A 72,089-nucleotide genomic window follows, 5' to 3' on the forward strand; every position below is an offset into this window, starting at 1 on the left:
AATAAATTGGGTATTGATGGGACGTATCTCAAAATAATAAGAGCTATTTATGACAAACCCACAGCTAATATCATACTGAATGGGCAAAAAGTGGAAGCATTCCATTTGAAAACTGGCAGAAGACAGGGATGCCCTCTCTCACCACTCCTATTCAACATAGTGTTGGAAGTTCTGGTCAGGGCAATCAGGCAGGAGAAAGAAATAAAGGGTATTCAGTTAGGAAATGAGGAAGTCAAATTGTCCCTGTTTGCTGATGACATGATTGTATATTTAGAAAACCCCATCGTCTCAGCCCAAAATCTCCTTGAGCTGATAAGGAACTTGAGCAAAATCTGAGGATACAAAATCAATGTGCAAAAATCACAAGCATTCTTATACACCAATAACAGATAAACAGAGAGCCAAATCATGAGTGAATTCCCATTCACAATTGCTTGAAAGAGAATAAAATACCTAGGAATCCAACTTACAAGGGATGTGAAGGACCTCTTCAAGGAGAACTACAAACCACTGCTCAATGAAATAAAAGAGGACACAAACAAATGGAAGAACATTCCATGCTCATGGATAGGAAGAATCAATATCGTGAAAATGGCCATACTGCCCAAGGTAATTTACAGATTCAATGCCATCCCCATCAAGCTACCAATGACTTTCTTCACAGAATTGGAAAAAACTACTTTAAAGTTCATATGGAACCAAAAAAGTGTCCCCATTGCCAAGTCAATCCTAAGCCGAAAGAACAAAGCTGGAGGCATCACACTACCTGACTTCAAACTATACTACAAGGCTACAGTAACCAAAACAGCATGGTACTGGTACCAAAACAGAGATATAGACTAATGGAACAGAACAGAGCCCTCAGAAATAGTACCACACATCTACAACCAACTGATCTTTGACAAATTTGACAAAAACAAGCAATGGGGAAAGGATTCCCTATTTAATAAATGGTGCTGGGAAAACTGGCTAGCCATATGTAGAAAGCTGAAACTGGATCCCTTCCTTACACCTTATACAAAAATTAATTCAAGATGGATGAAAGACTTAAATGTTAGACCTAAAACCATAAAAACCCTAGAAGAAAACCTAGGCAATACCATTCATGACATAGGCATGGGCAAGGACTTCATGTCTAAAACACCAAAAGCAATGGCAACAAAAGCCATAATTGACAAATGAGATTTAATTAAACTAAAGAGCTTCTGCACAGCAAAAGAAACTACCATCAGAGTGAACAGGCAACCTACAGAATGGGAGAAAATTTTTGCAATCTACTCATCTGACAAAGGGCTAATATCCAGAATCTACAAAGTACTCAAACAAACTTACAAGAAGAAAACAAACAACCCCATCAAAAAGTGGGTGAAGGATATGAACAGACACTTCTCAAAAGAAGACATTTATGCGGCCAACAGACACATGTAAAAATGCTCATCATCACTCGCCATCAGAGAAATGCAAATCAAAACCACAATGAGATACCATCTCACACCAGTTAGAATGGCGATCATTAAAAAATCAGGAAACAACAGGTGCTGGAGAGGATGTGGAGAAATAGGAACACTTTTACACTGTTAGTGGGACTGTAAAGTAGTCCAACCATTGTGGAAGACAGTGTGGTGATTCCTCAAGGATCTAGAACTAGAAATACCATTTGACCCAGCCATCCCATTACTGGGTATGTACCCAAAGGATTATAAATCATGCTGCTATAAGGACACACGCACACGTATGTTCATTGTGGCACTATTCACAATAGTAAAGACTTGGAACCAACCCAAATGTCCATCAATGATAGACTGGATTGAGAAAATGTGGCACATATACACCATGGAATAGTATGCAGCTATAAAACAGGATGAGTTCATGTCCTTTGTAGGGACATGGATGAAGCTGGAAACCTTCATTCTTGGCAAAGTATCGCAAGGACAAAAACCCAAACACGCGTGTTCTCACTCATAGGTGGGAATTGAACAGTGAGAACACTTGGACACAGAAGGGGAACATCACACACCGGGGCCTGTTGTGGGGTGGGGGTGGGGGGAGGGATAGCATTAGGGGATATACCTAATGTAAATGATGAGTTAATGGGTGCAGCACACCAACATGGCACATGTATGCATATGTAACAAACCTGCATGTTGTGCACATGTACCCTAGAGCTTAAAATATAATAAAAAAAAAAGAAGAAGAAGGAAGTCCTGCAAAGGGCCCAAATTTCCCTTCAGAATCTCCACCACGGTACTCATCTATATTTTCAGTCCTTAATTAAATCTGGTTTCTGCTGTGCTTTTCATTCACCATTTAGTAAAAATGAAAACCTTTCTTAATAAATTTCAGAGATGGGAGATTAAATTACTTACATAAATGCTAATATGGCAATGGAATTTTTTACTAAATTTTTTCTTGTAAATACATGATATGGCATCAATATAAATGAGTATGAATGAGTTTATTGGGCTAACCTGGGTACCTATCTGCATTTATAATACCATTTTTATGAGCAAATGCATTGTATCTTCCAGCAAACAGACTTGCAAGCTGATTTCTGGAAATCTAGTTTTCGAAAGTTGAACACTGTGTAATTCAATAAAAATATTCTAATGAGAATAAAAGCTAGACAGAGGCATAATAATGCTTTTCCTAATTTTTCTACCTTTCTTTTAGTTACCTTTTTAGTTACATGAATAGTCTACAGCAAAATAGCTAAGTGAGGTTAAAGTAGAAGTTAGCTGGTCATTCCGGCATAAGTGAAAATGTAGAACTTAGAGTGTACCTTTGCTTAAAGTCAGTTTTCTTTCAGGAATTCATTTTAATATTGTGATAGTAGAGACCATGCGAAAAAATATGAAAAAACTCAAACAAGAAAATAATCTTTAAAGAAAATTTGAGAACCTTCATTTCCAAACTTTTATAAGTAGTTTTTACCAAAGACATGCTCATTAAGCTTTGCCAGGCCACTGTCAGTAGTGGATACATGATTAAATCCACCACATGGCATTTCTTATGCTACATGAGTTATGGGATGCAGAATGACAGAATTTATGCAACCTTATGAAACATGCCAGCACAATGTAGCACTTAAGCTAAGATATTTTAATGACCCAATTTGTTCAGACTGCTTGAGGATAAAAAGTGATTTCACAGGATTTGCTACTATTAATCACAGCAGCTTCTAGTATTTAGTACATAGTGGGCAGGTGTTTTCAGGATTATACTAATAACAAGAAAAATAACAATGTTTTTTAATAGTCAAATTATAATGAGAGACAATTAATGTAACATTTTAAATTAGTATAAAAGGGCAGGGTTAGCATAGTATAAAGTATATAGTTAGTGTATTAAATGCAGATGAAATAATCTTAATTCATTTAGCAATTACTCATTGTGCTTGCAATAAGTAACATATTCAGACGGAACTTAACTGGAAGAAAATAAAAGGCATTGTTGTTTAACTCCTGGTGTCTAGGAAGGAGGGAGAATACACTATATTTTAAGAGACCTCTGAAAAAAGTTCATTTACAAAAATGCCAGGACTCAGGTTTATTATTATTCTCCTGGGGCACACACTTTGAAATGATATTTTCACACAAGGTAGAATCTGAAATTTGAATCCTGTCAGAGCCACAAAATGCGGAAAGTCCAGTTCTCACAGGGAATAACATTTAAATATTAAATGTCTATGTCCAAGGCAGAGATGACAAGAATAAAAATGACTCAATTTCAAGTAAAATCTCTGTCCTCTTTGTTTTTTAAACTGGGTCAAATTGGCATTTTTTGTTCAGTTTGGCCCGAAAGAATACAAAATAAATATGATAAGAGTTTGCAACTGTAATGTTTACATAGTTAAAAAGATTCTCAATTTCACTGAAGGCTCTCCTTTGCATGGAAGCTTAGGATTGTTATTTATAGGCTGTGAAACCAAAATGAATGGTCCATCAAAGTGGAAGCTTAGTGCAGTGGAAAAAACCAAAGATTTGATTGACTGAATTTTTCACTTTGCAACAAATTGTTTTGGTGTCAGAGAGGTCTTATAGTCATTGCTGTTTCGTTCTTCCCTTCATTTTTAGGATTGATGTCTTACACACGTCAGTCACTGGATATCCTGAAGAGCTTCAGCCTTATGGGTCTACTGTTTCCTTAAATATTTAAATAAAAATAGCCAGAGTCCCCACATCCTTTGTGTTAAGAGTATTTGAGGAGCACACAATAAACAGCCTCTTTTTTTTTAACTCAAGTTCTAAATTAGTGGAGAAAAAAATGCAAGTGATTGTATATCAAGTGTACATTCAAATGATTGCTGACAGAGGCCAAAATGTCACCCAGAAAGAGGTCCAGGTTGCTGTGCAAAGTGCTCTGCTATATTACCTAGCCCATCCAATGGTGCTCGAAGTGTCTGAATAGATTGGGATGTGTGTGGAGACTGTGGCAGGCTGCTCCAGGTGAATTACAGTGCCTGTCTTTAGAATTTTGGAGCAAAGCTCTACCATCCTTTTTAGATGGCTATTCTTTGAGAAACTGCTTATGGATTGCTCCTTGGCCTTGGCAGAGACTCAACACTTGGTCATGGGCCACCCAATGAACAGGAGCTGTGGACAATAAACTGGGTGTTTTTGGCCCTCTCAAAAAAATAAAAATGTTGTGTATGCAGTACAGCTTAAGTAGATCCTGAAGGCATGAGTAAGTTGCTTGGCAAGTTGCCCAGATGCCCCTCCTCATGTTATGTTGCCTCCTCTCTCTCAACCCACATAGCCCTCCAAATCTGAGGGTTCTGCATTATAGAGTCAACCAACTGAGGATTAAAAACTATTTTGAAAAAAAAAAGCAATACAATAATAAAAGTCATACTAAGAAAGAAATAACAACTATTTACACAGCATTTACATTGTATTAGTTATAAGTAATCTGGAGATGATTTAAAGTATACAGGAGGATGTGCAAAAGTTGCATGCAAATACTATTCTATTTTATATAAGGGACTACCACATCTGTGGATTTTGGTATTTGAAGGGCTCCTAGAACCAATCCCCCATGGATATCTAAAGACAAATATATATGGCTTTTAGGGGGTTGCCTATGGCAAATATTGACTGAGGAAGAAAACAATTCAGGCCTGGTTTATAGATTGGTATGCTATGCTGGCACATCCTAAAAATGGATAGCTCAGCACTACTGCCCCACTCTGGGGTGGCTTTGAACTATGGTAGTGAAGGGAGCTCCTATTGTTGGACAGTACTTCAAGGAGTACACCTACTTATTAATTTTTCCTGGAAGAGGAGATGGCCCCAGGTACGGCCTTATACTGGCAGGCAGTGGCTAATGGTTTGACTAGATGGTTCATGTTATGGACTGACTGTTTGCATCCCCCCAAGAAAGAACACAACTAGACAATTGGTGACAAGGAGGTGTGTTGATAGATCTTTCTGAATGGGCATAGAGAGTGAAGACCTTTGTTCCATGTGATTGCTCGTCAAAGAGCAACCTCAGTAAAAGAGGATTTTAATAATCAGATGAACAAGATGCGCTGCTCTGTGGACATCAAGCAGGCTTTCTCTGCAGCCATTCCATCCATGCCCAATGGACTCATGAACAAAGTGGCCATGGTAGCAGGGGTAGAAGTTTCATATGGACTCAGCAACATGGACTTCCACTCACTATGGCTGATCTGTCTATAGTCACTGTTGAATGTCCAACCTGCCAACAGCAGAGTACAACTTTGAGCCCCTGACATGGTACCATTCCCCAGCAGGCTGAAATACCTGCTGGTAGGTTGGTTGCAATGGACCACATCCATCTTAGAAGAGGCAGTGCTTTGTTCTCACTGAAAGAGACATTTACTCTAAATATGGATTTGTTTTCCTTGCCCTCAAGGCTTTTGTCAAAATCACCATCTGTGGACTTACATAGTATGATTCACATCAAGGTATTCTTATAACACTGCTTCTGACCAAGGAACTTACTTAACAGCAATTGTGGACTCATGCTGATGGAATCTACTGATATTACCATGTTCCCTGTTACCATGAAGTAGCTGGTCTGATAGAATGCTGAAATAGCCTTTCAAAAATTTAGTTTCCATACCGGCTGGGAAGGAACATCTCACAGGTTTGAGGTAAAGTCTTCAGGATGTGGCAAATACTGTAAATCAGTGACCAATATACAATGCTCTCTTTCACAGAGGTAGGATCCATGGATTCAGCAAAGCTGTGTGAGATGGGAGTTATTCCTTTCACTATTACCCACAGTGAGCCACTATGTGTGGAAGTTCAGTGTGGGGTACTAGGCACTCTTGAAGTTCATGCCTGTTGTCCCTGATCTGTTGCTCATCCTGTTAGCACAAGGCAGCAGCCAAGCCCACAGCTCCCCAGCCCCTGCTGGATCATCTCCTTTAGCTTCTCCAGATCCTAAGCTGGGTGTGTGGATGGCTCTGTGGTGAAGTGTTCCAGCTCCTTCTGTGCCATTGAGGCTGGAGATAGAGAGAGGGAGATGAGGGTTCCAGCTGGTCTTTGTAGGTTCCAGTTTGTCCTTGTCCTGCCTTTTAAATGTCCAGCTGTTCTTACCAACTGCTGGTACTGAGAAACTCTACAGAGCCTGCAGGGCTATAACAGACAAGGACTGACAGCCTCCCATAGGGTTCCTCAACAGCTCCTACAATTACATAAGGTGGAGTTCCTATAGCAAATCCCATATAGTGGCTCTGCTTGTCTGACAAAGCCTAAATGACACAGCATCTGTCCACTAACTCTGAAGATTCTCGGGGAGGACTTCGTCCTCTTCGTCGTTTATTGGCCTAATTTTCTGCTCCTCAGAGTTTTCAAATTTACTGTCACCTTGACTCTTGTGTCTGTTCCCCTTTCTATGCCCCAAGTCAACCAAAATGTGGAACACAATGCCTTTTCCTTAGTTTACCTCAAATACCACTCATAAAAGCAAGGAATTTCACAGAGGTTCTGTGGTAAAAATGGGAGTTGCATTAGAGCAAAATACCTATAGCAGAAGATTACTTAAAATTGAGTATTAGTTGCCCCATTTTGAAAAGTCCAGTTCCTTGGCCTCCTGCCAACTATCAGTTTTCTTTCTCTTCTCTCATCTGTCTCCCTAATCTGTCCTTCTGCATCTTTCTGGCAACTCAAAACTCCTTTCATTAAAAAAAAAAAAAGTAGAATAATTCAGGTCTCTCATTTTCTTCTTCTTGATCATTGATATGGTTTGGCTGTGTTCCCACCAAAATCTCATCTTGAATTCCCACATGTTGTGGGAGGGGCCTAGAGGGAGCTAATTGAATCATAGGGGCAAATCTTTCCCATACTGTTGTCGTGATAGTAAGTCTCACGAGAACTGATGGTTTTAAAAAGAGGAGTTCCTCTGCACAAGCTCTGTCTTTCTTTGCCTGCTGCCATCCATGTAAAAGATGACTTGCTCCTCCTTGCCTTCCACCATGATTGTGAGGCTTCCTCAGCCGCGTGGAACTGTAAATCCAATTAAACCTCTTTCTTTTGTAATTTGCCCAGTGTTGGGTATGTCTTTATCAGCAGTGTGAAAACAGACTAGTACAATCATGTTATTGCATGCTTTCATTTTTATAACCAAAGGCCATCAAAGAAAAGACATCTTTCTCTTGAAGAGGAAGTTTACTGCCAGTTGTAAAACATAGGCCTTTCCCTCCCCTCTGTATCTTGAACTATCTTGCAGTAGATCTCAGTGGAGAGGGATGCCATATTCTATACCATCCTGTCACAGATTTACTCAAAATCAATTTTATAAAACCAAAACCTTAAAAGAAAGATTGGCAAAACAATTGTATTAGGATAAGTAGGTCCTGCTAAGAAACAGCTTTGAGAAAGTTTTGAATTACAGGCAGTTTGTAACAGCTGTGGATTGCAACATTTTCCCTGGTGAGTTGTTTAGAGTGTCATTGTGTATAAATTTCAAGCTATACTTCTAGAAGCTTTCATTTAGAAAGTTGATCTTTTACTTCTTTAAGGGTATAAAAGGAAATTGCAGGGTGTGCCTTGGTATGTGAACTATGGGCAAATTGCAGCATGTCAGTCTCTCCTTTGGAGACATGTATGTTTGCCAGTTTTTAAAATACAATTTAAGGAAGCAACAGAATTGTAGTGAGATGGATATTTAAATTCAGAGATGGGAGAAAATACAGAAGGAAATGGAGGAAGGTAGGAGAGTTATTTTTAAAAAATGTATCAAGACATGAATACAAGCACTTAATCTTAACAAAAGGACTAGTTGTAGCCATGCTGAATTAATCATTCTAATTAGATTTCCAAGATATTTGAAAAACAACTCTCCATATTGAGAGACTGATAGTTTTTCATTGACACTTTGCTATTTTTGTATTACTGGTCCAGAGCCTCATAAGTTTAGAATTTTTAAGTCAATAAATTAGAATAACAAGTGAAAGAGAAAATTACTTCTTTTTGACTAGAGAGATTCTAATCGCAGGTTTTTATGTTCTCAGTGTATGGATGTCTTATCTATCTACTTTTTTTTTTCTTTTCTCTCTCTCTCCCTCTCTCTCTTTTTCTTTTTTTCTATGTGCAAGATAGGAAGAAGTGTTTTGAGGGAGAGCACACTTGTGGGAAATGCCTTCAGCAGCAGCTATGCAAGAGAACAGATGAGAGAAGGTCTTGTAGGTTTGGTATCCACAGTGCTTTTGCCAACCAGTTGACTTGATGTTTCCAGTGATATGGCCAGAGCACCAGGATTCAGGGTATGACCCAACCACTATCAGATTCTACTTCTGGAGTTCATTTCCTTGGACATTGCTCAGGAACAGTAGTTTCTTAACCTTTTTGGTTCATGGAGGTGTATGAGGTCATAGACCCTTTCCAGAGAAAAATGCACATATGTATACAGAAAAATTTGCCAACAATATTAGAAGATTATAGGCCCCATGAAACCTACCCGAGGACTATAGGCTATAACTCCCATTCTAAATCACTGTCTTTTGGAGGATTGTAAAGGCCCTTCTATTCCACATTGAGGTTCCTTTTCAGATCTAAGCCTGAGTGTCACTCAATTCTTCTGTGGCTTAGCAGAGGATGATATAGATTCTTATACCTCACAGTTGTTTAACACAAGGCTAGATAAATTCTAAAGTGAGGACAGCCACAGAGACGCCACATTTGTGTCTTATTTGCTGTTATATTCCAGGAACATAGTGGGTACTCAAGAAGTAATTGTTGAAACTTTTGCCTTAGAGTATAATGTGGTGGTAAAGTGAGGTGAGAAATTAAAGTGGACTTTGTGTACTCTTGGAGCAAGAGGAGTGCTCAAATGATAGGTAGGATGTGCAACTGGATCTCCAATGAACCAATTAACTAAGGACTCCTTGCCTTCCTTTAGTATTGCTGGCCACAAGAGGAAACTTGGGGCTGCATAAAAATTTGAGCTGTGGGTAAGGCTGCTGGAGGACCTGCCTGCCAAAGAGAATTCTGCATTTGTCTTCTTTGTTTCCTCTTGCCTAAGGAAGAAGAATCCTTACCCCCGAGAGGAGAGCAGATTGCTGGAGGTGGAAGAAAGAGAAAAACCACAGGATTAGTGGATTAAGAGAAGTTTTTGGAGAGAGACATTCTGGAGAACACACACTTGCAAATATGCATTTCAGATGATTTCTTCAGGATTGATTTCCCAGGGTGAAATTACCTGGTCAAATGGGGTAGACGTTTTTAAGACTTGATGACAAAGTGCTTTTGAGAGAAGCCAATCATTTAACCCCCTCTATTTTCCATTCCTGAAACATAAGAAGGTGCTCATATGTTGTCAGTATTTTTTACATTTTATAACCGAGGAAACAACATTTTGGAGAATGTAAATACTTGCACAAGCTGGTAAATACTCTATTTGTTCAATTCCAAATGACATGTTTTCCCTTACACAGCACCATGGTTCAGTGTTGAGATCCACAGAAAACGTGACAAGGTTGGCCTTTGACTCAGGCCTAGCAGCCCTGAGAATAGGGATGGGGACTGAGAGAGAGAGACAGCACGAGCTAGAGAGAGCTGTGGATCCAGGCTTCAGGGATGCAATGAAGCCTGCAAACACCTTTCTCTCACAAGGCTCGAGAACATCCAGTCACCTCCCTGACCACACTTCTCAGATCTGCTTTCATCTGACTTTCACGTTCTCAAGGTTAACCTTGTCAGGCTTGATGATCAACAAGGTTGCAATGAGTATTCATAGAAATTGGTACAGAAGTTAATGTCCAGATCCACATGAAACGCAGGCAGAAATGAAGACAGTGACACTTACCAATCTTGACAGAAGGGACAAAAGGTTAAACTCTACAAGGAAACATTTGTAACCCTCATCAGCATGGTGCTGCATATTGTAGACAATACATGCACTTTAAAAACCACAGGATCTAAGCATTATGGAAATGACAATGACAACTTAAGGAGAGCTGTTGTCACTGGGGAAGGATGCTTAGAAATACGCACTGCTTTTCAACATCATTAGGACATCTCAAAGTCCTTGGTTTTAGGTAATTTCTTTTGTAAGTTTATAAGGTATAGCTCTCAAATTGTTTCCAAGTCTTATTAGTTCCCGGATATTTATGACTAATTATTCATTAAGTGGAAAAACGAAAGGAGGGGAGGGAAGAAAAATGAGTTTCCAGTTTTTACAAATATTGTTTCCTTTTTTGTTCTGATTCCTGAAAATAATAATATGGGATACATTCATACAGTCCAGGGGATGATCTCTATTGAAGCCACAGAGAAGAATAGATAAGCACACAGTATACAAAGTGAACAAATTCCCCTTAATGAATATTCAAAGCCTGTCCACCAAAAATTCCCAGTTTTCTGGTTTCAGTAGGTTTTGGAGGTTTGATTTTGTAGGTCAGACCTGGTAGGTAGGGCAGGGACTGAGTTATCTGTGCTTTTGTTTTTCACTAGTGTGGGCCTGCCTTATCAATGCATCCCTAGAGCCAATTAAGGACAAGATGAATTTTTGGGGCCTCTCCAGTCACCTTTCTTAAGCGTCCACAAAAAAGGTAACTTCTAGTGCCTTTACCTGATCTTGCTTGAAAACAGTCAGGAGAATGCTATGGTCTGAATGTATATGTCCACCCAAAATTCATAAGTTGAAAACCTAATCACCAATGTGATGGTATTAGGTGGGGTCTTTGGGAGATGATTTGGTCATGAAGTTGAAGCCCTCATGAATGGCATTAGTGCCTTTATAAAAGAGGCCCCAAATACCTGTCTTGCCCCTTTCTACCATGTCAGTTTACAGCAAGAAGACAGCCCTCACCAGACACTTAATCTGCTAGTGCCTTGATTTTGGACTTCCCAGCCTTCAGAACTATGAGAAGTAAACGTTGTTTATAAGCTATCCAGTCTGTGGTATTTTGTGATAGTAATCTACATGGACTAAGACAGAGGCTGTTACCAAAATTATAGGAAATATATTTAGAAAAGAAATTATTTTAAAATGCCAGATATTTATTCATATGGAGAAAAGACTCTTCTCTTAGAGAAGTATTATGGCCCACAAAAGCTGTACTTATTCATATATACGATTTTTCATTTAATGTTGACAGCAACTCTACGAGATAGACATTATTATTATCTCTGTTTTATGGGTGAGGAAACTGTGGCTTGGAGGGGTTTAGGTGACTTGCTCCTGGCTACACACCTAGTGAGCAATGAAGAGAGGAGGACTCACACATAGATATTCTGAGATGAAATTGTTTGCTCTTTGTGTTACTTCATGTTCCTTTGGTTTAAGCCAGGGTGTATTATTTAAGTAATCATGGTTATACTTATCTTTCATCATTAGTATCCCTCATCATCCGTGAAGTGGCTTTCATCTTGTAGGTCAAATATTGGGAGGTATTTCCAGTTAAAAATTAAAAAGTCAAGAAGTCTAAAAGTACAACTCTGAGCTTTGGCCGTTTGGATGTGAAAACAGCCCAGTCTCATCAAAATTAAATGAGAAAAAAGTGAGCAATGTATCAAGTAGGAATGCATTTGGCTGTAAGTAATAGAAAAATAGAACAATCTGGTCAGAGTAGCTTAACCAAATAAGAATATATTATTTTTTTCATAACAAGAAGTTTAGAGGTGGGCAGTCCATGGTAGGGAATAGCCCCACATGCATCAGAGTCCGTGCTACTCAAATCCTTCCACTCCGCCATCCTTAGCATGGGACTTCTGCCTTCAGGTTTGCTGCCTAATGATTGTAAATTGGGTTTTCCATCTTTAGCTCCATATCCACATTCCATACTGGTAGAATATGGGCCCAATCTGTTTGCCTTTGAGTCTTTCTTCTTGTTTGGAAAGGGATGTTCTCTCTGAAGACTTCCTTGTGTCAATTGGCCAGGGCTGGCTCTCAGGACCACCCTAACTACAAGGGAGTGTAGGAAGGTGAATATTTTCAGCTCGGCCCAATTTCATACTGGAAAAAACATGGATTATGTTAGAAAGAAAAAATAAAAGAATGAATGTAAAGTGAATTTTTTGGAGGGATTGGGAGTGAGAGTTCTGAATGGATAGTAATGATTAAAAATCATTTAAACCAAATGTTCAGTTGAGATAGGCTTCTGAGGAGGAAACTAGAACCTTGTACTTGGGTGTGTTCTAATGAATGAGGAACTAGTTGGGACAGCCTAGGCAGGTAACTGCATTGAAGAGCAGGCAGAGCTAAGTGGCTGAAATGGTGGTGAGAGATAATGACAGTGAGGTGGAGCTCAGTTACAAAATGGCCAGAAAAGATTAGGATAGAGAGAAGATGCCAAAATTTATGGGGTCATACTTTTTAAAAAAATTATACTTTAAGTTCTGGGATACATGTGCAGAACGTGCAGATTTGTTACATAGGTATACACGTGTCATGGTGGTTTGCTGCACCCATCAACCCATCATCTACATTAGGTATTTCTCCTAATGCTATCCCTCCCTTAGCCCCCCACCCCCCAACAGGCCCCGGTGTGTGATGTTTCCCTCCCTGTGTCCATGTATTCTCATTGTTCAACTCCCACTTATGAGTGAGAACATGCAGTGTTTAGTTATCTGTTCTTGTGTTAGTTTGCTGAGAATGATGGTTTTCAGCTTCATCCATGTCCCTGCAAAGGACATGAACTCATCCTTTTTATGGCTGCATAGTATTCCATGGTGTATATGTCTCACCTTGTCTTTTTTTTTTGTTTTGTTTTCTTTATTATTATTATTATTATACTTTAAGTTTTAGGGTACATGTGCACAATGTGCAGGTTATTTACATATGTATACATGTGCCATGCTGGTGCGCTGCACCCACTAACTCATCATCTAGCATTAGCTGTATCTCCCAATGCTATCCCTCCCCCCTCCCCCCAACCCACAACAGTCCCCAGAGTGTGATGTTCCCCTTCCTGTGTCCATGTGTTCTCATTGTTCAATTCCCACCTATGAGTGAGAACATGCGGTGTTTGGTTTTTTGTTCTTGCGATAGTTTACTGAGAATGATGATTTCCAATTTCATCCATGTCCCTACAAAGGACATGAACTCATCATTTTTTATGGCTGCATAGTATTCCATGGTGTATATGTGCCACATTTTCTTAATCCAGTCTATCATTGTTGGACATTTGGGTTGGTTCCAAGTCTTTGTTATTGTGAATAATGCCGCAATAAACATACGTGTGCATGTGTCTTTATAGCAGCATGATTTATAGTCCTTTGGGCATATACCCAGTAATGGGATGGCTGGGTCAAATCCTTTTCTTTATGCAGTCCAGTCTATCATTGATGGGCATTTGGGTTGGTTCCAAGTCTTTGCTATTGTGAACAGTGCTGCTATAAACATATGTGTGCCTGTGTCTTTATAGTAGCATGATTTATAATCCTTTGGGTATATACCCAGTAATGGGATTGCTGGGTCAAAGGGGCTTACGGTATAAAAAGAGGTGTGGAAAATCAGCCCCAGTAGGAACCAATTAATTACTAATCCACAGAGGAAACCATGCTCCACATTTTTTTTTTTTAAATCTGAAGACATGGTAAACTATGGGTAGATTTTTAAAAATTACATATGAACCGATGACTAGATTGTGAAATGTAATAAAGTGCCAGAATACCCAGTTGCTTTGGAACAGAATTCTGTGTGTTGTTTGTAGGTTTTGTCTACCTAACAACACAATTTTGTTTGGGTGAATTTTTGTTTGTACTTGATAAAGGTTTTGGTTGTATTGTCTGGCTCATTTGAGTTGGGCAGCCTGATCTTTTGTTCTGACTTAACCTCCCATGAACACATTTCTAAAAGGATGGTTTTACTATTTATAAATTTGGTGCTGCTCAGAGGTCATTTAGAAATTAATGTAATTAAAAAGGCATAAATAAAACAGGAACCTGTTGACCTGACCTAGATACAATCTTACCAGAAGGCAGGGTTGTTGTGTGGTTTGTTTTTGTTTTTGTGGGGTTTTTTTTTGGTGGGAGGTATTTACTTCATTATAGCCTTAGAAAATTCAGACAGAGATTTGTGAACAGTGTCCTGAAACATTGTTTGTAAGAAAAGTTGGCTTCTATGGTCTCACTCTATTCTAAAATCTTTCATGATAAGCATGTCCTAATAGGTCAAGGTAAAGCTTTGCTGCCCTGGTAGTGGGTGGGAAAGACACAGAGAAAAAGAGTGCATAGATATTCTTCCATTTCCCTCTATGCTTTCTTGCCTTCTGGATTTGGCCTTCTCCTTGATCTCCAACATCTTTGTGTTGAAGGGCCTACAGAGTAAACTGTGGGACTCAATAAACATTCGTTACTTGATTTATTTTAGAGAAAATTTGAATATAGCCTAAATAGACACAAGATTTTGTTTTGTTGGGGCAATATTTACAGCGTGTCCCACATAACGTAAAGAGTAAAATGTATTTTAATGTAGGTTGTCTTTGGTTCATCCTTCTATAAATTAAAACTAGACATTTCTGTTGAGAATCACTTTGTTCCCTCTACTCTTTGTGTGTGACATTCACTTGTGAAATGACAAGACTTTCTAAAATCCTTAGCCAAGTTTAAATCAACTCAGAAAAATCACTTGTTTAATACTGTCTTTTTTTTTTTTTTTTTGCCATCCGCTGTCATTTATTCTGGTTTTATTTTTTCACCCAGAGCAACTCCTTAGAAGAGCGTTACATGGGTAGAAATAATTGTTGGTTGATTGATTATGACTGGAGAGTATGTGTTCTGAAGTTGGAGGTTAAATAAAGCCAACACCACAGGTCTACATAGAATATATGTGTGGTTGATTTGATAGAGAAAAAACCCAATTCACTACAGAGAGGGCCAGGTGAGATGCCTTGAGGGCCTTGGACAACACTTTTGATTTCTAATCTACACAGATTACTTTGGAACTGACTATAAACTAGTTAAATGATTGGCTGGTGACAAAAAAAAAAGATGAAGAAAGTAATGAATGCATACTAAATGGCGCAGAAGATTTAGAGGGATTTGTATTAGCTTTGTAACAAGACTGACATATGGGAAATAAAATTTATTGTTACTAAACATTGAACATTACTCTTGAGCACTAAAATAATGAACACAGTAAAAATAAATAGCATTGAACTAACTAGAGCAGTAAGACTTTCAAAAGAACCCTCCAGAGAGAGGAAGGAAGGGTTTTTCTTTCACATTGTGTAGATAATATAAAGCCACACATCACCTATGCAATAGCATTAGGCTAATTATTCCCAGAGAGCTGGTCAGAGTGTCTAGTTATGCCCAACTGATTGACTCTTTCCTCTTAAATTCCTAAGGAAGCATCAATATTTCTTAAAATATACATGTCAAGATTTCAAATCCCCAAGCTTTTAAAAACATAGCAAAAAATCATAATACAGTTTGGATTAGAAAATGGTTAGAAAGGTTTCAACTTAGCATCTGTGTTGAGTGTTGAATAAACCCATTAGACCTTGAGATATTGCCTTGGAAAACCTAAATGACAACAAAAAGTATTCATTTAGGGAGTAGCCTTCCTGAGAAGAGTTAGAAACTCTTATCACTAGAGACATTCAAAATGGCCATAAAATGTGTCAAGGAAATTATTTTCTCTCTGATGTTATTCTGAGCATGCATAATGAAAAAATTCTTTTTATCAGTGTGTTTTTTACTAGCATACATAATGAAAAAAATTGTTTCATCAGTGTGTTTTTTACTCTCAGTTTACCATTAAGTGCATTACAAATCAGTTTTGAATTTCACAGTAAACACAGTCATGTTTTTCAGGGTCTCCTCAATAGGTCCATATAGTCATAGATTAATTGCTTAGGACAGTATCAGGTTTGTCACTTACCCAGGTACTGAGTTTCAAACTGTACCTCTCTTTAGGAATAAGATTAGTTTTTGTTGTTGTTGTTGTTGTTTTTTCTCTCTACTAACTGCATTTGTCCCTCTTCATCAAAGCACACGCTGAATAGCCATGCTTTTGCATCTTACTGATGCACAGAGGTTGATCAGTTGGATTGAAAGACAGAGCTCGAAAGGTGTTGTAATGCCTTGTTGGCAGCACCAGATCAAGGTGGTATGCTGTGGAGGGGATTCTAGCTTTAGCTCTGCCACTAAAAAGCAGCTGGACTTTAGGTCAGTTGATTGGCATCCATAGATCTTGGTTTCTTCATTTGCAAATGAAAAAAAAAAGTTTTTGCCCCTGTTCCAGGATGCTCTCAAAACTCTTTTTTATCCATCCAACCACCAGGCTTTATTCCATCCAAGGGAGAACAGTATAAACGAACAGAGCTGCTTCTGGAGGTCTCATCTAATGAGGGGCTGAAAAACTCTTAAGGGGCCAGAGAGTAAATATTTCAGATTTTGTGAGGCAAAATTGAGTGAATTATGTAGGTATTTATGTAACATTTAAAAATGTAACCATTAGAAAATGTAAAACCCATTCTTGTGGGTGGTATAAAAACAAGTGGTAGGTTAGATTTGGCCTTGCTGTCGTTGTCCAACCCTGCTCTGGAGGAATAATATAATATACACAGATAATCACACCCCAATGTGCAGGATAGAAGTAAGAGGCAAAAAAATTCATCTGAACGATTTCCTTCCTTGACCAGACACTTTAGTTAAGACAGCCTTTCTTGGTCGTGCAAGAGCCCTTTACTTCACTGGGGGCCATGGAGATCCCTCCTGCCCATTCTTTTCATCTCTCTTCTTATCTTTCTTTCTTTTTGTTTTCTTTGACCTCAAACTACCATTCCCATTTACTTCAAGAGCTTTTTTATTGAGACAAGATGAGGAGGCCTGGGGAAAGGGTGGAAGGGAAGGAGGAGGCCAGCAAGAATTTTAATTTCCCGTGCACCAACATAATTACAGAGCAGATACAATTGCCTCCAAATCTTTTGTGCTGCTTTATATGCATTCATTATTTTCCTCATCTTTTTGTCACCAGTCAGCCATTTAACTAGTTTACAGTCAGTTCCAGGGAAATTTATGTAGACTAGAAATCATCGACCTTAACTGAAGCCCTGAAGACATCTTACGTGTTAGCACATCGATAGATATTGTATTTTAATAAATTCAGTTTCTCTATCAGAAACTTTGTGTCAGCTGCAAGCCTCTCTTATCACAGAGGCATCTGAACTGCCCTAAGTATGAAATATGGACAATCAGAAAGCCTCATCTCAGATTGTTCTGGAGGTTTACTCCAGAGAGAGTCCATCATTTTGGAAATTCATTTAAATAGGTAGAAGGAAAATATCAAGAGCCTAAAAAATGCATGTAATGCCATTGCATTTTCCTTTTCTATGATTAATTTAAGTTCCCCTGGGAAATGTTACCCTTTGAAGTTGTAGATGAATTAGAATTTTTCTCTCAGAATTATTAACACATACCATTTCTGACAAGTAGTGTGTTTCCTTTAACAATCTTTGATTTTTCTCACATTTAAATGCGGTTAATATTGAATAAATGGCCTGTTGTCTTTCTTAGTATTTATTGTTAATGTGACTTGAACACTTGCAGAATTTCCTTTTTGAAATGTTTAAAGATATGTACATGTTCCAAGATAAGATTTTATCTAAAACATTCTGACCAGTATTGAGTATGTATCAAAAATGATGTGCTTCTTAATTTGAAGTCCAGTAAAGACAAAATGAAAAGTGGTGGGATAAGGCTGGTAAATTGCAGCTTAAGCCCAAACAATGACTATTATGGAATATAAACATGTATAAGCTTGTCTGTCAAACTGGTGGAGCACTGCTGCAACGAAGCCTTTTTTGATCACTACAGGTACTGGATGAGCACTCATTCAGAGAGAAGGAGACAGGCTTGAAAAGCTTCATCCATTATCAAAACCATAGTCACAGCCAGTGTATGTGTGGATGACACAGGGGACAGATGCCCACCACTTAGCCTTATACCTGGCCAGTCCCCGATGGACTCAAATCTGGGCTGTAGAAGAGAGAAGACCTTGACTAGATTTTCTGTGTATGGAAGGTGATACGGCGGAATCAGAATCTGTGGCGGACACTGTTAGTTGCCCTCCTAACCCCAATAGCGATTTCCCCTCCTTTTTGTAAACACAATCTTGTTTTCTTTGAGGGGGAGGGGGTAGCCTTATGCCCCACTATGAGGGCTAAAATCATGATTGGTTTAAGTCATTAATGGCAATTTCATTACTTTGACAGTCTCCCTTTCCCAGGGGTCCCAGAGCTATGATGACCATGTGACCTAGTTCTACTCAATGCTGTGCAAGGAGAAGGCTGCAGCTGGGCTTCTGGGAGAAACTCTCTTACCATTTTGCCCACCTGATATTGTGTGAAGATGTGCAGCTTGTATCTGTGGCAGTCATCTTGTGATCAAGAGATGGCATGTCCAAGAATGAAAAGCTCACAGTTGAGAATGGCATGGTTGAGGCAGAAAGAAATTAGATGATGGATGGTGCTGTGGAGCTGCTGCACCAAACTTGGAGCTCCACATCTTCAGAATTCTTATATCACGAGATCAGTAAATGCTTTTATTGCTTAAGCCACTGTGAGCTGGGTTTTCTCTTCTTTCAGCTGCTTGAAATCAAATGAGTGTAACATCAAAATGGATTAATGCATTTGTTTAATTCACCACAAAGCTTGGAGGACTTTCAGTAATTCGAGGGCCTCAGCCGAAGAGGTAGCAGAATTCAGGAAGAGTGAGCGTGTTAAGCCAGAGCATGAGTACCCAAAATAAGCAGTGGAAGTGCCAGTGGAGGCAGTGGTGCCCAGAGGCTATGGCAATAATGTCTGGCAATCCTGGCAGAAGAGGCAGATGTGCCAGACTGAAGTAACGTGAGTGGGGAAGCCCAGCAGATGTAGCGGTCCCTGGTTGACACTGGGGTGCCTCATGTTGCAGAAATAGAAATAAAGAAACTATGGCACAGAGTAGCTTTCTGGATAGCTGATTTTACTTGTTTGTAGGCATATTTGAGGCATCATTTTGTATGTTAAAGAGGATAATCTGCTGCCCAGAATGTTTACAGGCTCAAACACAACAGGAGTTTGTGTTCTGCTCATATAACAGTGTGGTGGCCAGTGGATGGTTTTCTCTCTTTCTGGTGAATCAGGGGCTTTGGAGACTTCCATTTGGAGATTCTGAAGTTCCTTGGCACCTGGTTGTCATGGCATTCAGCTGGTAGAAGAAAAAAGAGCATGGGGGAGATATGCCTGCTTCTTAAAAACCTCAGTCTAGAAGTGGCACAAATTACCCCCCTTCTACTTCACAGTGGAAAGGAGTTATATGTTTCTACCTAACTGCAAATGGAGTGGGCAATGGGTTTCCCTGGCTAGGCAGCTGCTCCAGGTTATATCTTGAAATAGGAGAATGAAATATGATAGGCAATCTCTGCCAGCCAGGTACTCTTGGAAATATGATACTTGTTTTGCGGTGGGATTGGGGTGGGGCAGATACTTTGCAGAATCTTAGGGTTCTGAGCTAGTTGGTGGGGTAAGCTGGTGACACAGAGGTAACAAGGCCAGTGATTTACCCATGGATCTTCTAAGTGTTGCCAATTAGAGTAGTTTAGGCAGTAGGGGGCATTTCCCCCCCATTCCTTGGAATTATTTGCTTGACTATATCAAATTACTGAATAATTGAAAAACCCTCTCTTTTGTCTAACTACAGTCATGTGTTGCTTAACGACAAGGATACATTCTGAGAAAAGTGTTCAATAAGTGATTTTGTAATTGTGTGAACATCAGAGTGTGCTTACAGAAACCTAGATGGTGTAGCCTACTACACGCCTATGCTATAACCTATTGTTCCTAGGTTACAAACCTGTACAGCATATTACTGTACTCAATACTGTAGGCAATTATAACATGATATATTTGCATATCTAAACATATTTAAACATAGAAATGGTACAGTAAAATCATGGTATGATCTTAGGGGACCACAGTCATACGTGCAGTCTATCACTGACCAAAACATTGTTATGCAGGGCACGACTATATTTAGATCTGGTATGGCCATAGTACTGAATTTCATTTATGATTTAACATAAACCAAATACCGACAGTCTAAACTCTAATATATACACCTGCCAGTCCTTTTATTATTGGAAGCAAAGCACTTAAAAGCATGTGCTAGTTTTTTCTTTTTGAAAGTATTTCTGATGACTGCATGGCCTACGACTACTAAGAAATAGAATTTCAAAATGAGCATCAGACTTATTTTTCAAGTGCCTTGTCATAAATGCATTGCTACTCATGTAATAAAGTAATTTTCCCTTGTGAGATAAATATAGCACTAAAGAAGAATGAGCCTTGTCTGATAAAATGGCTTTTATTAATCTTCTAATGTTTTTATTTTGTTCTAGAATTATGATTAGTTTCAAGAGAGTAGCAAACAGGTTATGATCAGAGTTGAGTATTATTGCTATCCAGATATATTTGGTTAATGCCTGCTGTTTATTTCAAAAACAAAATGTTCCATTAAGAAAAATCAATGATAATGGTTAGACTTTATTATCAAGAAATTATACCTGTTATGTAAACCTTGCTAATTATAAGTGCTTGGATTCATTTGGGTGATATAACAGATGAAAAAGGCCATTTATTAGGAGAAGTACTTGGCATTTGTACCAGCATAATAAAACTAAAATAATAAAACACAACCCAAGGAAAGAAAAAAATGTTATTGAGGAATGGAATTTGCCCAGGAATGAATTATACCAGGAGACAGTATGGAGTGTGGGATTAACACTGAGTGCTTCATCCTGGATATCAATTTCCTATGACACCTCAAACAGCCTGTCCTTGTCTTCTCCTCCTTCCACTTTACTTCTTACTTTTTCCGGCTGAGCTCATGCATGTACATGCTTCAGCTTCTATTAATTCCTAAGTATTTGTAACTTCAGTGCTGACCTCTTGCCCATGGTTCAGTCTGCCCTCTGGCCATCTCTGCCTGGATGTCTCCTAGGAACCTGAACTCTACGTGTTCAAATAGAGTTTATCTCTCATGCTCTTCTTGAATATCATAGTGACAGCCCTCACTCCTCCCTCCCTCACACCCATATCCAATCAGCCATACCTTTTTGTTTCCAGCCAGAAATTTCTCTCTCATATCTAGATTCTACATTTGCTCCCACTCCCACCGCCTTAGTCTGGGCCATCATCACCTTTTGTTTTAATGACTATAACCTATACATCTAACCAGCAGGCTCATAAGATGTAGTCACTAAAGCAATTTTATTTTTTGTCTTCTGTAGTCCTTTATTTTAAAATTGTTCTCTCAACTTTTAATTTTCAAATATTTCAAATCGGCAGAAAAGTTGAAATAACAAAACAATAAACACATATATAAATCTCACCTTCTAGATTGATCAGTTGCTAACACTTTGCGAGCTTTCTTTCTCTGTGTGAATCTCTCGCTCTCTCTCCCTGTCCCCACTCCTCTGTCACTCTCTCCTGTAATCCATTTTCCACATCTCTGCACAGAACCCAACCCTGCTTTGGCTCCTTAAAGATGGTGGCTTGGGAATGGTGTGGACACTGGCCTTCCCATATGTTTCTAAAGGTCTAACTCCAATAGTAAAAGGTGTTCCGTTTCAGACAGAAGCAGAGGGAGACAGCAGAAGAAAAGGGTTACTATAATGAGAAATGTAATGAACCTTGGCAAGCCATGTGCTTGTATGTCTGTGTGTCAGCGTTTGCAAGGAGTCCATTTTCTTAGATGCAGGTTGGCCACATGAGGGCTCAGGGTGGGGATAGAATGTTGTGTGAGACTGTGGACCTCAGAGAAATGTCCTCATGGATGATACTGGCAGATATGGCTGGGCCCAGATACCTCCTTGAAGTGGCTGGCTCTTTGTTAGTGGACATTGAAAGCAGAAGGTGTGAACAAACTTGTTTCTGAACTCAACACTTGGAGATTCTCAGAATGGGTAAGACTTTAAGGCTGAGGAGGTGACGGTGGCTACAAAAACCTTATGAATGCAAGTAGAGGACATAAAACAGCAAGATGTGAGCACTGTTGTTATGGTGGCCTCACAGGCTAGTGAAGCCTGAGGACATTTGGATTACATAGGGATAGGAAAAAAAGATATTGAAAGAAATACATATATTTCAATGAGAACACTTCCTTTACCCTATAGTTTTCCATGGCCCTAATTGTGTACAAGTTATTCATCATTCCACCCTTGCATTTTGATGGTATATATGTGATATAAACACATGTGACAATCTGTTTGGCCAGTAGATCTACAAAACCATTGAGGATTATTAGTGCTGATTTTATTTTAATAGAATAAAGTATTTTTTTGTCTGAATTAACTACTCTGCCTTTCAAGTCATTAAAGCAAAACTCAAATCCTTACTGTTTCAAAAATATTGCTAATTGGCTTATTTGTTAAAAAACATCTGTTTTTCATCAGAGGCAACTGAGGCAATATGTTGCAGATTGTATTTTCCAAAGATGATGACAATTGTCTCTCCTACCCCTTGTTCTCTTATAATGTGACTGTGACATTTCACTTATAAAATAGTGGAGCCAGTGTCCCTCCTCTTGAACGTGGGTGGATATTGTGATTGCACTGATCAATAGCGTGTGGTGGAAATGACTCTCTGTGACTTCCAAAGGTAGATCATGAAAATGCCATGCAGCTCTGCTTTGCTCTGTTGGCACATTTGTTCTTGGCATCTAACCACCATGCTATAAGAAAGCCCAGCTAGCTCACATGCAGAGGCCATATGGAAAGGCCATATACAGGTATTTCAGCTAACAGCCTAGCTGAGATCCCAGCTGACCACCAGCATCAACCACCAGACATGTGAGCAGGCCAGATGATTCCACTCCTCGGCTGTTGAGTAACCCTCAGTCTTTGAGTCTTCCTCCTTGAATACACAGCTATCAGAGGTCAAAGACAAGCCCTCCCTCTGTGCTCTGTTCAAATTTTTGACCCACAGAATCTGTGAGCATAATAAAATGGCTGTTCTATACCACTGAGTTTTAGGGTGTTTGCTATGCAGCAGTAGCAACTGGAACAGCATATAACAACTTTTTCTGGTTTGGTAACAACTCAGTGATTTTTGATCATCTAGAAATGTTTTATAAATGAATCTATTTGAAGACATTTTCTTTATCCTATATCATCAAGGTCCTAATTTGAGAAATATCTCTGTGAAGTCTTTTAATTCAAGCATGCCTGGGTAGTCAGAAGAGCCTGCCTGTCAGGTAATTTCTCTAGGAGTCTTTGTATGGAAGACCAACAAACCTTTTGAGAAAGAACTCAACCTGAGTAAAGAGACTCTCTGCTCAAGAAGTTGGTGCCAGGGTAATAGTCTAATGTTCCAGGGCTGGTCAACTTTGAGAATAGTCCAGTACCATCACTTGACTTGCCTTCCAGCCCAGCCACCATAGACCTATCCCTGAATCCCACAGAGAGAGGAATTACAGTGCAAGAAAGAGGAAAAGAAAAGAGTGCTTCAGTTGCTCTTCCTTGGGGCCTTGGGAATATAAGTCAATGGGTTCAGCAGCACTGGTATTGACTGCCTTGGCCACATAAGGACGCATCTGACCTAGGATGTTGGGCATTGGGTGCCCCATTGTTGATTTTGGTGGACTTGGCAGAAAACCAGAGGAGATGGGCAAATGGTGCTTGCTATGTGGAAGCTGGGAGGACCATATTCACCCATTTATTAATTCACTCTGTGGTGGGCAGTCTTCATTGTCCATGACTTATGTTTTTCTTTTCTGTAGTAACAAAATTGTAGTTGGCATGTGGCTGCCAAGATATCCTATGTTTTTAAGCTTCCCTTGTAGTTAGGTGTTGTCATGTGGAATGTGAGAAGTGATTTGTGCTTCTTGCAACGCTGGGACTTTATACACCCGATATGCATCTTCATGCTCTCTTTTTCCTCTCTACTGGCTGGAATTTATCAACTCAACCTTTGGGTCTCTGAATGACTCATATCATGGGTCTCTGAATGACTATGTGGAGCAAAGCCACCCACTGACATGGAATGCTCACCACTAATTTTTAGGTAAATAACAAGCTATCTTTTCTCAATCTTTGAATTATTGTTGAGTTTCTTTGTTTTATCATTTTACCCTTAACCTAAATATGCTTATCTATCCAACAAATATTTACTGAACTATATATCAGGTTCTGTGAAAGATGATGAGGATACAATGGCAAGCTTAAAATTCACCAGGGGAAGCAGACAAAATATAATTACAATTGTGATACATGCTAAATCCTCTAGAGGAGAGGTGCATGGTGAAATGAGTGTATATAGTCAGGAGAATTGATGCAGTCATGGGCATTAACAAAGTCCTCTGTGAAAAAAATAATAATTGATTGAAGTCTTCGGGAAGAGTGAGATTAATTTGTGGGTGGGAGGCAATAAGCAGAGATCCTTCTAGTCAGAAGGGATAGCATATCCAAAGGCCTTGGGGTAGCAGTTTGCATGGTCAGGCTGGTCTTGAACTCCTGATCTCGTGATCCGCCTGCCTTGGCCTCCCAAAGTGCTGGGATTACAGGCGTGAGCCACCACGCCGGGCCAGATCACATAGTCTTTGAGGTCTAGTTCAGTCTGCCGTCCTCTGCATTGGCAAGGGCCTACTGAACGCTTTCCATAGTGAGTGTAGGTCACCCTCTGGCTTGTTCCACACACAGATGTGAGTGTGGAGCGTGCAATCCTTATAATGAGAAGAATCCAGGAATACTATATTCCATTAATAACAAAGATTTGTGTAAAAATGGCAATTTGATCCCGACATAAAATGCTTGCCAGTTGTTTCTATTTCCCCTTTCCTGCCTTTTGTAGCCGTCCAGATCTTCTGACTGCATCATGGTGTGGATCTGTTTACGCTAGCAACTCTCCTGGCTTCTGAGGAGGCATTTCTATTTTAAAAAGAGGGGTTTGCTGAGGGCAGCTATCACAGCAGGAGAGTGACTGGAAATAATTGCTAGCTGTGGCAAGTGAAAGAAACTGAACTAGAGAAAGCGGAAAAGAGGATTTACTGGTTAATGGAACTGGAAGGGAGGGGCGATGTCAACATTAGGGACAACTGGAACCAGGGACTTGAACATTGTGAGGAATTCTCTTCCTGCTTGTCTTGGCTTCTTTGAGCATCAGCTTGTCTGCGCACATTGGCTTCTCATGTGGCTGGAGCCATGGTTGCTACAGCTCTAGCCTCCCACGTTTACAGTTCCAAGACTAGAGAGGAAAGGTACTCTCTCCTAAGCTCAAGTTTGAAAAAAACAGAGGAGAATCCTGATTGGCTGGATTGAGGGGGGGTCACGTGTTTATTCCTGGCCCAATCACAGTGACCAAAGTGTGAGACTTTATGATTGGTCCAACTGGATCAAGTGCCCACCTCTTGGCACATGTTGGAAACGCTCACCAGAACCACCTGGTTTGAAAAGGCATCTACCTAAAGATGCTGTTCTGGGCACTGTTTTAAAACATTTTTTTCCGTGAAGTTTTCCTTCCCTCTATTTCCTTATATTTATGTATTTGTAAAATGACATCAAAGACAGAGCCTTTCTTAGGTCCTAATCTCTCTACCGAGTGGTAGCGTCTGAATAACAAAGGGGAGTGGCCAATGTCTCTTTTAACAAGGAGGATGTGCTTATGGCAGGCGCCCCGGGAGCCCAGGGCAGGGCTCAGGCCGGGTAGCCCTGAGAAGCAGGGCCCATTGAATATGTGTGAAATGCAGAACACTCAGTAAATGGGCTGTAGTGGAAATCCCGCATCTGTGATACCGGAGGGGTTTGTGTATTTCTGGCTGCTGGTAGATAAGAACCAGAAATTTCTGTGTGCTGAAAACTAGAGCACAGAAAGATTGGTGCTTGTTATATGAGGTGAGAGATGGAAAGAGAGAGAAACTGCAAATCTTGTTTCTGAACCTGTGCTCACCACCTTCCTTTCTTTTTTGGCATGTCTCTCAACTCGGAAGTTTGCTTGGGGACTTCCCCAGCCAGTTCTGTGCTCCTCAAGGCGGGAAACCATGCTTGCCAATCTTTTGGACTCATTTTTAATCGGCTTGGAAATTTAATCAGAATAATGCCAGGTACATGCAATTGTAAAAAAAAAAATCTATTAATTAGCTACCCACAGTCTTGCCTTCTCCAGTTAAATTTAAATCCTGAGGAGAAAATGACATACAGCTCTGTTCTATACCTCCAGGTATGGAAACCACCGCCTGGGATTAAAGCATCAGTGAAGATGCTGCTTAGGAGGAATTCAGATTTTAGAGAAGAAAGGAGGTCATGAGAGCTCATTACTGGATCACTGAACTGGTAAGAATTATAAAGAGCTCGCCTTTTTCTTTTCTTGTATATGTGCACTACATTCATTTTTTTGGTGTGACAACAGTGTTTATAAAGGACCAAACATTCACTTTGCTAATGAAAGTTGACATTTCTAGTCATCCAATAAACAAGGATGCTTAATTTCAAGAGATGTGCATCAAGATGGTACCAATGGGTACACAGTGTAGACTCTCTGGGGAACTGAACACTCAGAATGGACACAGGTTTAATTTAGCTCAAAACACACTTAACATATGCAGTAGGACAGTTTGTCTGCAATGCCTAACTATTCTTTATGCCCTATGACTTTGGTTCATTTATCTCCCCAGAATTCGATCAGGAGTAGCCTCTTGCCATAGTGGTGGCAAGTCTGCTGCCAAGCGGCTAGCCTATTACTAGGAACCTTGCTAAAATAAAGATCTTGATTCAATAGTGCAGGGGTGAAATCTGAGACTCCGCATTTCTAACTAGTTTCCAGGTGATGCCAAGGCTGCTGGTCCCAGGGTCACACTTTGAGTAGCAAGGGACCAAGTTACAGAGACAGGGGGATTTAAGAGCCCAGACACCTTAATTGTGTAGCTGATGTGAATATCTGGGAGCTTCTGGTGCAGAGGATCCCAGACAAGCCCTAATTTGTCCTCTGAGTCCTGTTTTTCCCATTTTTATTTTCCCCCTGCACTTCCATGGATTCCACAAGAGATGTGTCCTTTGAACGGAGCCCCTTTTCTGAGCTAATTTGTGGGGATTCTACCCTATTCTTGCAGCCAGATGAGCCCTTGCTAGTTCAAGAAACAGATACATCAGTATTTAGAGGAGTCCACAGGTTAGGCGTGTATGAGGTACAAATAACCAGACTCTGCCTCCCCCTGACTATGGCCTGGCAGCTTTCTCTTTCTTCCTTACCTCTCCATCAGCTGAACACTTCAAGTCTGTGCCTTCAGGGCAAGACCTTCTTTTGACCTTGTTAATTTGCTCATTTCTCTAATCAACTCGTTTAGTTAAGAGATGTGGTTTCAAAATGGAAACACCTCCAATACTGCAAAGTGAAGAAAGCAGAACAGTTAGCTGTTTCATATAAAAACAATCTGAAAATACAGTAAATGAATCCACGGTTAAAATGCTAAACAGTAAATTTATTTGCAAAGTGAATCACACATCAGTTGTGCTTTTACTGTAGCCCAGAATAATTTCTAATTATAGCAACACTAAATAGAAAATAGCTTGTATTCTATTATTTAAAATATTCATGAAGTGGGGAGAGGACTAGAAAGAACTGAATGTATAAATGTGACTTTTGTGGGGCTGTTTTAATGCTTGGCCTTGTATGGCATCCACGCCCAGTTTGGCTCAGGTGACGAAAATGAAATGGACAAATATATTTGGTGACATAAATAACATTAAAGTTAATAGGTTTTACTCAGCACTTGGCATGTGAATGCAAAAGGAACCCAAATCCTCTGGGGTCACTCAAGATATACTGAGCACCCGCTTTTACGCAGGCAACCGTACTAAGTTTGGTGGGAGTTCAAAAGTGAGCAAAATGCTTCTTCTTTCCCTTTGGCTCTTATAGTCTGGGAAAAAATGACAAGCAATGTTTTTTTCTCCTCCCTCCATTTTCTATTAGCTGACAACTACATGGATCCTCTTTTCCTTATCTCTAGTGGTGAAGTTTTAGTGTCAGCATCAGGCCAAGGAGTGAGGCATTTTGAACAGACATTTTCAGTGTTCCTCAGATCCCATGATGCAGATGACAGTCCCCTCTTAAGGCCAGCCCCTTAGGAGTCCATCTTTTCAGTTTACTCCACCTTTCCTAATCAGAGCCATTCTTTGCTCAGATAACCACAGACACTTCTGGAGAAACAGCCCTTTCCCTACTCTTTCAACCCCTACAACCTCCCTGAGAAATTTCTGCCTTGGCCTCTGCAAAGGACCCACCTGACAAAGCGATATGAGGAGGCATATTGCAAAAAGGACACAGCCTGTGAACTGGGGGAGCCCTGCTACTCACCAGCCACTCTCCCAGCACAGCTTCCTCAAAACTTTTTTGTTTGAAAAGATGTTGCGTCATGGTGAATAAGAGCATCAATGTGCCGGGGCCAGGGGTGCCATAAACTAAATGGTGTCCCATCCCTAAATTCATATGTTGGAGCCCTAACCCTTCATGTGGGCTATACTGGAGAGAGGGCCTTGAAGAAAGTAATGAAGGTTAAATGGGGTCATAAGGCTGGAGCCTGACCTGGGAGAACGGGTGCTCTTAGAAGAAAAGGAAGAGATAGCAGAGTTCTCTCTCACCATGCGAGGGCACCGTGGGAAGGCAGACATCTGCAAGCCAGAAACAGAGCCCTCACCAGAACCCAGTCGTGCTGGCTGGCTGATCTTGGACTTTTAGCCTCCAGAACTGTGAGAAAATAAATTTCTGTTGTTTAAGCCAGCAGTCCCCAACTTTTTTGACACCAGGGACCAGTTTTGTGGAAGACAGAGTTTCCATGGACTCGTGGAGGGGGTGAGATGGTTTTGGGATGATTCATGCACATTACATTTACTGTGCACTTTATTTCTATTATTATTACATTGTAATACATAATGAAATAATTATACAGCTCACCATAATGTAGAATCAGTGGGAGCCCTGAGCTTGTTTTCCTGCAACTAGATGGTCCTATCTGGGGATGATGAGAGACAGTGACAGATCATCAGGCATTAGATTCTCATAAGTAATGCACAACCTAGATCCCTTGCATGCACAATTTACCATAGGGTTTGCACTCCTATGAGAATCTAATGCTGCTGCTGATCGGACAGGTGGCAGAGCTCAGCTGGTAATTCATGCAGTGGGGAGTGGCTGCAAATACAGATGAAGCTTAGCGTACTTGCGTGCAGCTCATTGTGTGACTCAGTTCCTAACAGGCCATGCAGGGACTGGTACCGGTTTGTGGCCCTGGGGGTGGGGGGACCCCTGGTTTAAGCCACCAGTCTGTGGTACTTTGTTAGGGCAGCAAGAAATGACTAATTAATACCAGGGAGACTTAGGGATGGGGAGGCAAGCCGAGGTGGGCAGAAGGAGAGAGAGAGGCAGCTGTGCATGCTGCAGGTTGGGAACTGAGATGGCTCCCAGTAGAGGTCAGCTTCAGTCATTTCTTCAAACAGTTTAAAATCCACGTCTGAGAACCGTTTCACTTCTTATGGAGGGGCAGCAAGAAAAGCTGCCTGCAACAAGATTTAATTGTGGGACTTCTGGTAAGACCATTATTTTGTTTTAAACTACAAAGAACATGCAGCTCTTATGATACAGATAGTGAAAGAGTCACATAAAAATAGGCATTTGGCCTCTGAACCACAGTCTTATGGCAGTTTAAGTTTGAATGCTGAAATTAATTTTTGACAGCCCCAATAAACTGCACATTGAGACCACACTTCCCAACGACTGATCTGATCATTAGAGTTTCTATTTCTCAGGAATTATTAGGAGGAAAACCAACTATATCCAAGCTACTGGGAGATGCACAACCACTGATAATTAGAAAGAATAAAATCGATGACTAAATGAATGTGCAGTTTACACACAAATGTAACCTTTTATTCTTTCCAATTAGGCTTTCTCCTGTAGGCTTGGCAGATGAGGCTGTGTTATAAATAGAAGTGGCATTTTGTAGGGTTCTTCAAACTGAAGTGTACATGAGGTCAAATTATAATCAAGGTAATATATATAAGTAATGAGCTGAGTCCACATTCCCAGGCATTTATACATTTAGTGGTAATAAATGAGCAAAGATGAAAAGAGAGCTTCCGGACAAATGCAGCAAAATAGTTACTTGTGTGGTTGGAGCACAGCAACTTATCTCTTTGTAATGAATGCTTGCCAGTGATAATTGACTTCATTTGTTAATTGTATTCATGATATTAATGAGATCATTAGCATAACAGTCACATCCTATTCTCCTGTGGTCAAAGTCTAGGGAATTACAAGTTTTGCACACCTTGTTGCTATACGTATACTTATGCATGCCAGTGATGTACAAATTCAAATGCCATCTGTGCTGACTTTTACAAGGACACCCTGAAATAATTCCTTGCCTGTTTTTAAGGGGGCTTTCTGAGAATTTGGGAGAGATCTTTTGTTCTCAGGATAATGAGTTTCATATTTATGAGAAAGATCCAAATTTAGCTCCTGTCATCTTTTTCTCCCCTGAATTCTACTTATTAGTAAGACTTAGCCATGAGCTAAGAACCTGGGAGGAGGAGGAGAAAGTGGCAACAGCCGAGTCTCAGTAAGAGAGGAAAGGGAAGTGATGGGGCACAGGAACATCAAAATATGGCAGCCTGACATTTGAGAAAACTGCAGAAGTGGAATGTCTCCCTCAACTTACCCTTCCCCCTCTCCCCTGAAGCAGGTCATAAAACCCAGGAAGGGCACTCTCTGACTTTCTTGGATCCTTCTTCTCTAAAGCAGGTCATAACATCCTCATTCAGGAAGTACCCTCCCTATACCCGGAAGAAAGGAACATCCTTATCTCTGAAGACACAGAAGAATCTGAACAAACAAACCTGCCTTACTAAGTTCCTCCAAGTTTATTCCCATTAGGTTATACCTCCTTTGTCCAATCATACTTCCCCATGACTGTCCATTCTTCAACAAAGTCAAGTGTAAAAATATACAGGTTTTCTTGTTTCTCTGGGTCTTCATTTCTGAAGGCTCTCATGTCACATAAAACTTATATTAGATAAACGTGTGCTTTTTCTTTGTTAATCAGCCTTTTCTTATAGGTGCCTCAGCCATGAACCTGGTGAAGAATGAGAAAAGAAATCTTTCTTCCCCTACAGAAGTAAGTGAAAGTTCACTTACTTGGGGAATTGTGGGAAGAAAAAGATAGAGGTTTGGGAGGCAGTGGGGAGATGGGTATGTGGGATAAGACATTCAAGAATGGGGTGGAGGAGATTTGTTTCAGTTTAGGTGTGAGACTCTAGAAGGGAACTGGATTACTCTCTTCTCCCAGACAACTCTTGTACCAATTCATGTGGTGAGGTGTGGAGGAGACCCAGATGTGCCCAGGTACCTCTCCCAGCCCCAGGAGGGGTAGTGAAAGGGACTGGACAAGATCCAAACAAGCCTGCTTTAGAACCCAGCAAGACACGAGGAAGGTGACCTCCAGCAGCTGGTTGAAGGATGTGGCAGAGCTTGAGTGAGTAGCCAGGGAGAATCACCAGGCCATTGTGGAGATGCAAGGGGCCAGTCTGGCCCAGTCCAGCCCAGCCCAGCTTCTGCAGGAGACACTAACACTCCTCCAGATATTGGCTGCTCCATGAGGGTCACTCTCCAGGAGCAGCCCAGTCTAGGCATTTTGCTGCAAGGGATGCCATGTGGAATCAAGGACCTTTCCCTTCCTTGAACATCATCTTGGGGAAGAGAAGGAAGGAAGGAAGGAAGGAAGATCAGGCATCTGAAAGACTGAATGACATTAGGCAAGTCACCTAAATGCACTGCAAGGATAACGCCAGCATATGGGCCCTGCCAGGCAGCTGAGGACATGGAGTGGCTTTTATCCCAAAGACATCACATTACTTAAGGACTCTGTTCAGATTTTGGGATGGCCTGTAATTTTAGAGTTGAACTAAAATCTCTAGTTCCCTCTTTCTGCTTGCAAGGGGAATGGGGAATTTAGAGAGAGTAATTTATAAGAAAATACTGAAACTTCATTTTCTCTGGATTTATGAAGGTAGTGTAAGTGAATTGCAACCCTGCTACATATGAAATTGCTATCAAGAGGCAACTTCTTTTGGTCCTGTTACCTCTCCAGGGCCATTCCAATTATTTATAATAATTGCTCAGTATAATTATGTATGAAAAGGCCAGCAGGTCTGGAAATGGCTCCATGACTGCTCTGTCACCATGAACTAGTTCTCAGGCACCATCTGAAGTTTCTGAGATGAGGCCCTCCCCTGATTATCCCCGTGGTGTCTCCTTACCTGACCCTTTCTTCCTGATTCTGCTTGGTACCTGGGATTCCTCTGCTTTCCCCTATGACCTTGACATATGCCTGGTGGGGAAGCCACGCCATGTCCTCAGCTGCCTGGCAGGGCCCTTATGCTGGCGTTATCCTTGCGGTGCATTTTTCAGATGGGGACAAGGAGGCTAGGTGACTTGCCTAATGTCATACAGTTGGTGGCAAAGCCAAGGTTTGAACTCATGTCAGGTTTCATGGTCTCTGTGTCTAACTCTACCCTCTCCTTTGAATCCTGTACTCTTCCAGATGCAGCTTTTCCTGCACCCATTTGGTTGGAAAGGAAGCTAGTACACTGACAACTTAGCACAATATTTCAACCGACATGGGTACATTTTGCTTTGATGCCAACTTCATTGATATCTAATTTATTCACTGTTAAATTATATTATCCATTTTTTTATGATCAAAGTCTAAAATTCAGGGCAGGACTCTCAGGCAGTGGGTGGAACTTGTTCAGATTGTGGCCACTCCAATGATGGATAAGTCCCTTGTTGTGATCACCAAATCCACGGAGGAAAGGTACAAGAATGAGCTTGTTCTCACAATGCTGAGCAGTTAAAGTAAATAACTCCAAATGAGGTGTTTTCTGTATACCTCTCCTTGCATTCTTGGCTTGACAGTCCCAAATGAGGAAGTGAGAAGGTGTTTTTTTTTTTTTTAGTGTCCAAGAGCACTCCCTCCACAGCTTGATGGAAACCAAGTAGTGCTTTACAGAAGATCTTCAGATCCCCCTAATCCAAGAGTGTCACATCCCAAACTGAAGAGTCCCTGACCAAATGGGCCTTCAGCTCATGGTTGTAAAAGACAATCCAAACTTTGTGAGGTTTCTCATACAGGACCCTGCCAAATCCTTTCACACTATCCCTACAGATAGGAGGTTTAGTAAGAAGGGCCTGAGAGAGTGTGTGGGCCAAATGAGTCTGCTATTCTACCCCCACCCCTATTGTTGTTGCTTTCACTGGGTGTTGGTGTGTTTAGTGGGTCCCTGGCCATCACCATGTAATAGGGGCCTCTCAGGCTGGTCCTGCTGGGCTACTCCATGTCCAAACATTTCCCTGTCTCCCCATTACCACCTTCTCTGAGTCTTTTTACCTATTTTGATGGATGGAAGCTGTGATAGTTAATTTTATGTGCCAACTTCGCTGGGCCACAGTGCCCAGATACCTGGTCAAACATTATTCTGGGTGTTTCTGTGAGGCTGTTTTTGGATAAGATAAACATTTATATATTTATTTATTTTGAGAGACAGAATCTCGCTCTGTCAACCAGGCTAGAGTGCAGTGTCGTGATCTTGGCTCACTGCAACCTCTGCCTCCTGGGTTCAAGTGATTCTCCTGCCTCAGCTTCCCAAGTAGCTGAGACCACAGGTGTGTGCCACCACGCCTAGCTAATTTTTGTATTTTTAGTAGAGACAGGGTTTCACTGTATGTTGGCTTGGCTGGTCTTGAACTCCTGACCTCAGCCTGCCTCAGCCTCCTGAAGTGCTGGGATTACAGGCGTGAGCCACCATGCTAGGCCAATATTAACATTTAAATTGGGGGACTTTGAGTCAAGCAGGTTGCCCTCCCAAATTTCGGTGGGCCTTATCCAATCAGCTGAAGGCCTAAATAGAACAAAAAATTGACCTCCCCCAAGCGAGAGGGAATTCTGCCATGGCCTTTGGACGTGAACTGCAATATCAGCTTTTCCTGGGTCTCCAGCCTGATGGTCCACCTTGCAGATTTCAAACTTGCCAGCTTAATTACACTAGCCAGTTTCTTAACATAAATCTCTTTCTATGTGAATTTGTACCCTATTAGTTTTGTTTCTCTGTAGAACCCTCACTAATAGAGATGTATATAGCTTAAAACAATGGTTGTAAAAGAATTGTACTGGGGCCGGGCGCGGTGGCTCACGCCTGTAATCCCAGCACTTTGGGAGGCCGAGGCGGGCGGATCACGAGGTCAGGAGATCGAGAACATCCTGGCTAACACAGTGAAACCCCATCTCTACTAAAAATACAAAAAATTAGCCGAGTGTTGTGGCAGGAGCCTCTAGTCCTAGCTACCCGGGAGGCTGAGGCGGGAGAATGGCGTGAACCCGGGAGGCGGAGTTTGCAGTGAGCTGAGATCCCGCCACTGCACTCCAGCCTGGGCGACAGAGCGACACTCCGTCTCAAAAAAAAAAAAAAAAAAAAGTACTTCAGTGCAGTGGTTAAGAATGTGGGCTCTGAAATCAGATGCCTGTGTTAAGATCCCTGCTCTTCTGTGAGATCTAGGATAAGATACTCAACCTCTCTGTGTCTCTTTACTCATGAGATAATATTAATACATGCAAGGCACTTAGCACAGTGCCTGGCAGATAATAAGTGCTCAACAAATTACATAACTGGTTAGTGGTGAAGCTGGGATTTGAACTCAGGTAGTCTGCTCCAGATCATGAGCCCTTACCATTATGTGATATGTCCCAAGGAAAAAAAACCAAACTGCTTTTCCTTCTATCATCGTCATTGCAGAATACTTCCCCTCTGGTCACCAAAATATGTAGGGATTTCTCCCCACCAGCCAGAATCAGTTTTCCAGTGGACACCAGCTGGATGTTCTATAATTCAACTCTGACACTGTCTATCCAGAGTTAGCATCAGATCCAACAGCTTAGCCCCACAAGACTGCCCCACACTTCAGATGCCAAGCACAAGTCCCAGGTTGTGACCTGTATTTCTGACCAACTGGCTTTATATAAATTGGGGGTTCTCACTGCCCTTTCCCTGGATTCGATTAGTTAACTAGAGTGACTCACAGAACTCGGGGAAAAACACTTATATTTACTTATTGTCTCAGTCTGTTAGGGCTGCTATAAAAGATACCTTAGATTGGGTAATTTATAAATAATAAACACTTTTTTTTTTACAGTTCTAGAGACTGGGAAGTTCAAGATCAAGGCACCAGCAGATTCAGTGTCTGGTGAGGGCTACTCTCTCCTTCCAACATGGCATTTTCTTGCTGCATCCTCACATGGTAGAAGGGGCTGAAAGGGCTGGGCACTCCCTTCATTTTCTTTTATAAGGGCATTAATCCCATTCATAAGGGTACAACCCTCTTGACTTAATCACTTCACCAAAGATCCCACCTTTTAACACTATTACGTTAGAGTTTAAGTTCCAGCATATGAATTTTGGAGGGACACATACATCCAAACCATAATACCTATTTATTATAAAGGATATTACAAAGGATACAGATGAACAGCCAGATGGAAGGGATGCACAGTGCAAAGTATGTGGGCAGGCATGTGGAGCTTCCATGCCCTCTCCAGGCACCTCCACATGCTCAGCATTCCAGAAGTTCTCCAAATCCCATCCTTTTGAGTTTTTATGGAGGCTTCATTATTTAGGCATGATTGATGACATCATTGGCCATTGGGGATAGACTCAACCTCAGTACCTCTCCCCTTCCAGGAAGTCACGGAGTGAGGCTGAAAGTTCCAACCCTCCAATCACATTGTTGGTTCCCCTAGCGACCAGCCTCCACCAACTGTTACCTCATTAGAACAGAAGATGCTCCTATCGCCCAAGAAATTCCAAGGGATTTTGGACCTCTGTGCCAGAAGCTCCTACCACTCAGGAAATTACAGAGGTCTTAGGAGATCTGTGTCAGGAACTGTGGTAGAGACCAAATATTAGCTCCAGAAATGGGGACAGAGACCAAATATATATTTCTTCTTGTATCACAATATTACACTTCCTCTCTCTTGTTCTGACGCTGTTTTTCTTCTCTTGAGGACCGCTTTGTAACTTGAACTGATTGGGGTCCACTTTCTCCCCACTCCCTTCAATTTCAGTAGATCCACTTTAATCTCTTTGGGGTTTCCTAAAATATTTTATTTATTATTTTTAATAAAAAAATTAAAATTCATATTATATTTAATTGGCCAATCATAACGTATATCAAAGTACTTTATTTAAATAAAGGTTTCTATGGCTAAAATATTTGAAAAATGCTGGCATAACATATTATTTTGCCAGATAACATATTTGAATTAAAAATGTTTATAGTTCTCCAAACCTCAGTGACTTCTAGTACAACCTACAAAACATAACTTAGTGAGAGGTTAAGGCCAGTCTAGGCTGGACCTCCATGGGCTGAACTCTGAGGGCATTGCTAGACAGGCCCTTAGGTTTGCAGACTTGGAGCACCTTTTCCATCCCTACCCCAATCAAACAAATAAAATATATATTATTATGTAAGAATACATGTTTATCTTCAAAACCAGCAGCATAGCATCTTCAAATCTCTCTCTGCTTTTGCTGTCACATCACCTTCTCTCACTTTGACCCTCCTGCTTCCCTTTATAAACACTCCTGTCATGACATTGATCCCACTTGGATAACCAGGACAATCTTTCCATCTCAAGATTCTTAATCACATCTGCAAAGTTTCTTTTGCCATGACAGGTAATATATTAACAGATTCTAATAATTAGGCATGGACATTTTTGGGGACTGTTTTTTTTTTTAGCTATACAGGACTTACGCTAGGGTCTGGATAATAGATGGGAAGAAAGAAAGAAAGATATTGGACATGAAGGGAATGATTAAAGCAAGCTCAGAAAGTCATAAGTTGAAAAATATGAGCATACAGATGAGCTCCACCCGGTTACAATGGGAGGCTTGCTGTCTTCTTCACTTCCTCATCTCTATTCCTAAAACTTTACAATATATGTGGATGTGACTTCTATGTCTGCAAACAATAATTCATATAAAGTTTGAAGCAATGAGTTAATAAATTTGCTCAAAGCCATACAGCTTGTTCATAAGATTATAACACAAAGTTAATGGGGTGCTAAGCTGTTGCTTAGCTCGTAAGTCCCACTAACAATGCTCATACTGCTTGTAGCATTATTTATGTACCTAGAACACAAATAAAAATGTAATTCTGAACAACTAAATACATATAAATACAGCAAGCTCCATGCATCTCTTTTGATATACCTGTATTCCTCTATCATGTATTTGAAAATCTTCTCTATTTTCTTGTTTCTTCCTTTCTTTCTCTTTCCACGGTCCCAGCTTGAGTCCTAGGTTTTCTCCCTCACCCCAGGATTTAAACACGTCTGGGGCACTGCTGAGTCATGGAGCCAGAGCTGTCCGAGTCCATTTTTTTTTAACCACTGTACGTACAGTCAGCATAGTGCCTGCCACCTGATGGGCCCCAATACTTGTTGAACAAATTAGGGAATGATCCTATTTGCAGCAGAAGCTGTGCAGTCCCATGAGAAAGAACTCAACCCAAGGGAACAGGGAGTCAGGCACACAATTTTAGTGCAATATGAAAATTCCAGGCCAGGTGCAGTGGCTCACGGCTGTAATCCCAGCATTTGGGGAAGCTGAGGTGGGAAGATTGCTTGAGCCCAGGAGTTGGAGACCAGCCTGGGCAACATGGTGAAACCTGGTCTCTACAAAAAATAAAAAATTAGCTGGGTGTGGTGGCATGTGTCTGTACTCCCAGGTACTTGGGAGGCTGTGGTGGGAGGATTGCTTGAGCCCAGGAAGTGGAGGCTGCAGTGAGCTCTAGCCTGGGTGACAGAGCAAGACCCTGTCTCAAAAAAAAAAAAAAAATTCCAGGCAAGGAGATCACTTGGAGTCCAGTTTTTGATCTGTCACTCAGTTTGCCCTCTGCCCCACTGTGAACTGTGTCCTTGGAAGGAGAAGCTGAAATTAGAATTCATTAAAGAATTTGGATGACACAGGAGCACCTGGGAACACTGCTTTGGAGACTGTGGTGTTAGACACTCAGCCCAAAGTGGCCACATCTTAATGTGGTAGGGATGCAGGTGGTGCTGCTGTGTTGGGGCACCATTGACCTAGCATCATGCTTTGTAGCTTTGGCCTAGCAGGGTAGCATTAAGGTGCTGTAGTTTTGGCTAAGTGACTCTGAGGAGCACAGTGGGAGCCTGACACCAGCAACAACCATAAGGCTCCTTCTATAAGTCTTGGGAGCCCCAGCTTCAGTTATTACTACATGGCTACTGGGAGGCCTGAGCTCTTGGGCACACACAGGACATCTCCATGGCTCCTGGGAACAGTTGGGAAGACACCAAGGGGAAGTGAAGGGGCCACAATAGTGTGTGAAGGAAAAATCAGAGAAATACTGTTCACTTTAATGCGATCTTCTTTTTACCTTTCAGACCAGGCTTGGGAAAACACAGGCAATGCATAAACAAGATAGGTATTGGATGTGCAAATAATATTTACTCATAATAGCAATATAGGTAGATTAAATTTTATATATTATATATTAACATTAATATACACACATAAGCAGTATTATATATATTATAACCATCAGATATATGCCTGTGTATGTGTGTGTTGTGTGTAAACATTTGCATAAACAGAAATCAATTGGTGATTGGAGTTTTTATTGTCATCGATACTGATCATGTCGGTCACATGCAGAAAAATGTGAAAGCGGTAAAGGTCATTAAAAAGCAACAAATGGCCCAACCTAATTTGAATATGGTCAGGCTAATATCATAAAGCCCATTGCACTTGTGGAGAGCATAAAAAATAGCACCAGAAGATATTGTAAGGCAGTCAGGTGTTTTTTTTTTATTGTTGCTTTTTCTTTCCTTTTTTTTTTTTCAGTAAGAAAGGATAGAAGAAAAATAGTAAAAACTACATTGGGTGCCAGGATTTATTGTGTTTATTCAAAGTAAAGTTAACACTCTTAATGGCTCTAACTGTTTCTCTGAGCCTGAAAAGAAATATATGATAACTTTTCACAGATGAGATGCCCAAAAGTATTATATTGGTTCCTTATTAAGAAGAAGTTAATAGAACCTTTAATATCAAGAATTACAGAATATCATGAATGGTATTTCCATAGTTAATTCAGAAAAATGTGGCCTTTTGTTTTGTTTTGTTTTGTTTTTCTGTTTCTTTCCTAGTTTCCAGGGAAAGAAGTAAGAGTTTTAATTTTGAGGTGTGTTTTGGAGGGAGGATATTTGTCTGGCAGAGGGAAGACAACCCTGTCACTGTGTTTTGAATTTGGGAGGTCAGTGTGTTTATGTGAGTGTGTGGATGTGTGTAACTATTTGTGACTGTAGGGTATTTGGAGATTTTATATCATAAAGGTAGAGGAGGAGAATGGCTTGTGTGTGGTTTGATCCCCAAGAGTGTGAAGAGGAATGGAGGGCTGGAGATTCTGAGGGTGACAGAGACATGAGCCTTCTGGAGCAGGGCACCCAGATGTGGCAGAGCCTCGTGTAGTGTGTTAGTTTTCTATTGCTGCTTAGAATAGATTACCATAAACTTAATGACTTAAAGCAATACAAATTTGTTACCTTACAGTTCTTCTGTGTGCCAGAAGTCTAGCGGGCTCACCTGAGGCTCTCCAGGCTAAAATCAAGGTGTTGGCAGGCCTGCTTTCCTTTCTGGAGGCTCTCAGGGAGAATCTGTTTCCTTGTTCATTCATGTTGTTGGCAGAATTCAGTTCCTTGTGGTTGTAGGACTGAGGTCCCCAATTCCTTGTTGGCTGCCATCTAAAGGCTGTTAGCTTTCAGAGGCTGCCTGCATTCCTTGGCTCCTGGTTCTATGCCTCCATCTTCAAAGCCAGCAATGGCAGGGTGAGTCCCTCTCAGGTTTTGAATCTTTCCTGCCTCTTTTCCCACCTCACCTCTGACAAACTGTTCTGCCTTCGTCTTTCATTTTTAAGGGCTCATGTGAATACATTGGAGCTGCTGGGTAATCCAGGATAATCTCCCTATTTTAAGGTCTGCAACCTTAATTTTATCTGCAAAGACCCTTTTGCCATATAATGTAACATACACAGGAGTAACACCAGGGGGTAAAGATCTTGGGAGTCAAAATTTTGCCTGCCACACATGGGAATTACTATTTGGGTTACTTTTTAGACCGAGGCCTTAAGAACCTCAGTGATCATCCCTTTGGCCAAACTTGGTACAGAGGGTACAAAGTTGTCAGTGGAGCTGGAGACTCTTGAATAAATCTCAAGGGCCTGGGAAGGAGTCACAGCAGTGGTGGCCTCATAAGCCCCAGGATTCTTCTGTGATCCAAAGATAGAGGATTTGGAAAAATGACTGGTATTGGACTTCTGGCCAAACTTGGAGAGCTGGGGTATGTAGCAGTTATGATGCTTTTAGCTACAAATAACAAAAGCTTGGGTTCAGCTGGCTTAATAATAATAACCTCTGTTATTGTAGACAACACAAAGTACAAAGGTCTGGAGGATGAAGAGTTGGTTAACCCTGTGGCTCAAAAATGCCACCAGAGACCTAGATTCTTCTCTCTTTCTTCTCTGCCATCTTCAACTGACTGGTCTTGTCTTCAGGCTATGGTCCCTTGTGGCTTTAAGTTGCTGCCTTGTTTTCACATCTAGAGATGCCTGTATCCAATGGAGAAGAGACCATCTCATTCTGTGTCTCCTTGAAAGACGGAAGGAAATGTTTCCCAGAAGCTTTCTGCTTTCCTGTGTGTCTCAGGCCAGAATTGTACCCCATCCTCCTTCTGACAGGGTGCTCTGTTGGGACTACTCAGGATTCACTCACCTGGGCTAGAGCTGGGGTGGCAAATGATGGACATCTGAACAAAAATCAGGGCTCAGCTAGGGAGAACATTGGAATGGATGTTGTGCAGGCCACCAGTGGTGTCCCTGACAGGGAGAGGGTCAGATATAATTTGATTTGGGAAAATGAAGAAAAATAAATGTGACATTTATTACATTCTGTTTCCACACAGCATCAATGATCACATTAATCTTACTGCCATGAGCAGGGAGACCTGGTCAGAGAGTTTAAGAGACTTGCTCAGAGCTACACAGCAGGTAAATGGAGGGTCATGGCTTGGACCCAGGTTTTCTGACTTTTCCACTACCCTGAAATTGTGTTGTAATAATTGAATAGATCCTTTTTTAATACCAAAATTATACCATATTCTTCAACTATGCATTTTGATTTCTGGCAAAAACATGCCTATTTCTAAACAACCTATTATAGTTTTGCCTAGGTCTTAAACAGATATCAAATTAATACATTGGAAGGAGATAAATTTCTCCCTGCCTCAAACACTGTATATTCACATTAGGAGAGATGACTGCAGGAGAAGAGACAGTCAAGACATTTGTGGATCTTTAGTTTGGCATACAGTGGGACATTGATTTAAACTTCTCATTTTTTTTTCTCAAGAAAAAAAATTTAACAAGAAGAGGCAAAACTACTAAATTTAAAATTGCATTTAAAAATGCCATCCTCAAATAAACAAAAACAAAGCTGTAGGCAAATGGATTTTCTAAACACTTTGCCTCAAATCACATCTAGCTGAGAAGAAAATGGGAGAAGTTTTAGCATAAAATATAATTATTTGGGAGCCAATACGATGCAGAAAACAAAGGTTAAGTAAGAAAGGACATTCTGAGCCAGAATAGTAATAAGTAGAAGTAGCAAGTCAGTGTATTTCAGCAAGAATACATATGATTTTTTTTTAAGGGACAGGCTCTCGCTATGTTGCTGAAGCTGGACTTGAACTCTGGGCTCAAGCGAGCCTCCTGCTTCAACCTCCTGAGTAGCTGGGACTACAGGCATGTGCCACTGCACCCAGCTCTTGTATGGAATTTTTATATGGAATGTGTAATACATAAACTATTCAAATCACTGAATGCTTGTGAGGTATCCATTGCACCTGGAAATTAAACCAGGCTATCTCTTCATATAAAAGTGGAGAAAGCACTAAACAGGCTAAAGAAAATTACCTCTTTACCCTTGCCTCCTGTTTTCTGTTAGTCTTATATGAAGCTTTTAAGGGATAGTCAACTGCACAAAAGCAACATCTGCTTGGCAGATTTCCTTTAGTCCTGGAGCCCACCATTCCGTTCTATCTCACTGAACATGTTTATTGGAAAGTACGAGCAGATTCCAGTGGAAGCACAGATGCATTTATTTAACTCGCTGCTTGTTTCTTTGGAACTGCTCTTTTAAAATGGAGGCAAGAGTTTTGGGGCTGGTTACAATGAGTGGCAATGTCCACTTGTGGGAAATATTGAATGATGGATAATGTAACAGCTGCAATGAGCATTTGGCAGAATGGAAAATGTTCTAGATTTAGCTCCCTTGCATGCATGTCCAGGGAATGATTAGCAGGTTGGCACGATAAGGTCAGTGTCATTTATCAGCCAAAACACTCTCCAAGGTCAGAAAGTTAACTTTTGATTGTCTGTTGTGTTTTTAAAGATCTGCTGGCACAGGTCTTTGGGTTTTCCTTTTGAAGGTCATTTTCTGAATTAATGGGTTTCTAACTGTGTCTATGGCTAGGAAAATGGATTTCAGGGAAAATCAAGAAGATTGTATTTTTTAAAAAGACATTTATTGATTAGGAATATATATAAATTGTTAAGATACCTTTCTTTTCCCATATTGGTAGCAACTATCAGGTTGCACATATATAATTGCCAATAGTTGACAGTTTTTACCTTAAAGAAGGCAATTTTGTATGGTCCAACTGAATATATACTATATTTCAATTCAATCTAATACTTTAACAAATATTAAGTTCCTGCTGAGGTACTATGTTAAGTGTTGAAGCTACAAGGATGAACAAAATAGTCATGGGTCTTGTCTTCACAAAGCTTACAGTCTAGAAGTGGTGGCAGACAAACCACTGCTTTGATAGCGGAAGGACAGTTACTGTGTGAATTCAGAGCGAGGGAAGCTAATCCATTTTAGAGTGGTCAAAAGAATCTTCCCAGAGGAATGAAAGCTAAGCTGAGCTTGAAGGATGAGGAAGAGTTAAATGGAAGAGTAGAACAGGGGCGAAGAGGCTTCTGGCAATAGGAACAGCAGTGTGAAGACAGGGAGGTAAGAGCAATAGAGCAGGGGTGTGTGACATGACGGGAGCTGAGCGACACTCAGAGTGGAGGGAGGCTGTGTAGACAGATGATGCTGGGAGGGAAGAAAGGCCCCATGGTGAAGAGAAGAATCTGGTAATTCTGTAATAAAATACTTACCTCTCTATTCTGAAGGCATCAAGGAACTACTGGACAAGGAGTGACGTGATCGTGACGGTGTTGTATAAAAAGGGCCATGTGGTTGCTGTGTGGAGCATAGGTTGGAATCTGGGAAGTCACCTAGGAGGCTGTTCCTGGAATCCAGGCAATAAAAGATGGTGGCCTGTACTGGGGCAGTGAGCATGGGGATGAAACATGGAAGACTCTGTGAGCTGCTTGGGAGGCAAATTGATGGGTCTTGGTGATTCCACGGTCGGTGGGGAGGGGGCAGGAATGGGTGACAGAGAGATGGGAAGGAAGATTGCTCTCTGAATGTAGAACTGCTTCTGGGTCACTGGAATTTTCAGTGGCCACAGTGGTTTGACTTCTTAAATGACTCAGTGGACTCCAGTATCACAACTTGCCACCAGGTGCTGCTCTCTAACATCTGAATTCTAGCTTTAAAACTCTCTAGGAGGTTTTGGGCTATGTAATAATTATTAGATTTTAGCTTTAACAATTCCAAAATGTGTGCATGGAATTTATTTAACATGGAGGAATACCAGCAGAGTTTTGTTACTTAAAATCTGATGATAAAAGTTTCATTTTATAGTTCAATCCTATGGACATTGTAAGACTTTGGTCTTTAACTCAGTTCCGTGTTCCGCTTAGAGATGGTGTGGATTTGAATCCAGTAAAGCTAGAAAAGGGGTGAAACTGGTTCATTATTAGAAGACTGATTCTTTTTTTTTTTTTGAGTTTTTACACAGCCTCTTTTGTATTCAATGTTGTTTATTGAGGAGTGAATGAGAGACTACTGCCAGACATGCCAATGACACTTCACATTCAAGAGCTGGAAGCTGGAAAGCTTCCCGACTAAGTCACTGTATAAGCCTTCTGGGAAAAAGAACCAAAGTGCCATCAAATATGCCATCTTCATGCTTGTTGTCTGTCATCAGTTTGTTTCAACTTTTGGGTCCACTGGTTTGCTGGGTAGTAGGAGAAGACTGATTCTTCAAAAAAAAAAAGGGCCTGGATTTTCATTTGACAGACATCAGCTCAATTAGATCAGTGCTTTCAAGATGGCTCTTTCCTCTAGACTAGGAGGAAATGTGAAGAGAACACTTATTTATTGAGTACCTATTTTTTTCACATACTTTAAATTTTAATTTAGTCCCCACACCAACCTTTTGAGGTAGATCTTTGTATCTCTATGTTATAGAAGAAGAAATCTAGGGCAAGGCAGATTAATTGACGTGCCCAAGGTTACATAGCTGCCAAATAACACAACTGAGGCTTGATTTTAAAGCATACTTTTGCCTTCCACTTTATGGTGTCATCTCTGTCATGTCTCATACCCACAGTATGCCATCATGCCCATCATGCACAGATGCATGATTAAAATAAAAGCTCTTTGATATCCAACTTCAAGTTCATTTAACTGTCTTCTAACACATTCGTTTAATCAGCTATGGTAGCAATCTTATTTAAGTAAGGTTAGTAGATTCATGTTGATAATGAACTTGATAAATGAGTTGGTAAAAGGATACTGTTGCAACTGAAGACATTTTTGAAGTGGTTATTTGTATGTTTTAATGGATAAAAAGTAATTGTTACTATAGGATCCTTTTTGGGGCCTCAGTGCTCAGGGCAGATGGAATCCTGTCAATCAAACTTTCAGATAATAACAATTTAGCCACCAGAGATAAAGGAGCAATGCCCATATTGATATATAGTAGTTTATAGGGCCACTGAACAGAAGCTATTATGGCTGCTTGTAGGACCACCGAGTGGGAAAGCCTGCCATGTTGCTGTTATGGCAGATATGATTATCTGGAGGCTGTCTGCAAGGAGAATCCACCTGTAAGTAATTCAGAAGCTATCATATTCTATCAAGGAAAAAAAAATGTGGCTGGAGTCATTTGGGCCTCTTGAACAAAGAGGTCAGAACATGGTCACCCATTTTCAATTTCTTAGCATAGACTGTAATAAAGTCCACATGATTAGAAAAAGATGATGTAGCAAAATTAAGTCAGACAGAAGAGGCTTCAAGAAAAAGAGTATTAGAGATGAAGAGGGTTTCTACATAACAATAAAGTTTCGATTCACCAGGGAGATATAAAAACTTAAACTGATATACACTAATATCATTTTAAAATACATAAAACAAAAGTTGACAGAACTGTAAAGAGACAACCATGCCAGACATATCTGGTAGGTGAGTGGGAGATTTTAATCTAGTTTTCTCAGTAATTAATACAGCAGTTAAAAAATCAAAAAGGATATAGAAAATTTTAATAACACTAATTGTGTTATTGGTCCAACAGACATTCACAGATCACTGCACCAGCAGTCTTAGGAAATTTTGGAACATACTTTATGTAATTTATGGATTAAAGCAAAAATTATAGTGAAAAACAAAATATTGAGCAATAATGAATATACAACAAATAATTTATAAGATGCATCAAAACAACGCTTTGAAGAAAATGGACAGCCATGAATGTATATATTAAAAAAAGAAGAAAGGCTAAAAATTAAAGAACTAAGCATGCAACTTAAGACATTAGAAAAATAGTAGCAAAACAAATTTCTTCAACAAGGAGGAAGATTATAATAAAGATAGCATATATTAATGAAAAAGTAAATAAAGATACCACAGAAAGACTCAAGAAAGATAACTGTTGTATTTTTGAAAAGATTAATAAAATTAACAGTCTTCCTCTGGGAAGAACAATCAAAAAAGGAGAGAAGGCACAAATAGAAGTTGCTTGGGTGAACAAAACAGCATAACCATAGGTGATGTGGAAATTAAAAAAGAAAGTTTAAGAACATAATGAACAACATTTTGCCTATAGATTTTTTTTAGCCAAAATGGATCCTTTTTTGTTTGCTTGTTTCTTGTTTTTGTTTTGGAGAAAAATAATTTGTTGACTCATGTAACTGGATGTACAAGAATGGACTTAAGACACAGCTGAATTCAGGGACTTATGTCATTATATCTGCTCCTTTCTCCTTCTCTTGACTCCACTTAAATTTTATTTTTTTTTATTCAGGGAAAATATCCATATGCAATTTGTCATCTTTACCATTTCAAAGTGTACTGTTCAGTGATAGTAAATACATTTATAATCTTTTTTTCCCTTATCATCTTCCCCCTTCCCCTTCCGGGCCTCTAGTAACCACCAATCTCTAATTCCAGGAGATTCACTTTTTTAGCTTGCACGTATGAGTGAGAACATACAATATGTGTTTTTCTGTGCTTGGCTTATTTCATTTAATATGATGACCTCCAGTTCCATCCATGTTGCTGCAAATGACAGAATTTCATTTTTTATGGCTAAATAATATTCCATTGTGTGTGTGCGTGTGTGTAGGTACATATACACACATACATATGTACATATACATACATTTTCTTTATCCATTCATTTATTGATGATCACTTAGGTTGATTCCATATTTTGGCTATTTGTGAATAGTGCTGCAATAAACATGAGAATGAGATATCTCTTTGATATATTTTTCTTTCTTTCTTTCTTTTTTTTTTTTTTTGAGATGGAGTCTTGCTCTGTTGCCCAGGCTGGAGTGCAATGGCGCGGTCTGGGCTCACTGCAACCTCCGCCTCCTGGGTTCAAGTGATTCTCCTGCCTCGGCCTCCTGAGTAGCTGGGATTACAGGTGCCCGCCACCACACCCAGCTAATTTTTGTATTTTCTTTTTTTTTTTTTTTTATACTTTAAGTTTTAGGGTACATGTGCACATTGTGCAGGTTAGTTACATATGTATACATGTACCATGCTGGTGCACTGCACCCACTAACTCATCATCTAGCATTAGGTATATCTCCCAATGCTATCCCTCCCCCCTCCCCCCACCCCACAACAGTCCCCAGAGTGTAATATTCCCCTTCACATGTGTCCATGTGATCTCATTGTTCAATTCCCACCTATGAGTGAGAATATGCCGTGTTTGGTTTTTTGTTCTTGCAATAGTTTACTGAGAATGATGATTTCCAGTTTCATCCATGTCCCTACAAAGGACATGAACTCATCATTTTTTATGGCTGCATAGTATTCCATGGTGTATATGTGCCACATTTTCTTAATCCAGTCTATCATTGTTGGACATTTGGGTTGGTTCCAAGTCTTTACTATTGTGAATAATGCCGCAATAAACATATGTGTGCATGTGTCTTAAACATATGTGTGCATGTGTCTTTATAGCAGCATGATTTATAGTCCTTTGGGTATATACCCAGTAATGGGATGGCTGGGTCAAATGGTATTTCCAGTTCTAGATCCCTGAGGAATCGCCACACTGACTTCCACAATGGTTGAACTAGTTTACAGTCCCACCAACAGTGTAAAAGTGTTCCTATTTCTCCACATCCTCTCCAGCACCTGTTGTTTCCTGACTTTTTAATGATTGCCATTCTAACTGGTGTGAGATGGTATCCCATTGTGGTTTTGATTTGCATTTCTCTGATGGCCAGTGATGATGAGCATTTTTTCATGTGTTTTTTGGCTGCATAAATGTCTTCTTTTGAGAAGTGTCTGTTCATGTCCTTCGCCCACTTTTTGATGGGGTTGTTTGTTTTTTTCTTGTAAATTTGTTTGAGTTCATTGTAGATTCTGGATATTAGCCCTTTGTCAGATGAGTAGGTTGCGAAAATTTTCTCCCATTTTGTAGGTTGCCTGTTCACTCTGATGGTAGTTTCTTTTGCTGTGCAGAAGCTCTTTAGTTTAATTAGATCCCATTTGTCAATTTTGTCTTTTGTTGCCATTGCTTTTGGTGTTTTAGACATGAAGTCCTTGCCCACGCCTATGTCCTGAATGGTAATGCCTAGGTTTTCTTCTAGGGTTTTTATGGTTTTAGGTCTAACGTTTAAGTCTTTAATCCATCTTGAATTGATTTTTGTATAAGGTGTAAGGAAGGGATCCAGTTTCAACTTTCTACATATGGCTAGCCAGTTTTTCCAGCACCATTTATTAAATAGGGAATCCTTTCCCCATTGCTTGTTTTTCTCAGGTTTGTCAAAGATCAGATAGTTGTAGATATGCGGCGTTATTTCTGAGGGCTCTGTTCTGTTCCATTGATCTATATCTCTGTTTTGGTACCAGTACCATTCTGTTTTGGTTACTGTAGCCTTGTAGTATAGTTTGAAGTCAGGTAGTGTGATGCCTCCGGCTTTGTTCTTTTGGCTTAGGATTGACTTGGCGATGCGGGCTCTTTTTTGGTTCCATATGAACTTTAAAGTAGTTTTTTCCAATTCTGTGAAGAAAGTCATTGGTAGCTTGATGGGGATGGCATTGAATCTGTAAATTACCTTGGGCAGTATGGCCATTTTCACAATATTGATTCTTCCTACCCATGAGCATGGAATGTTCTTCCATTTGTTTGTACCCTCTTTTATTTCCTTGAGCAGTGGTTTGTAGTTGTCCTTGAAGAGGTCCTTCACATCCCTTGTAAGTTGGATTCCTAGGTATTTTATTCTCTTTGAAGCAATTGTGAATGGGAGTTCACTCATGATTTGGCTCTCTGTCTGTTGTTGGTGTATAAGAATGCTTGTGATTTTTGTACATTGATTTTGTATCCTGAGACTTTGCTGAAGTTGCTTATCAGCTTAATGAGATTTTGGGCTGAGACAATGGGGTTTTCTAGATATACAATCATGTCATCTGCAAACAGGGACAATTTGACTTCCTTTTTTCCTAATTGAATACCCTTTATTTCCTTCTCCTGCCTAATTGCCCTGGCCAGAACTTCCAACCCTATGTTGAATAGGAGTGGTGAGAGAGGGCATCCCTGTCTTGTGCCAGTTTTCAAAGGGAATGCTTCCAGTTTTTGCCCATTCAGTATGATATTGGCTGTGGGTTTGTCATAGATAGCTCTTATTATTTTGAAATACGTCCCATCAATACCTAATTTATTGAGAGTTTTTAGCATGAAGGGTTGTTGAATTTTGTCAAAGGCTTTTTCTGCATCCATTGAGATAATCATGTGGTTTTTGTCTTTGGCTCTGTTTATAAGCTGGATTACATTTATTGATTTGTGTATATTGAACCAGCCTTGCATCCCAGGGATGAAGCCCACTTGATCATGGTCGATAAGCTTTTTGATGTGCTGCTGGATTCATGTTGCCAGTATTTTATTGAGGATTTTTGCATCAATGTTCATCAAGGATATTGGTCTAAAATTCTCTTTTTTGGTTGTGTCTCTGCCTGGCTTTGGTATCAGAATGATGCTGGCCTCATAAAATGAGTTAGGGAGGATTCCCTCTTTTTCTATTGATTGGAATAGTTTCAGAAGGAATGGTACCAGTTCCTCCTTGTACCTCTGGTAGAATTCGGCTGTGAATCCATCTGGTCCTGTACTCTTTTTGGTTGGTAAGCTATTGATTATTGCCACAACTTCAGCTCCTGTTATTGGTCTATTCAGAGACTCAACTTCATCCTGGTTTAGTTTTGGGAGAGTGTATGTGTCAAGGAATTTATCCATTTCTTCTAGATTTTCTAGTTTATTTGCGTAGAGGTGTTTGTAGTATTCTCTGATGGTAGTTTATATTTCTGTGGGATTGGTGGTGATATCCCCTTTATAATTTTTTATTGCATCTATTTGATTCTTCTCTCTTTTTTTCTTTATTAGTCTTGCTAGCGGTCTATCAATTTTGTTGATCCTTTCAAAAAACGAGCTCCTGGATTCATTAATTTTTGGAAGGGTTTTTTGTGTCTCTATTTCCTTCAGTTCTGCTCTGATTTTAGTTATTTCTTGCCTTCTGCTAGCTGTTGAATGTGTTTGCTCTTGCTTTTCTAGTTCTTTTAATTGTGATGTTAGGGTGTCAATTTTGGATCTTTCCTGATTTCTCTTGTGGGCATTTAGTGCTATAAATTTCCCTCTACACACTGCTTTGAATGTGTCCCAGAGATTCTGGTATGTTGTGTCTTTGTTCTCGTTGGTTTCAAAGAACATCTTTATTTCTGCCTTCATTTTGTTATGTACCCAGTAGTCATTCAGGAGCAGGTTGTTCAGTTTCCATGTAGTTGAGCAGTTTTGAGTGAGATTCTTAATCCTGAGTTCTAGTTTGATTGCACTGTGGTCTGAGAGATAGTTTGTTATAATTTCTGTTCTTTTACATTTGCTGAGGAGAGCTTTACTTCCCAGTATGTGGTCAATTTTGGAATAGGTGTGGTGTGGTGCTGAAAAAAATGTATATTCTGTTGATTTGGGGTGGAGAGTTCTGTAGATGTCTATTAGGTCCGCTTGGTGCAGAGCTGAGTTCAATTCCTGGGTATCCTTGTTGACTTTCTGTCTCGTTGATCTATCTAATGTTGACAGTGGGGTGTTAAAGTCTCCCATTATTAATGTGTGGGAGTCTAAGTCTCTTTGTAGGTCACTGAGGACTTGCTTTATGAATCTGGGTGCTCCTGTATTGGGTGCATATATATTTAGGATAGTTAGCTCTTCTTGTTGAATTGATCCCTTTACCATTATGTAATGGCCTTCTTTGTCTCTTTTGATCTTTGTTGGTTGAAAGTCTGTTTTATCAGAGACTAGGATTGCAACCCCTGCCTTTTTTTGTTTTCCATTGGCTTGGTAGATCTTCCTCCATCCTTTTATTTTGAGCCTATGTGTGTCTCTGCACGTGAGATGGGTTTCCTGAATACAGCACACTGATGGATCTTGACTCTTTATCCAATTTCCCAGTCTGTGTCTTTTAATTGGAGCATTTAGTCCATGTACATTTAAAGTTAATATTGTTATGTGTAAATTTGATCCTGTCATTATGATGTTAGCTGGTTATTTTGCTCGTTAGTTGATGCAGTTTCTTCCTAGTCTCGATGGTCTTTACATTTTGGCATGATTTTGCAGCGGCTGGTACCGGTTGTTCCTTTCCATGTTTAGTGCTTCCTTCAGGAGCTCCTATAAGGCATGCCTGGTGGTGACAAAATCTCTCAGTATTTGCTTGTCTGTAAAGGATTTTATTTCTCCTTTACTTTTGAAGCTTAGTTTGGCTGGATATGAAATTCTGGGTTGAAAATTCTTTTCTTTAAGAATGTTGAATATTGGCCCCCCCTCTCTTCTGGCTTGTAGGGTGTCTGCCGAGAGATCCGCTGTTATTCTGATGGGCTTTCCTTTGAGGGTAACCCGACCTTTCTCTCTGGCTGCCCTTAACATTTTTTCCTTCATTTCACCTTTGGTGAATCTGACAATTATGTGTCTTGGAGTTGCTCTTCTCGAGGAGTATCTTTGTGGCGTTCTCTGTATTTCCTGAATCTGAACGTTGGCCTGCCTTGCTAGATTGGGGAAGTTCTCCTGGATAATATCCTGCAGAGTGTTTTCCAACTTGGTTCCATTCTCTGCATCACTTTCAGGTACACCAATCAGACGTAGATTTGGTCTTTTCACATAGTCCCATATTTCTTGGAGGCTTTGCTCATTTCTTTTTATTCTTTTTTCTCTAAACTTCCCTTCTCGCTTCATTTCATTCATTTCATCTTCCATCACTGATACCCTTTCTTCCAGTTGATCGCATCGGCTCCTGAGGCTTCTGCATTCTTCACGTAATTCTTGAGCCTTGGTTTTCAGCTCCGTCAGCTCCTTTAAGCACTTCTCTGTATTGGTTATTCTAGTTATACATTCTTCTAAATTTTTTTCAATGTTTTCAACTTCTTTGCCTTTGGTTTGAATGTCTTCCCGTAGCTCAGAGTAATTTGATCGTCTGAAGCCTTCTTCTCTCAACTCATCAAAGTCATTCTCCATCCAGGTTTGTTCCATTGCTGGTGAGGAACTGCATTCCTTTGGAGGAGGAGAGGTGCTCTGCTTTTTGGAGTTTCCACTTTTTCTGTTCTGTTTTTTCCCCATCTTTGTGGTTTTATCTACTTTTGTTCTTTGATGATGGTGATGTACAGATGGGTTTTTGGTGTGGATGTCCTTTCTGTTTGTTAGTTTTCCTTCTAACAGAGAGGACCCTCAGCTGCAGGTCTGTTGGAATAACCTGCCGTGTGAGGTGTCAGTGTGCCCCTGCTAGGGGGTGCCTCCCAGTTAGGCTTCCTGGGTGTCAGGGGTCAGGGACCCACTTGAGGAGGCAGTCTGCCCGTTCTCAGATCTCCAGCTGCGTGCTGGGAGAACCACTGCTCTCTTCAAAGCTGTCAGACAGGGACATTTAAGTCTGCAGAGATTACTGCTGTCTTTTTGTTTGTCTGTGCCCTGCCCCCAGAGGTGGAGCCTACAGAGGCAGGCAGGCCTCCTTGAGCTGTGGTGGGCTCCACCCAGTTCGAGCTTCCAGGCTGCTTTGTTTACCTAAGCAAGCCTGGGCAATGGCGGGCACCCCTCCGCCAGCCTCGCTGCTGCCTTGCAGTTTGATCTCAGACTGCTGTGCTAGCAATCAGCGAGACTCCGTGGGCGTAGGACCCTCCGAGCCATGTGCGGGATATAATCTCCTGGTGTGCCGTTTTTTAAGCCCGTCAGAAAAGCGCAGTATTTGGGTGGGAGTGACCCGATTTTCCAGGTGCCGTCTGTCACCCCTTTCTTTGACTCAGAAAGGGAGCTCGCTGACCCCTTGCGCTTCCCAAGTGAGGCAATGCCTCGCCCTGCTTTGGCTCGCACATGGTGCACGCACCCACTGACCTGCACCCACTGTCTGGCACTCCCTAATGAGATGAACCCGGTACCTCAGATGGAAATGCAGAAATCACCCGTCTTCTGCGTCGCTCACGCTGGGAGCTGTAGACCGGAGCTGTTCCTATTCGGCCATCTTGGCTCCTCCCCACTAATTTTTGTATTTTCAGTAGAGATGGGGCTTCACTATGTTGGCCAGGCTGGTCTCAAGTTGCTGACCTCGTGATCTGCCCGCATTGGCCTCCTAAAGTGTTGGGATTACAGGTGTGAGCCACCGTGCCCGGCATTAATTTTCTTTATTTTGAATATATTCCCAGTAGTGAAATTGCTGGATCATCACATGAAAGTTCTACTTTTAGCTTTTTTGAGAAACCTCCATACTGTTCTCCATATTGGTTGCATGAATTTACATTCCCACCAATAGTGTGTGAGGGTTCCTCTTTTTCCACATCCTTACCAGCATCTATTCCCTGTCTTTTTGATACAAGGCATTTTAAGTAGAGTGAGGTGATATCCTGTTATGGTTTTGATTTGAATTTTCGTAACGATTAAAGGTGTTGAGTATTTTTTTCATATACTGTTGGCCATTTGTATGTCTTCTTTTGAGAAATGTTCAGATCTTTTGACCACTTTTTGATTGAATTATTTGTTTTGTTTTGCTTTTTGCTATTGAGACAAAGGTAATTAGCTGGCACAATATGTAAGGATGGATTGTTAAAAAATTCTGTTTAAAAGACAAAAATGTACACTATTACCACTTCTATTCAACTTTATATCTTGTCTAGTCTAGCAGGCCAGAAAAGAGAAATAAAAAGTATAAAAATTTGAGAAGATATAGAAAGATTAGAACTATTTTTAAATGCTATAACTTAACTTCCAAGGGTCTGTAGACAAATTATTAGACTTAATAAGAGTTTTACAAGGTTGCTTGATATGACTATTATACAAAAATCGAATACACTTCCATACATCAACAATGAATAGTTAAAAAACAAAATTTTAACACTTAGCATTTATAATAGTTTAGAAAATAAAAGGTACCTAGGTAAAAATCTCATCAAAGATGTGTGAAATCTTTATAGAAAAAATCATGAAACTTTATTGAAAGACATTTAAAAATGAGCAGCCATATCGTTTTCAAAGACAAGAAGACTCAATATCATTAAGAAGTAATCTATCTCCAAATTAGTCAATAGATTTAATAAAATTTCAGTAAAAAAGGAAAGGTGTTTTTGTGAATCTTGAAAAACTTACTCTAAAATAGAAATTGAGAAGCAAAGAACCAAGAACAGCTAATATATTCCTGAAGAACATGAGGTTGGGGAACTGATTGTACTATAATATTGTAGATGATGTGACATTGGTGCATGGGTAGACAATAGGACAATGCAACAGAATAGAGAGTCCAGAAACAGACACATCTATGTAAGGAGAGATATAATAAAAAATATGTATTTCAGATCAGTGGTGAAAAATGAACCACTCAGTGGGAAATGCTGTCTTTATGGGAAACAGTGCATTACTACTCTTACCATACACAAAATCAGTTAAGGACCTAAATGTTAAAGATGAAAGTTTAAAACTTTTGGAAAAAAATATTGGAGAATATTTTTATTTCCTCAGGGTTGGAAAGGTTTTTAAAAACAAGACACAGAGAGCATGTACATAAAGGAAATGACTGATAAATTAAACTATACATTACAAATAACTTCTGTTCATTAAAAAGCACACAAATAGGATGAAAAGGTAAGACACAACTTAAGAGAAGATAATTTCAACTCTACGTAACTGGGCAAAGGTTTTTTTTGCAGTTCATACAGAGTTCCTAAAATCAATAAGAAAAATATGGCTCAAGTCATTCAATGATTTTTGAAGTGTCCGTGGCAGACCCCTATAGATAAATACTAGTGTAGGCCTTTAGGGTTTTGAAACAAAGCTCTGCCATCCTCTTCCAATAACCAGTCTTCTTTTGAGAAACACCTGGCTTGCTAGTGGGCCTTAGTAGAAATTAAACATTGACCATGGATCACTGAGTTACTATGTGATGTGAAGTACCCACCATGAACACTATGAGGAAGTTGCTGTGATTCTGCTGCTGTTCCCGTTATTTGTTTCCTGGTAAGCATGGTCCTGTGTTTTTTTTTTTTTTTTCTTTCCATCATGGCAGCTTAGTAGAAGCCTCAAAACCTCTTCTCTAACTTTATGAGTGTTGAGAAGCAGGATGTGGTGGCTCAGACAGTATCAGAGGATTCCTTGAAGCCAGCAGTAGAGGTGGTGGCTACCCAGTTTCCCACTTCCTGATCATGCGGATTGTAGCTCCTTTGGTGGATCAGTTTTGTCCCATTGTTCAGGGAGTTGTTCCTGGAAGTTTAGTGTGTCAATTCAGGTCGGCTGAGAAGCAGATGTCAAGATGGAAATTTCTCCCAATAAATGTGAGAGATTTATGGAGGAAAATGCCTGTGAAGAATAAAGCCAGGAGGGAGCAGGAGTGGGCAGGGAGATGAGGCTCTGACATCACCCATAAAATGAGAGGGGAAGGAAGGAGGGTTGAGCAGGAAGAGACCTGGATTGCAGTGCAGCTCTGAGAAAAGTCTCGGCTAGGCTGATGGACAGTACCCAAGCACAGCCTGCTTGTCAGAGGGGTCCTGCACTGGGCAGGAGGAGCCTGGCTCTAGAACTCCCACTGTACTAACTACTCCCTGACTTGGGGTCACCAGTTTGGAGCAGGCTGTGTAAGGCGTGGCCTCGTCTGGATGCTGGGGTAGGTGCTGAAAGTGGCAACTGCCAGCCAACTGATCTCAGGGCAGGTTCTTTCTCGAAGAGAGATCTGAGCAGCACAGTCCCAGGGTTTTCTAACTCAGCCTGGAGCCTTCTTCTTCTGTTTTTCTAATGATTTTTTGTTTTTAGAGCATCGAAATTCTGTTTCAAATCACTCACCTTAAACTAGCTTGTACAGTTTCTGTTACTGGTGGTTGAACCCTGACTACTATAACCCCTAAGCTCAGCAGAGTATCTGATGTATTGTAGAGGATCAATAATATTTCTTTTATTAATTAATTTAAGCAGAATGGCTAAAGGTCTTTTAAGAACAAAATATATATTTTTTATTATACTTTAAGTTCTGGGATACATATGCAGAACGTGCAGGTTTGTTACATAGGTATACACGTGCCATGGTGGTTTGCTGCATCCATCAACCCATCATTTACATTAGGTATTTCTCCTAATGCTATCCCCTCCCCTAGCCCCCCACCCCCCGACAGGCCCTGGTGTGTCATGTTCCCCTCCCTGTGTCCATGTGTTCTCATTGAAGAACAGGATATTTAGCATTTAATTGCTGGTTGTTTGCATTGCTGCAAATAATCCTTTTAGCAAATTCTGATAGACCCATAGAACCATATTTAGGGGTGATGTGGCTGCCACCATTCATCAGTCTGCTGACGCTTATGTTGGGGTAGCAGGAGGGGTTGTGGTCCAGGAGTTCCAGGCTGTGGTTGGTAGTGAATGAATTATTCCTGATGCAGAGAAGCAGCTACAACTTGAATTGCTTGCAGGAGCTGATGAAAGGAAAAATATAGTGCAGGGAGGTCACCTTAGAATGGGTGGGTAGGTGGCAGGTGGAGGCTGGTATATGGGTTTACATGCAAAGCAATGAATTCCATATATATCTTTATAGTTCTTCCTCAGATTTAAACATCAGCCATCAGAGCCACCTCCTTTTCTCTCTCTTGCTGCCATCTCAAGTTCTTTATTAAAGCTAATCATCTCTCTTAAATGGAAGGATTAAGGCAATCACCCTAATTCAGTCTACGCTCAGGAAGGCTCATTGTGTTTATAAAATCTTAGCTGTTTTCTGATAACTATGTTTACCAAACTTTGAACTCTACCACCAAATTCCCCCAAAATATTGAATATAATGAAGAAAAATATTTTTGTAAGAGGTTGATGTCAACAGTTTTGCAGAAAAATTCTTGGGCAAAGGGGAAACACGCAACATATCAAGACTTCTAAAATTAAAATTCGTCAGCACTTCTCTAAAAAAGCTCACCTTTTTGGTGGGAAGAGCTTCAGGGAAACACACTTAACTTACTGAGACTTCTAAAATCAAAATTTAGTCAGCACTTCCCTAAAAACACTCACTTTTTTTTTGCTGAGAAGAACTGCAGGACACTTAGGTGGAGGTGGCAATTTGTCCAGGTAATAAACACGTTAAGAACAAGAGCAGCAATCAAAGTTTTTTCTCAACCATATCTCAGGCTAATGGAGCCGAGTGCTTTCTGGTTGGGCATTTTTCATTCTGCATCTGGAACCACCCAGGCTGATGAAAGAAACTGATCTATAGTAGTATTTAGTTTTGCCAAGCAGTGTTTAATATTCCAAATGAAAAGCTGTGGAATCTCACTTGAAAAGGAGGACAAATTTAAACCAGTGTCTAATTCTCAGCCTTCTTTTTTCATTTCATCATGGTGACCTGGTACTCCCTGCTGTCTAGTGCTTTGGTTCATTATTTTGTCTGTACAGGAACTGCACCTGCCATACAAAAGCACTTAATTTAAGCATTTGGGAAGATGCCATTAATAGACTTAAAGAAAAATGTTATATATATATAATATATGTACGTATATTTAGACCCACTGATAATTTATTTAATATTTTAAAAACATTTATTTAAAAATAACAATTCTTTAATATCATAACACATCTAATAAATTATATATAATAAATTTTAAAATTTATTAGCTATGATATTAACGAATTGATAAAGATATCTAAAAAGGATATCTAATAAATTTTAAAATTTATTTATTAAAGAATTGTTGTCTTACTCTTTGTTTAAATAGTGTTACTCTTTGCTTGAGTCAGGATGTCATTAAGTTTCACACATTGTGATTGATTGATGTGCATTTAAGCCTTTTTTAATCTACAGGCTCTCCCCATTCCTATGCCTCTCTGTCTCAATGTCTCCTCTTGCAGTTTTATTGGTTGAAGAAATGAGGTCATTTGTTCTGCAGAGTTTCTTACAGTCTGGATCTTGCTGACTGCATCTCTGTGATGCCTTTTAGCATGTTCCTCAGTTCTTTGTATTTCTCATGAATTAGTAGTTGGATGCAGGCTTGATCAGATTCATAGTTGCCTTTTGGCAAGACTCCTTCCTAGACAGTGCTCTGTGTTCCCATCAGGAAGTACATGATGTCTAGTTGTCGTGTGTGTGTGTGTGATGGAAGCAACTACAGACTACAGGGGAGATCACTGACTAGACAGATTATTAATTCAAAATAAAAAGCTGCTGACTTTTTATTTTGAAATAAATATAAACTCATAGGAAGTTGGAAAAATAGTATAGAGTCACATGTACCCTTCACCTACCTTCCCTTATCTATGTAAAGAACATGTAACCCTAGTTCAATATCAAAACAGGGAAATTGGCACCAGTAGAATAATCATACACTTTTAAATGTGTTCTGATAAGAACATTTTTCTTTTAAAAGTCCAGTGAGTCATAAAAAACTGTTCATAATTTGGCTAATTACATGTGACTTTCATAAATTTGTTCCACCTCAAAATAAGAATTTTTCTCTGAAAATTAATTTATGAACCTAGGTTAAAATACATCAAAGTAGCTTTATTTTGAGCTGAAGATAGAATTGGCACTGTCTGATCCTGTTCCAGAACACTTATTTGTAATTCAGTGGTTTAAGTGTGGATTCTGGGTGTCCAGAAAAAAATAATGCCAAAGGCCCACTTTTGTTAAATGCAAAAGAAACAACCTCAGAGATGGGGTCACCTTCGTTTCCCTTGGAATGCAGGCAATGCACTTACATAATGAGTCCATGGAAAACTAGCATAGAACAGAGCTAACAGGAATGACAAAAACATTTTTAGTACTTTCTAATTTACAAAGTACTTTAGTTAAATAAAACTACCATGTAATGGGATGTCTGAACCTAAGAATCAGTGGAGGGCATATCTTGCTTAGAATATGAATTCCTTCTTTTGTGATAGCAGAGAAAAACTTAGCAATTTTGACATAGTAACAGTGTTGCTTACAGCAGTTTAAATGTTTGTTGGAATATTTCTGAGGATTCCTTCTTGTCCAGTTTTGAAATTTAAAATTATTATTTAGGTTCATAACTTGTAAAAATTGGGAGAAAATTTTGAAATCAATTGCGGTATCTACTCAAGATACACATGAGGAACTGAGGTCTAGAGAAGTGAAGTACAGTCATCCCTCGGTAAGCTGGCGGGATTGGGTCCAGGACCCCATGGATACCAAAATCCACGGGTGCTCAAGTCCCTGATATAAAATGGTGTTGTATTTGCACATAACCTATGCACACTCTCCCATGTACTTTAAACCTTCTCTAGATTACTTACATTACCTAATACAATGTAAATGCTATATAAATAGTGGTTATACTGTATTATTGAGGGAATAATGACAAGAAAAAATTCAATAATGACAAGAAAAAAGTCTGTACCTGTTCAGTACAGATATAATCTGCCCCCCCACAAAATATTTTCAATTTGCCATTGGTTGACTCCATGGATAGAGAGTACCAGGGATAGCCAGGTATTTCTTCTAAACCCCTACAGTACAGAGGGCTGACTGTAATTTGCTTAAGGTCACCCAGTGAGCCTTTGACTGGGCCAGCAAAGTTATGTCTCTTCACCACTAAGCCAGGATTTGGGGCAGATGAGGAGCATGTGTGAAGGCCCAGAGGCCAAAGGGATCTGTTTCAGCCATGAGCATGGCTGTGGCTTCTTGTTCCCTGTAGTATCCCCAGGTTTTTTGCAGCATCTGACATGGAAAGGAGAGTTTGGCATGTGAGTGTCCAGTGTGGCTCTGGTGCAAGATTAATATGGGGGAGTGACAGGAGATGAGACACTGAAGAGGCTGGCAGGGACAAACCCTCACACACTTTGTACACCGTGTTAAAGGGTTGGAACTTTGCGTTGGTAGATGACAGCCCTGAAGAATTTTAAAATAACATAATCAAATTACCACTTTAGGAAAACCATTTGGCAACAGATGAAAGACGAACAGCTAGAAGCCGATGAGACTGGAGTGGAGACAGCACACAGAGCCCTGGTGGAAAGGAAGGCGCTGATGATAGGGATCCCACTAAGGCAGTGACATGGAGGATGGCGATCACAGAGTTGCATTTGGAAGATGCTCAGGGGTGGACTTAGTTAAACGGTGACAGAGGAGTGAAGGCTGACTCCTGAGTTCCTGCAGTGGGTAAAGTGGTTGATGGTCTTTTGTTTGCTAAGATAAGGAAGGCAAGCTGGCTGGGTGAAAACCAGGAGATTGACTCTTGAGATGATGGATGTGGGTCTGGAGCTCAAGAGAGAAGCGCCAGCCCCTCAGGGAGGAGACAGTGTAGTGGAAGTTCACAAATTTAACATTTTTTTTTCTTTTTTTTTTGAGATGGAGTTTCGCTCTTGTTCCCCGGGCTGGAGTGCAGTGGCGCCATCTCGGCTCACCGCAACATCTGCTTCCTGGGTTCAAGCGATTCTCCTGTCTCAGCCTCCCTAGTAGCTGGGATTACAGGCATGCACCGCCTGGCTAATATTTTTGTATTTTTAGTAGAGACGGGGTTTCTCCAAGTTGGTCAGGCTGGTCTTGAACTCCCGACCTCAGGTGATCCGCCCGCCTCGGCCTCCCAAAGTGTTGGGATTACAGGCATGAACCACCGCGCCCGGCCTAACATCTTTTAAAGAAGCATTTTGGGCTGGGCGTAGTGGCTCAAGCCTCTAATCCCAGCACTTTGGGAGGCCGAGGCGGGCGGATCACGAGCTCAAGAGATCGAGACCATTCTGGCCAACATGGTGAAATCCCGTGACTACTAAAAGTACAAAAATTAGCTGGGCCGTGGCGGTGCTCGCCTGTAGTCCCAGCTACTCGGGAGGCTGAGGCAGGAGAATTGCTTGAACCCGGGAGGCGGAGGTTGCAGTGAGCCGAGCGCGCGCCACTGCACTCCAGCCTGGTGACGGGGTGAAACTCTGTCTCAAAAAAATAAAAAAAAAAAGAAGCATTTTGTTGACACAATACAGACCTCAGTGTGTTTCTGACACTAAGTCACCCAGTCTGTATCTTCACAGCAGTGATGAAAATAAAACCTTAAAACATGACGTTAATCTCTCCTGTTGCTTTTTCCACGCTTGTTTGGAGAAGCCGAGGTTTTCAAAGGTGAGCCAAAATTCGGACCAGCAGCGGGCAGCGCCCCAACTTGCACGCTCCACTCAGCAACCTTGGAGGCATGCACTGAGGTCCAGAGGCGGCTGAACAACCGCCTGGTGCCACTCAAGTTTGCTCCCTGGTTCTCATCGCTCTCCTCACCCCCACTGCTGTCTCCCCACAGCAGCTTAGCCAAGTATTTCTTCTAACCTCTAATATTCTCCCGGAGAGGGGTTCAGGGAAATACAATCGTCTCTGTCTCATTACATTTCCAGGTTTTTAAACTTGGTTATTGATTTTATTACATTCATCTATTTTTACTTCTGTATCTCTTACCAAATTATAAGTTGTTTGAAGGGAGGAAGTGTAACTTATTCCTCTTTTTTGGAACCCAGATCCAAGTTTGGATCTTAGTACAGCTCTTAATAAATGGAGTTGAAATGAAAGTATTTTAGTTTCAGTTTTCTAATTTTTTTTATAAAATTAAGTTTCCATAAGAATTGTTACAAGAACTTTTATAAAAGAAACAAGTGCCCTACTCTTTCTCATTTGGTTCATTCAGAAATCTGTCTTACAGTAAGAAAAGTACTTAGAATATAGAAATATTTTCTATAAAAACTATTTTTTGAACTCCAGAGATAGTCTACTTTAGTTATTTTTGGCACTTGGATTTTTTAATGCCTTTGATTTTATACACATGACTTTAAAAATGGGCAATGGTTGCCTTTTGGGCACATTGAATTTAAGCAAATGTGTTTAGGTCTCTCATGGGTGGTGGCAAAGGTGAGTTTAAGATAATGCATTTTGCAACAAACAATTCAAATGATAAATAAGCTATTCTCTGAATTAGCCACTTAGGAAAGGCTGGGGTGTATGGAAATTAATTCTGTGTAGCTGAGCATTCTTTGTTTTTGTATTAAAAAATGGTTAGTCTTTATTCAAAGCTTATATATGAAGTGTTTTTGTGTGTGTATATATATATATATATATTTTTAAGTTTAAATTCTGGGATACATGTGCTGAATGTGCAGATCTGTTACACAGGTATACATGTGCCATGGTGGTTTGCTGCACCTATCAACCCGTCATCTAGGTTTTAAGCTTGGCATGCATTAGGTATTTGTCCTAATGCTCTCCCTCCTCTTTACCCCAACCCCCTGACAGGCCCCAGTGTGTGATGTTCCCCTCCCTGTGTCCATGTGCCCTCATTGTTCAGCTCCCACTTGTAAGTGAGAACATGTGGTGTTTGGTTTTCTGTTCCTGTGTTAGTTTGCTGAGGGTGATGGTTTCCAACTTCATCCATGTTCCCGCAGAGGACATGAACTCATTCTTTTTTATGGCTACATAGTATTCCATGGTGTATATGTGCCACATTTTCTTTATCCAGTCTATCATTGATGGGCATTTGGGTTGGTTCCAAGTCTTTGCTATTGTAAACAGTGCTGCAGTAAACATACGTGTGCATGTGTCTTTACAGTAGAATGATTTATGATCCTTTGGGTATATACCCAGTAATGGTATGGCTGGGTCAAATGGTATTTCTAGTTCTAGATCCTTGAGGAATCGCCACACTGTCTTCCACAATGGTTGAACTCATTTACACTCTCACCAACAGTGTAAAAGCCTTCCTATTTCTCCACATCCTCTCCAGCATCTGTTGTTTCCTGACTTTTTAGTGATCTCCATTCTAACTGGCATGAGATGGTATCTCATTGTGGTTTTGATTTGCATTTCTCTAATGACCAGTGATGATGAGCTTTTTTTCATATGTTTGTTGGCTGCATAAATGTCTTCTTTTTAGAAGTATCTATTCATATCCTTCAACCACTTTTGATGGGGTCGTTTTTTTCTTGTAAATTTGTTTAAGTTCTTTGTAGATTCTGGACATTAGAGCTTTGTCAGATGGATAGATTGCAAAAATTTTCTCCCATTCTGTAGGTTGCCTGTTCACTCTGATGATAGTTTCTTTTGCTGTGCAGAAGCTCTTTAGTTTAATTAGATCCCATTTGTCAATTTTGGCTTTTGTTGCAATTGCTTTTGGTGTTTTAGTCATAAAGTCTTTGCCTATGCCTATGTTCTGAATGGTATTGCCTAGGTTTTCTTCTAGGGTTTTTATGGTTTTAGGTTTTACATTTAAGTCTTTAATCCATCATGAATTAATTTTTGTATAAGGTATAAGGAAGGGATCCAGTTTCAGTTTTCTGCATATGGCTAGCCAGTTTTCCCAGCACCATATATTAAATAGGGAGTCCTTTCCTCATTGCTTGTTTTTGTCAGGTTTGTTGAAGATCCGATGGTTGTAGATGTGTGGTGTTATTTCTGAGGTCTCTCTCTGTCCTGTTCCATTGGTCTATATGTCTGTTTTGGTACCAGTACCATGCTGTTTTGGTTACTGTAGCTTGTATTGTACTGTATTGCCTCCAGCTTTGTTCTTTTTGCTTAGGATTGTCTTGGCTATGTGGACTTTTTTTGGTTCCATATGACATTTAAAGTAGTTTTTTTTCTAATTCTGTGAAGAAAGTCAGTGGTAGCTTGATGGGAATAGCATTGAATCTATAAATTACTTTTGGCAGTATGGCCATTTCCAGTGAAAGTGTTAGAAGCATGGAAGTTTACAAGACAGACAGGATTTCAAAGGGAATTTCTGTTTTAAAGGCCTGGCAATGGACAAACACAGCCTCATGTCTGAAAAATTCTGTTTTCTTCCTAGGAGCCAGAAATTAATTGGGTTATAGAGAAAACTTTTTTAACCCCTTAATGAAAAAAAAATAGACCTTTTGTATCTCATGTTTGTGTTCAGTTCTTTCAATTACATAGCTTTTAATTTTTTAATGAAAAGTAAATTTTTAAAGAAGCAATCCACAAATTATTCTATGTTCTTAAAAACTCAAATAATACAGAAGTATATAGAGGGAATTAAGTTCTTTTAGCACGTCCTGCTAGTTCACTACCTCGTCCTCAGCAGTGACTACTGTGAGTGATGCAGACTCCTCAGCCCTTGTTCTGTGTATTCACATATATATATATGCACCCATGCAAGCTTGTAGTTTCTATTTTTATAACATAAATCAGAATATTACATATATTGCTTTGTAATTTGCTATTCTTTTCTGAATAATAGCTCTTTGGCATTTCTTTTCATGTTACTACGTATAAATCCACCTTATTCTATTTGACTTTTGCCCAGTGTTATATAACATGTATGGTAGATAGCATAGTTATATATGCTTTTCCAATAATCCCTTGATTTGCCAGGCAGAGGGCAGATATCCCTTGATCTCAGGCAAGGCCTTTTTTCCAACCAGTTGTGGTCCTTTTTGCGGGGTATTTACTTCCAAACCTCCCTAATAGCTACAGTGACCATGTGACACAGTTCTGGTCTATGAAATGTAAGGGAACGCCAGCATACAGGCTTCTGGGAAATTTCAGTGTTCTTTGATGAAAAAGCAAGAGTGTTACAAAAAAAGGGTTTTCTCTGCCCTGGCTGCCCTCCCCACACCCCTAACTTCCTGCCTTTGAATGGAGATGTGATTTCTGGAGTTTGAAACCATCTTGAGACCACAGGCCACAGGCCTAAGGATGGAAAGTCAACACTCAAAATTTGTTAGTTAGCTTTGCTGTCTAACAAACAACCTCAAAATCTCAGTGGCTTACAACAAAAATATTTATTTTATTGCTCACGGGTATTTGAGTTAGCTCTGGCTCTGCTCGGCTTATCCAGGATTGGCTGGGCTTGGCTCTAACCTGTGAGTTTGGTTCAGCTTTGTATTTCTTCATTCCTCTTGGGTCAGAGGTTTCCTAAGAAATAATTCTTATCATGGATCACAGGAGTGCAAGAGAGTTGGTAGAAACATGAGATCCTATTAAGACCTTGTCCTGGAACTGGCACATACGCAATTACTTTTACCCACATTCAGTTGGCCAATGCATGTTGCAAGGCCAACTCCAACATCAGCCCATTCTAGCACACTGCAAGGTTATACTGCAGATAAAAGGGGTAGAGAGCTGAGAACAATAATCAAATTGAGGGCCGGGCGCGGTGGCTCACGCCTGTAATCCCAGCACTTTGGGAGGCCGAGGCGGGCGGATCACGAGGTCAGGAGATCCAGACCATCCTGGCTAACATGGTGAAACCCCGTCTCTACTAAAAATACAAAAAATTAGCCGGGCGAGGTGGCGGGCGCCTGTAGTCCCAGCTACTCGGGAGGCTGAGACAGGAGAATGGCGTGAACCCCAGGGGGCGGAGCCTGCAGTGAGCCGAGATTGCGCCACTGCACTCCAGCCTGGGCGACAGCGAGACTCCGTCTCAAAAAAAAAAAAAAAAAAAAAAATAATAATAATCAAATTGAAATAAAAGGATGGAGGAGCAGAAGGATGAGACCCTGGGTCCTTAATGAGAACATGGAGCAGCTGTGCCAACAATGGCACTAGTTTTTTCTAGGCTTTTGTTATAAGATAACAATGAGCCCTTGTTTATTTAAGGCACAATTTCTACTTGCTGTTGAAAACATTCCAAAACGATAAAATGCAGTTGTATTCTAATTTAACTCTTTCTTTATTGATGGGCATTTAAGTTGTTTCTAATTTTCCAAATAATGCTACAACGAACATCTTATATAAAACTTGACCAACTGTATGTGTGTTCTAATCAGATAGATTCTTAGAAATGAAATTGTTGGGTGGAAGAGTATTTACATTTAAAGTTTTGATAAATAATATCAAATTGCCCTCTACAAGACTTCATCCATTCATTCTTCATATTCTTACAATTCTGATAGTATGTCATTTTAAAAAATGCTTCCAATGTGGTGGGTGAAATATAGTTCTGTTTCATTTGCATTACTATGATTAGTGAAGTTGAATATCTTTTCATATATTCATTGGCCATTTGTATTTCTTATTGTGTAATCACATGTTCGTGTCCTTTGCTTATTTTTCTCTTGTGTTTTCCTTTTTTCTTAGTAGTTGGCAAGGGATCATTTTATTTTATGCTTTTCTTGTCTGTTTTACGCTTGATAAATATGGTCATTTATTTGTCTTTCCTTCTTTTAAAAATAATTTTTATTAGATATTACAGAGATACAAAAGAGTATATATGAAATACGCTCAAACTCTAAAAAATGAGAATACAATAAATTACCGAGAATTCATCATCCAAAGAATTTGTACATTCTCATCACCTTTGAAGTCCACTCATTTCCTTCCACATTAGAGTAAATAAATGAAACCCTGAAATTTGTGTTTATTATTCTCATTTTTCTTTATACTTTTACTACAAACATATGTGTCCAGAAACAGTATTTAGTTCACATGTTTTGACCTTTATATAAATGGAATCATACTATAACTATCCTTTGGTGACTTTTTCCATTCAACATGTTTCTAAGATTCATCCAGTTTGTTGCATGTAGCAGTAATTCACAGTGGCAAAGAATTCTATTATATGAAATAACAAAACGTATTTATCCCCTCTTATTTCTTAAACATAGTAAACATACTTGTCTGTTTGTTCCTATATCTGAAGTACAGAGGTTAGTTTATGTTGTCTATTGCTTCTGCTGGCTCTTAGTCATGATGCCTCATATGTTTCTGTGGTTTGAGATTTGCTATGGCCTGAAAGTGTGTGTGTCCCCTCAAGTTTTGCATGTTGAAAACCTAATTACCAATGTGAAGGTATTAGGTGGAGCCTTTGGGGGGTGATTAGATCAGAGAGTGGGCCCTCATGAATGATATTAGTGCCCTTATGAAAGATACCCCAGAGAGCTGCCGTGCCTCCTTCCCCCATGTGAGGATGCAATGAGAAGGTCCTATCTAAGAGGAATGGGCCTTCACTAGACACTGAACCTGTTGGCACCTTAATCTTGAACTTTACAGTCTCCAGAACTGGAGACTGTCTTGAAAGATAACAATAATAACGTCGCAGGGGAAGATGAGCTCAGCTCTCAGGTCTGGTGATGAGAAATGATGCTGACGTGTGGCTACCCTACATTTGAATTTGGTCAGTGGGAATACAAGAGTTCAAATCCCAGTGGACATTTCAGAAACTTCTTTTCTTTTTTTCAAATGTTAAAGCCCAAACTGCATGAAGGCTTTGGGGAAATTTTCTGCCCCCAGAGCTAATCAAGGACATTCTTTTTTAATGCATATTTTAGGGGCTTATTTTTATTTTTATTTTTTATTATACTTTAAGTTCTTGAGTACATGTGCAGAACATGCAGATTTGTTACATAGGTATACATGTGCCGTGGTGGTTTGCTGCACCCATCAACCCATTATTTACATTACACATTTCTCCTAATGCTATCCCTCTCCTAGTCCCCCACCCACTCACAGGCCCTGGTGTGTAATGTTTCCCTCCCTGTGTCCATGTGTTCTCACTGTTCAATTCCCACTTATGAGTGAGAACATGCAGTGTTTGGTTTTCTGTTCCTGTGTTAGTTTGCTGAGAATGATGGTTTCCAGCTACATCCATGTCCCTGCAAAGGACATGAACTCATTCTTTTTTATGGCTGCATAGTATTCCATGGTGTATATGTGCCACATTTTCTTTATCCACTCTGTCATTGATGGACATTTGGGTTGGTTCCAAGTCTTTGCTATTGTGAACAGTGCCGCAATAAACATATGTGTGCATGAGTCTTTATAGTAGAATGATTTATAATCCTTTGGGTATATACCCAGTAATGGGATTGCTATGTCAAATGGTATTTCTAGTTCTACATCCTCTAATCAAGGACATTCTAAATGGTGGCTTTGATCCAAAAAAAATTTGTTTATTATTGTCATTATCCATATAAATTGCTGATCTTTCATCTATAGTTGAAGTTCCTGCTACTTTTGAATGCTAATAATTGAGATTGCTTCAGGTTATATATGTGAATGCATGTATCAGATATATATCTGTGTATCACTTAGGGGTGGTATCCATTTTGTCCTTTATACTTGTTTCTTTCCTAAACTTGATTACAACCTTGGAGGCAGATCACCTGGAACCAGTTTCCATTACTTTCCTCTGGTTTATTCATTTAAAAATATTTGAGTGTGTCCTGTGAGCCCAGGGCTGTGCTATGTGCTCATTGAAGTTAATGAGCATGTATTGCACACTCTGTGTTTGCTAGATACTACCTGAATGAATAATGTGCATTCTTGTCACAAGAACATCACAGTTTAATTAGAGATAAAATTTTAAATTTTAGGAGAAATTATTTGGCAGTTTTACACTGACACAAAATATTGGATATAGCCACTTTGACTTGCTGCTTGTGAAAACTACACTTTGTATAATTATGTGACTGAGCTGCAACCCCAGTGGTTTTGAGAAACAAGAATCAGCAGAATTTTGCAGCTTTAATAGAATGTACAAGCAACTGAACTATACTTTATGTAATTATTACACTTTGTGTAATCACTTACTCCAATTGAACTAGGAAAATATTGCTTTTTAAAATTCATTCTTCTATTGTACTTCTTTCTGAAACAGAGTAAGGTATAATGTCTCCTTTCCCTTTAGCATTTAACAAATAAGATGTAAATATGATTTCCAATATACAGAAATGACCCATGCCGCAAACAAAGGAACTTTATCTTACATCCCTGCAGTGGGGGTTTTTGCACATGGTGCAATTTTCCAAGATCCGGAAAGGATTTGGCTGAACAAAAAGGAAGAAGGCTCAGGCACTGGTCGAACAGCCTAGGGTTGACTTTAGACACCAGCATAAATAACTGTGGGGAAACTAATCTACGGAGAGAGTTTTGTGTGTGTGTGTTTTTTAAAGGAATGCGGTTTTCTTACTTTCAAAGACACCTAATAATGTAAATGAAGCAACACAATAAGGAATTACTAGAATCTGCTAAAGATTCTAAGGAAATTTGCTGGACTGACTCAGTATGATAGAACTGTAACTAGTTTGTCACTTTGTTAAAATAATGATGCTTTTAGATAATAAGAATAACAACAATAATAGCTGGTACCACTGAGTGTTTATTGTATTCCAGGAACTTTTCTAAGTGCATTGTTAACTATAAATTTTATGACAACCTGCTATGAAGAATACACTATTATATTGCCATTAGTTTTAATGGCAAAAACTTCAATTACTTTTGTACCAACATAGTATCTCCATTTCACAGACAAGAAAACTTAGGCACAGTGCGGCTAACTAATTTGTCTAAGGTCACGATAGTGGTGGGGGCAAGATTCTAATTCAGGTGGACTGGCTCCAGAATCCATGCTTTTAAGCTTTATTGTCTTAAGATTGTCTTTTAATTATAATGGTATGAACATTCAAGCTTTTAATCTTATTTTTCATAACATTTTTACCCCATTAATTCACTCAGCAAATCTTTTCTTCATAAATTGTGAAAGTGCCACCCAAGACACTGTCTAATTTATTAAAAGTTAAGATTAGCAGGGTCCAAATTTACAAATTGCAGGATAGGATTGTTTTTTACTGATGGTGGCTTATATTCTAAAATAGTAGTTATGTGTATTTGTATCTCTAAAAAATATTACTAAAAAAGCATAAAAGAGACAAAAACCTCATGTACACACAAAAGTCCACGGTGGCAGACTGGATAATTCACAATGGTGTATAGTCCTTTTAGATAAGGATTATTTTCTTCTAGTCTTTGAATGTTCACACTTTTATTTAGTGTAGTGTATCCTCATTAACCCCTTCCATTAGATGGTGGTCAACAATTATGCTTCTGCTGTGCTTCTGTTCTCCCTTGGGGAGAGAGAGATGATGGATTCAGCATAAAGCTGGACTTCACTGTATTAGTAAGTAGCCTGACTGCTGTGCACATCAAGATAAGTTTCATGGTACATAGAGGTAACACAATGGAAATCACAGTTTAGAAATCCAATTTATCTTGCTGTGAATAGAATTGCCTTCAATACAGACACCAATTAGTTTTGTTCCATAACACTGTTATAGAAATGTGACATTGAAAAACTACTTGCAAACTACTAAAGCATTCATCTACCATGAGTTCATGTCATGGAGGGAAAAATGTTAATTCTACTTATGTGAGAAAGCATAAAAGGGTTTTTTACAAAGAGCAGCCACAAGGTCAGAATACGACTCTGAGGTAATAAAGTGAAGACTTCTCTGAAACCTTTAGTTGCTTATACATTCTATTAGAACTGCAAAATTCTGCTGATTCTTGTTTCTCAACACCACTGGGATCGCAGCTCGGTCACATTATAGATTAAGTGGAGAGCGATGCCAGCCTTTAATGTTTCTTCTTGAACTGCATCTGGACCTGCTGCTGATGCTCTTGGCTGGCCTCGGTTCTCCTCTTTGGCTCCAGCATCCTCTGACTCTTCCTGTAATCACTGGTCAGTTCACTACTTAGATCATTTATGGCAAAGCCTTGAAATGTACCTTCACATTCATTATAAGAATAAAAAGGCCCAGCTAGAGTACTCTAGAAGTTAAAAAAACTGAAGTGTAGCTAACATTTTCCCATTCATCTGTAGACAAGCACACATCATAAGAACATGTCTATGGTTTAATAAGATTGGACTCAAACATCTTGCAACTCAATTGTACACACACTTATTGATCATACACAAGATAAAAGACATTGTTTAGGAAAGCATGATATGGTGGAAAGAATATAAGAACTGGAGCAGGACAGACTGGGGTGGGAATTCAAGCTCCACCATTTACCAGCTCTCTGGGCCTGAGCCAGTACTTAATATTTCTAAATTTTGGCATACTTTTTTTTGAATGGAGATAATAGCTACCTTGCTTGTATGGTTACTGAGAATTAGACGTTATGTATACAGAGTGCCTGAATATAGTGTGTTGAATGATGACTATTATTACTAAGCTATGTGGGGGTAATTAAGGCGAGACGTGGTTCCCATCTTTAAGGAGCTTGTTCTACAATGGGAGAGAAAACATATGAACAAATATTTGTGCTTCAAGCAGAAAGGATAAAGGCCATAAAGGAGCTTCAAAGTGCCTTGATGAGAGTGCTATGAAGGGAACCTATTGGCTGGGGTATTGCAGCAACCTCCTAATTGGTCTCCCTGACTACCGTCTTGCCCACTCTAGTCTACTCTTCATTAACAGCTAACATAGTCTTTCTTAAACGTGGATCTGATCACATCAATCTCATGGTAAAATACTGCCATGACTTTTCATTCCCTTTGTGACAAAGTGTTTAGTATGTGAACTCCAGCTTAAATTTCCAACTTCATCTCTCTTCTTCCTTCTGCCTTACCCATCCCCAAAAATACAGTTCATGGGCTAGCCTTACTAAACCTTTTTTCAGTTCCAGGTTAGTTAGGGTTCTACACAGAAACAGAACCAATAGGATATATATATATACATATATGTGTGTGTGTGTGTGTGTATACATATACATATATATATATATATATACACATAAAATAAAGAATTGGCTCACACAATTATGGAGTTTGAGAAGTCCCAGGATCTGCAGTTGGCAAGCTGGAGACCTAGGACAGATGGTTGTTAAGTTTCTATCTAAGGGCAGAAGAAGACAATGTTCCAGTTCAAGTAGTCTGGCTGGCAAAATTCCCTCTTGATCAAACTTTTGTTCTATT

At 40.0% G+C, this 72,089-nt stretch overlaps 2 long non-coding RNA genes across 4 annotated transcripts, besides 1 other annotated feature; one reads left to right on the forward strand and one right to left on the reverse strand.

Annotated features, from left to right (window-relative positions):
- Positions 1-19,378: 19,378 nt before the first annotated feature.
- On the reverse strand, positions 19,379-36,164 carry LOC105369784 (uncharacterized). 3 transcript variants are annotated; one of them, XR_001749166.2, is made up of 4 exons: positions 35,953-36,164; positions 28,742-28,772; positions 27,637-27,769; positions 19,379-19,604 (listed from the first exon to the last, which is right to left on the reverse strand). It is a non-coding gene; the product is annotated as an uncharacterized LOC105369784 (long non-coding RNA). The 3 variants fall into 3 exon arrangements; XR_945001.2 differs by lacking the exons at positions 28,742-28,772; positions 35,953-36,164 and adding an exon at positions 29,026-29,116; XR_945002.2 differs by lacking the exons at positions 28,742-28,772; positions 35,953-36,164 and adding an exon at positions 28,970-29,116.
- On the forward strand, positions 26,063-31,533 carry LINC02403 (long intergenic non-protein coding RNA 2403). The gene is made up of 4 exons (NR_135022.1): positions 26,063-26,283; positions 26,379-26,492; positions 26,609-26,721; positions 31,498-31,533. It is a non-coding gene; the product is annotated as a long intergenic non-protein coding RNA 2403 (long non-coding RNA).
- Positions 30,978-32,177: an enhancer, noted in NCBI's record as "BRD4-independent group 4 enhancer chr12:58486590-58487789 (GRCh37/hg19 assembly coordinates)". NCBI's record gives its function as "activates an origin of replication core promoter dependent on BRD2, P300/CBP, MED14 and CDK7 cofactors, and independent of BRD4, by STARR-seq in HCT116 cells {active_cell/tissue: HCT116}" and the evidence as "EXISTENCE:reporter gene assay evidence [ECO:0000049][PMID:35650434]".
- Positions 36,165-72,089: the final 35,925 nt, after the last annotated feature.

This window comes from Homo sapiens, chromosome 12, assembly GCF_000001405.40.
Source record: "Homo sapiens chromosome 12, GRCh38.p14 Primary Assembly".
NCBI classification, from domain to species: domain Eukaryota; kingdom Metazoa; phylum Chordata; class Mammalia; order Primates; family Hominidae; genus Homo; species Homo sapiens.